The 68,864-nt window shown below is 42.8% G+C and overlaps 7 protein-coding genes across 15 annotated transcripts in view; 4 read left to right on the top strand and 3 right to left on the bottom strand.

The window, feature by feature from the left end:
- Positions 1 to 9,374: 9,374 nt before the first annotated feature.
- foxi3a (forkhead box I3a) lies at positions 9,375 to 12,290 on the bottom strand. The gene is made up of 2 exons (XM_046298425.1): positions 11,527 to 12,290; positions 9,375 to 11,344 (listed from the first exon to the last, which is right to left on the bottom strand). The coding sequence occupies exons 1-2, from the start codon at positions 12,119 to 12,121 to the stop codon at positions 10,797 to 10,799; spliced, it is 1,143 nt and encodes a 380-aa protein (XP_046154381.1). The 5' UTR covers positions 12,122 to 12,290; the 3' UTR covers positions 9,375 to 10,796.
- A 2,050-nt stretch (positions 12,291 to 14,340) lies between these two features.
- On the bottom strand, positions 14,341 to 30,163 carry lcp2a (lymphocyte cytosolic protein 2a). 3 transcript variants are annotated; one of them, XM_046329273.1, is made up of 22 exons: positions 29,855 to 30,158; positions 29,503 to 29,597; positions 29,292 to 29,354; positions 29,094 to 29,140; positions 28,544 to 28,609; positions 28,422 to 28,447; positions 28,272 to 28,312; positions 27,962 to 28,160; positions 27,541 to 27,638; positions 27,369 to 27,435; positions 23,890 to 23,991; positions 23,401 to 23,426; positions 23,089 to 23,108; positions 22,147 to 22,266; positions 19,988 to 20,018; positions 19,843 to 19,855; positions 19,630 to 19,720; positions 19,424 to 19,485; positions 19,190 to 19,299; positions 18,546 to 18,620; positions 16,767 to 16,916; positions 14,341 to 16,426 (listed from the first exon to the last, which is right to left on the bottom strand). In XM_046329273.1, exons 2-22 carry the CDS (start codon positions 29,578 to 29,580, stop codon positions 16,274 to 16,276), a joined length of 1,638 nt encoding a protein of 545 aa, XP_046185229.1. In that variant the 5' UTR covers positions 29,581 to 29,597; positions 29,855 to 30,158; the 3' UTR covers positions 14,341 to 16,273. The 3 variants fall into 3 exon arrangements, with proteins under 3 accessions (XP_046185229.1, XP_046185219.1, XP_046185238.1); XM_046329263.1 differs by having other exon boundaries at positions 29,503 to 30,157; XM_046329282.1 differs by lacking the exon at positions 18,546 to 18,620 and having other exon boundaries at positions 29,503 to 30,163.
- Positions 30,164 to 32,179: 2,016 nt separating this feature from the next.
- LOC124014383 (putative ammonium transporter 1) lies at positions 32,180 to 36,638 on the top strand. Its single transcript, XM_046329293.1, has 10 exons — positions 32,180 to 32,625; positions 33,668 to 33,757; positions 34,470 to 34,691; positions 34,808 to 34,890; positions 34,988 to 35,113; positions 35,222 to 35,446; positions 35,584 to 35,722; positions 35,818 to 35,897; positions 35,998 to 36,124; positions 36,224 to 36,638. Exons 1-10 carry the CDS (start codon positions 32,559 to 32,561, stop codon positions 36,283 to 36,285), a joined length of 1,221 nt encoding a protein of 406 aa, XP_046185249.1. The 5' UTR covers positions 32,180 to 32,558; the 3' UTR covers positions 36,286 to 36,638.
- Positions 36,470 to 39,400, bottom strand: zmat2 (zinc finger, matrin-type 2). Its single transcript, XM_046329341.1, has 6 exons — positions 39,353 to 39,400; positions 38,716 to 38,827; positions 38,432 to 38,555; positions 38,164 to 38,237; positions 37,493 to 37,638; positions 36,470 to 37,313 (listed from the first exon to the last, which is right to left on the bottom strand). The coding sequence occupies exons 1-6, from the start codon at positions 39,368 to 39,370 to the stop codon at positions 37,173 to 37,175; spliced, it is 615 nt and encodes a 204-aa protein (XP_046185297.1). The 5' UTR covers positions 39,371 to 39,400; the 3' UTR covers positions 36,470 to 37,172.
- A 42-nt stretch (positions 39,401 to 39,442) lies between these two features.
- slbp2 (stem-loop binding protein 2) lies at positions 39,443 to 45,384 on the top strand. 4 transcript variants are annotated; one of them, XM_046329328.1, is made up of 8 exons: positions 39,443 to 39,592; positions 42,495 to 42,629; positions 43,210 to 43,287; positions 43,475 to 43,558; positions 43,767 to 43,913; positions 44,115 to 44,282; positions 44,362 to 44,518; positions 44,603 to 45,384. In XM_046329328.1, exons 2-8 carry the CDS (start codon positions 42,505 to 42,507, stop codon positions 44,780 to 44,782), a joined length of 939 nt encoding a protein of 312 aa, XP_046185284.1. In that variant the 5' UTR covers positions 39,443 to 39,592; positions 42,495 to 42,504; the 3' UTR covers positions 44,783 to 45,384. The 4 variants fall into 4 exon arrangements, with proteins under 4 accessions (XP_046185284.1, XP_046185268.1, XP_046185261.1 ...); XM_046329312.1 differs by lacking the exon at positions 39,443 to 39,592 and adding an exon at positions 40,675 to 40,818; XM_046329305.1 differs by lacking the exon at positions 39,443 to 39,592 and adding an exon at positions 42,069 to 42,205.
- Positions 45,385 to 48,642: 3,258 nt separating this feature from the next.
- Positions 48,643 to 62,834, top strand: fam53c (family with sequence similarity 53 member C). 2 transcript variants are annotated; one of them, XM_046329373.1, is made up of 6 exons: positions 48,643 to 48,968; positions 52,288 to 52,398; positions 52,774 to 53,015; positions 53,183 to 53,240; positions 59,745 to 60,589; positions 61,575 to 62,834. In XM_046329373.1, exons 3-6 carry the CDS (start codon positions 52,941 to 52,943, stop codon positions 61,848 to 61,850), a joined length of 1,254 nt encoding a protein of 417 aa, XP_046185329.1. In that variant the 5' UTR covers positions 48,643 to 48,968; positions 52,288 to 52,398; positions 52,774 to 52,940; the 3' UTR covers positions 61,851 to 62,834. The 2 variants fall into 2 exon arrangements, with proteins under 2 accessions (XP_046185329.1, XP_046185337.1); XM_046329381.1 differs by lacking the exon at positions 52,288 to 52,398.
- A 632-nt stretch (positions 62,835 to 63,466) lies between these two features.
- LOC123995104 (C-terminal-binding protein 1-like) overlaps positions 63,467 to 68,864 on the top strand; it is a 15,428-nt gene continuing 10,030 nt past the window's right edge. The window contains exons 1-2 of one of the 3 annotated variants that reach the window (XM_046298440.1): positions 63,467 to 63,616; positions 64,368 to 64,540. In XM_046298440.1, coding sequence (XP_046154396.1) covers positions 64,483 to 64,540 — 58 coding nt within the window. In that variant the 5' untranslated portion in view covers positions 63,467 to 63,616; positions 64,368 to 64,482. The other 2 variants (XM_046298449.1, XM_046298457.1) reach the window with 2 other exon arrangements.

A 68,864-nucleotide genomic window follows, 5' to 3' on the forward strand; every position in this document is an offset into this window, starting at 1 on the left:
CATAAGAAACACTGACAGATACAGTTAAAGAGGCACAAGACCATAAACACAGGGCACACCTACGCTGTCGTTGTTCACCTATCAATCACCTCGACATCTGAAGGGGATGGGCCGTCTCATCATGTCAAGATAGTGGATCCCAGTATTGTGTCAATAAACACATGAGGATGGGGGCCCTAGAGCATGTGGGCCGGTGGTGGAAGGACTGGGGCTAGAGTTCCACATGTGTTGACTGGGTAATGACCTGCTGTGTTCGTCCACTGACAGAGGGACTGGACACTTGCCTCTCTGAGGGTTCACTAGGCTAATGAGGCAAGTTGGAGTAATTACTGAATATCACATGACTCCTCCTTACCTTAGTCTTTACCCCTCCCTCCCCTCCATGTTAGAGGATCAGTCTTTCCCTCTCCCTCCATGTTAGAGGATCAGTCTTTACCCCTCCCTCTCCCTCCATGTTAGAGGATCAGTCTTTACCCCTCCCTCTCCCTCCATGTTAGAGGATCAGTCTTTACTCCTCCCTCTCCCTCCATGTTAGGGGATCAGTCTTTACCCCTCCCTCTCCCTCCATGTTAGAGGATCTGTCTTTACGTCTCCCTCCATGTTAGAGGATCAGTCTTTAACCCTCCCTCCATGTTCGCCATCACGGTTGACAACTCCATTGTGTCCTCCTCCCAGAGCGCTAAGAACCCTGGCGTGATCCTGGACAACACCCTGTCGTTCTCAACTAACATCAAGGCGGTGGCCCGTTCCTGTAGGTTCATGCTCTACAACATCCGCAGAGTACGACCCTGCCTCACACAGGAAGCGGCGCAGGTCCTAATCCAGGCACTTGTCATCTCCCGTCTGGATTACTGCAACTCGCTGTTGGCTGGGCTCCCTGCCTGTGCCATTAAACCCCTACAACTCATCCAGAACGCCGCAGCCCGTCTGGTGTTCAACCTTCCCAAGTTCTCTCACGTCACCCCGCTCCTCCGCTCTCTCCACTGGCTTCCAGTTGAAGCTCGCATCCGCTTCAAGACCATGGTGCTTGCCTACGGAGCTGTGAGGGGAACGGCACCTCAGTACCTCCAGGCTCTGATCAGGCCCTACACCCAAACAAGGGCACTGCGTTCATCCACCTCTGGCCTGCTCGCCTCCCTACCACTGAGGAAGTACAGTTCCCGCTCAGCCCAGTCAAAACTGTTCGCTGCTCTGGCCCCCAATGGTGGAACAAACGCCCTCACGACGCCAGGACAGCGGAGTCAATCACCACCTTCCGGAGACACCTGAAACCCCACCTCTTTAAGGAATACCTAGGATAGGATAAGTAATCCTTCTCACACCCCCCTTTAAGATTTAGATGCACTATTGTAAAGTGACTGTTCTACTGGATGTCATAAGGTGAATGCACCAATTTGTAAGTCGCTCTGGATAAGAGCGTCTGCTAAATGACTTAAATGTAAATGTAAATGTTAGGGGATCAGTCTTTACCCCTCCCTCTCCCTCCATGTTAGAGGATTAGTCTTTACCCCTCCCTCTCCCTCCATGTTAGAGGATCAGTCTTTACCCCTCCCTCCCTCCATGTTAGAGGATCTGTCTTTACCTCTCCCTCCATGTTAGAGGATCAGTCTTTACCCCTCCCTCTCCCTCCATGTTAGAGGATCAGTCTTTACCTCTCCCTCCATGTTAGAGGATCAGTCTTTACCTCTCCCTCCATGTTAGAGGATCAGTCTTTACCCCTCCCTCCCCTCCATGTTAGAGGATCAGTCTTTACCCCTCCATCCATGTTAGAGATCAGTCTTTACCTCTCCCTCCATGTTAGGGGATCAGTCTTTACCTCTCCCTCCATGTTAGAGATCAGTCTTTACCTCCCTCCCTCCATGTTAGGGGATCAGTCTTTACCTCCATGTTAGAGGATCAGTCTCCCTCCATGTTAGGGGATCAGTCTTTACCTCTCCCTCCATGTTAGGGATCAGTCTTTACCCCTCCCTCTCCTCCATGTTAGAGGATCAGTCTTTACCCCTCCCTCCATGTTAGAGGATCCCTCCATGTTAGAGGATCAGTCTTTACCCCTCCATCTATGTTAGGGGATCAGTCTTTACCCCTCCATCCATGTTAGGGGATCAGTCTTTACCCCTCCCTCCATGTTAGAGGATCAGTCTTTACTCCTCCCTCCATGTTAGAGGATCAGTCTTTACCCCTCCCTCTCCCTCCATGTTAGGGGATCAGTCTTTACCCCTCCATCCATGTTAGAGGATCAGTCTTTACCCCTCCCTCCATGTTAGAGGATCAGTCTTTACCCCTCCCTCCATGTTAGAGGATCAGTCTTTACCCTCCCTCCATGTTAGAGGATCAGTCTTTACCCCTCCCTCCCTCCATGTTAGAGGATCAGTCTTTACCCCTCCCTCTCCCTCCATGTTAGAGGATCAGTCTTTACCCCTCCCTCCATGTTAGAGGATCAGTCTTTACCCCTCCCTCTCCCTCCATGTTAGAGGATCAGTCTTTACCCCTCCATCCATGTTAGAGGATCAGTCTTTACCCCTCCATGTTAGAAGATCAGTCTTTACCCCTCCCTCTCCCTCCATGTTTGAGGATCAGTCTTTACCCCTCCATCCATGTTAGGGGATCAGTCTTTACCCCTCCCTCTCCCTCCATGTTAGAAGATCAGTCTTTACCCCTCCCTCTCCCTCCATGTTAGAGGATCAGTCTTTACCTCTCCCTCCATGTTAGAGGATCAGTCTTTACCCCTCCCTCTCCCTCCATGTTAGGGGATCAGTCTTTACCCCTCCCTCTCCCTCCATGTTAGGGGATCAGTCTTTACCACTCCCTCTCCCTCCATGTTAGAGGATCAGTCTTTACCTCTCCCTCTCCCTCCATGTTAGAGGATCAGTCTTTACCCCTCCCTCTCCCTCCATGTTAGAGGATCAGTCTTTACCCTCCCTCTCCCTCCATGTTAGAGGATCAGTCTTTACCCCTCCCTCTCCCTCCATGTTAGAGGATCAGTCTTTACCACTCCCTCTCCCTCCATGTTAGAGGATCAGTCTTTACCACTCCCTCTCCCTCCATGTTAGAGGATCAGTCTTTACCCCTCCCTCTCCCTCCATGTTAGAGGATCAGTCTTTACCCCTCCCTCTCCTCCATGTTAGAGGATCAGTCTTTACCCCCTCCCTCTCTCCATGTTAGAGGATCAGTCTTTACCCCTCCCTCTCCCTCCATGTTAGAGGATCAGTCTTTACCTCTCCCTCTCCCTCCATGTTAGAGGATCAGTCTTTACCTCTCCCTCTCCCTCCATGTTAGAGGATCAGTCTTTACCTCTCCCTCTCCCTCCATGTTAGAGGATCAGTCTTTACCTCTCCCTCTCCCTCCATGTTAGAGGATCAGTCTTTACCTCCCTCTCCCTCCATGTTAGAGGATCAGTCTTTACCCTCCCTCTCCCTCCATGTTAGAGGATCAGTCTTTACCTCTCCCTCTCCCTCCATGTTAGAGGATCAGTCTTTACCACTCCCTCTCCCTCCATGTTAGAGGATCAGTCTTTACCACTCCCTCTCCCTCCATGTTAGAGGATCAGTCTTTACCACTCCCTCTCCCTCCATGTTAGAGGATCAGTCTTTACCCTCCCTCCCCTCCATGTTAGAGGATCAGTCTTTACCCTCCATGTTAGAGGATCTCCATGTTAGAGGATCAGTCTTTACCACTCCCTCTCCCTCCATGTTAGAGGATCAGTCTTTACCACTCCCTCTCCCTCCATGTTAGAGGATCAGTCTTTACCCCCCTCCCTCCATGTTAGAGGATCAGTCTACCTCCTCCCTCCCTCCATGTTAGAGGATCAGTCTTTACCCTCCCTCTCCATGTTAGAGGATCAGTCTTTACCCCTCCCTCTCCCTCCATGTTAGAGGATCAGTCTTTACCACTCCCTCTCCCTCCATGTTAGAGGATCAGTCTTTACCACTCCCTCCCTCCATGTTAGAGGATCAGTCTTTACCCTCCCTCCCCTCCATGTTAGAGGATCAGTCTTTACCCCTCCCTCTCTCCATGTTAGAGGATCAGTCTTTACCCCTCCATGTTAGAGGATCAGTCTTTACCTCTCCCTCCATGTTAGAGGATCAGTCTTTACCCCTCCCTCCATGTTAGAGGATCAGTCTTTACCCCTCCCTCTCCCTCCATGTTAGAGGATCAGTCTTTACCACTCCCTCCATGTTAGAGGATCAGTCTTTACCCCTCCTCTCTCCATGTTAGAGGATCATTAAACACTTCCCCCTCTCCTCATTCGCCCCATCCCTCCATGTTAGAGGATCAGTCTTTACCTCTCCCTCCATGTTAGAGGATCAGTCTTTACCTCTCCCTCTCCCTCCATGTTAGAGGATCAGTCTTTACCCCTCCCTCTCTCCAAGTGGTGATCTGTGAGAGTGATCATTAAACACTTCCCCCTTCTCCTCATTCCCCCATTAATCCCTCCATGTTAGAGGATCAGTCTTTAGTTAGAGGATCTTTACCCCTCCCTCCCCTCCATGTTAGAGGATCAGTCTTTACCTCCATGTTAGAGGGTCAGTCTTTACCCCTCCCTCTCCCTCCATGTTAGGGGATCAGTCTTTACCCCTCCCTCTCCCTCCATGTTAGGGGATCAGTCTTTACCACTCCCTCTCCCTCCATGTTAGAGGATCAGTCTTTACCTCTCCCTCTCCCTCCATGTTAGAGGATCAGTCTTTACCACTCTCCTCTCCTCCATGTTAGAGGATCAGTCTTTACCTCTCCCTCTCCCTCCATGTTAGAGGATCAGTCTTTACCTCTCCCTCTCCCTCCATGTTAGAGGATCAGTCTTTACCACTCCCTCTCCCTCCATGTTAGAGGATCAGTCTTTACCACTCCCTCTCCCTCCATGTTAGAGGATCAGTCTTTACCACTCCCTCTCCCTCCATGTTAGAGGATCAGTCTTTACCACTCCCTCCCTCCATGTTAGAGGATCAGTCTTTACCACTCCCTCTCCCTCCATGTTAGAGGATCAGTCTTTACCCTCCCTCTCCCTCCATGTTAGAGGATCAGTCTTTACCCCCTCCCTCCATGTTAGAGGATCCTCCATGTTAGAGGATCAGTCTTTACCACTCCCTCTCCCTCCATGTTAGAGGATCAGTCTTTACCACTCCTCTCCCTCCATGTTAGAGGATCAGTCTTTACCACTCCTCCCTCCCTCCATGTTAGAGGATCAGTCTTTACCTCTCCCTCTCCCTCCATGTTAGAGGATCAGTCTTTACCTCTCCCTCTCCCTCCATGTTAGAGGATCAGTCTTTACCCCTCCCTCTCCCTCCATGTTAGAGGATCAGTCTTTACCCCTCCCTCTCCCTCCATGTTAGAGGATCAGTCTTTACCACTCCCTCTCCTCCATGTTAGAGGATCAGTCTTTACCACTCCCTCTCCCTCCATGTTAGAGGATCAGTCTTTACCACTCCCTCTCCCTCCATGTTAGAGGATCAGTCTTTACCCCCCCTCCATGTTAGAGGATCAGTCTTTACCCCTCCCTCCATCCTTTACCCTCCAGAGGATCAGTCTAGTTAGAGGATCAGTCTTTACCCCTCCCTCCATGTTAGAGGATCAGTCTTTACCCCTCCCTCTCTCTCCATGTTAGAGGATCAGTCTTTACCCCTCCCTCTCCCTCCATGTTAGAGGATCAGTCTTTACCACTCCCTCTCCCTCCATGTTAGAGGATCAGTCTTTACCACTCCCTCTCCCTCCATGTTAGAGGATCAGTCTTTACCCCTCCCTCCATGTTAGAGGATCAGTCTTTACCCCTCCCTCTCTCTCCATGTTAGAGGATCAGTCTTTACCCCTCCCTCTCTCTCCATGTTAGAGGATCAGTCTTTACCTCTCCCTCTCCCTCCATGTTAGAGGATCAGTCTTTACCCCTCCCTCCATGTTAGAGGATCAGTCTTTACCCCTCCCTCTCCCTCCATGTTAGAGGATCAGTCTTTACCACTCCCTCCATGTTAGAGGATCAGTCTTTACCCCTCCCTCTCTCCAAGTGGTGATCTGTGAGAGTGATCATTAAACACTTCCCCCTTCTCCTCATTCGCCCCATTAATCCCTCCATGTTAGAGGATCAGTCTTTACCTCTCCCTCCATGTTAGAGGATCAGTCTTTACCTCTCCCTCTCCCTCCATGTTAGAGGATCAGTCTTTACCCCTCCCTCCATGTTAGAGGATCAGTCTTTACCCCTCCCTCTCTCCAAGTGGTGATCTGTGAGAGTGATCATTAAACACTTCCCCCTTCTCCTCATTCGCCCCATTAATCCCTCCATGTTAGAGGATCAGTCTTTACCTCTCCCTCCATGTTAGAGGATCAGTCTTTACCCCTCCCTCTCTCCAAGTGGTGATCTGTGAGAGTGATCATTAAACACTTCCCCCTTCTCCTCATTCGCCCCATTAATCCCTCCATGTTAGAGGATCAGTCTTTACCTCTCCCTCCATGTTAGAGGATCAGTCTTTAGTTAGAGGATCAGAAGTGGTGATCTGTGAGAGTGATCATTAAACACTTCCCCCTTCTCCTCATTCGCCCCATTAATCCCTCCATGTTAGAGGATCAGTCTTTACCCCTCCCTCTCTCCAAGTGGTGATCTGTGAGAGTGATCATTAAACACTTCCCCCTTCTCCTCATTCGCCCCATTAATCCCTCCATGTTAGAGGATCAGTCTTTACCCCTCCCTCTCTCCAAGTGGTGATCTGTGAGAGTGATCATTAAACACTTCCCCCTTCTCCTCATTCGCCCCATTAATCCCTCCATGTTAGAGGATCAGTCTTTACCCCTCCCTCTCTCCAAGTGGTGATCTGTGAGAGTGATCATTAAACACTTCCCCCTTCTCCTCATTCGCCCCATTAATCCCTCCATGTTAGAGGATCAGTCTTTACCCCTCCCTCTCTCCAAGTGGTGATCTGTGAGAGTGATCATTAAACACTTCCCCCTTCTCCTCATTCGCCCCATTAATCCCTCCATGTTAGAGGATCAGTCTTTACCCCTCCCTCTCTCCAAGTGGTGATCTGTGAGAGTGATCATTAAACACTTCCCCCTTCTCCTCATTCGCCCCATTAATCCCTCCATGTTCTCACTCCATTTGTACTCTCGGGCCTTTCCACAGATTCTTCATCGCCAAAGATAGACATGGGAATGGATCCTCAAACCAGTTCTCTAGTCCCCATTTGCTGCCTGCAACTCCGAGGGAGACATGGGGTGCTCTGGTTCCCACGGCTGTAAGCGTTGGGCTACAGATGTTGACCGTAACATCTCACAGACCTCCTCAATTGAATCTGCTGAGGTGACATGTTTTTCAGCTCGTGTGAATATTGGAGGTGTGAGATTTTAAATGATACTGTCAGCAGTTTTCTTTGTGCTGAGATGAAAGCAAATTTTTAAAGCAAATAGATATATGCCAAACATGTAATGCGCTGAAAAAATTATAATACTGTCAACTGTCAAACTTGTTGTGAGAAGAGTCTACTTTCCCATTCCCAGGTTGTACAGTTGTACATGCTCCACCAAACAGCATAGAGAAGCTAACAAAAGCTTCAAACCAATGGCGTGTTAGAGAGATGTTGAAGACTACATTTAAGAATGTGAACAGAACTCAATTTTAGTTGTGAAGTGGGTGGGACAGAAATAGGTCTGGTGTGGAGTGTACGTTTAAGGAGAAAACTCAAGATGGAGAGGCCATCCAAAGTTGAGGCCATCCAAAGTTGAGGCCATCCAAATTTGAGACCCTCCAAAGTTGAGGCCATCCAAAGTTGAGGCCATCCAAAGTTGAGGCCATCCAAAGTTGAGGCCCTCCAAAGTTGAGGCCCTCCAAAGTTGAAATGCCACACCACCTCCAAACCCTAGCAGAAAAGTTAATGGAGTTGTTTAAAGGGCCAATACAGCAATCTTTATCAAATCATTTCAGTTTAATAATCAAATACCTTACTATAATAATTTTCCATTTACAAAAAAATGCTTTTTAGCATAACTATTTCTCAATTAAGAATTTTGCTAGGACTGTCTGGGAGTGGTCTGAGGGGGGAGGGGAAAACTGGAAACGAGCTGCTATTGGCAGAGAGGTTTGGAACTCTCTTTGTTATTGGTCTATTAAACAATTTACCGCCTAGTGATGTCACCAGGCAAGCTGAAACTCCCGCCAATGCAAACAGGCTGATTAGGTCCTGTGTAGATTGTATTTTCATCCAGCAACTATAGGATATAATATTGATTTTAAAAATCCACACTTTTACGGTGTCAGTTATACTTTTACGGTGTCAGTTATACTTTTACGGTGTCAGTTATACTTTTACGGTGTCAGTTATACTTTTACGGTGTCAGTTATACTTTTACAGTGTCAGTTGTACTTTTACAGTGTCAGTTGTACTATATGATACAAAACACAGGAAATGCAGTTTTGACTACACTGGGACTTTAAAGAATGTATTTACCAATATGGGAAAAATAAAATTACAAAATGCAGTTTTGACTAACTGTTCACTTGTAAAAGGAAATACATATTCAAATATTATTAGTTCTCCAAAAATAACAGACTGATGTAGAACATGGGCTTGTACCCTGAACCCAATTTATTAGGTCTCAAAAGCATGACAGACTGATGTTGAGAGACATGGGCTTGTCAACCCAATAGGTTATTAGTTCTCCAAAAGCATGACAGACTGATGTTGAGAGACATGGGCTTGTACCCTGAACCCAATAGGTTATTAGGTCTCCAAAAGCATGACAGACTGATGTTGAGAGACATGGGCTTGTACCCTGAACCCAATAGGTTATTAGGTCTCCAAAAGCATGACAGACTGATGTTGAGAGGCATGGGCTTGTACCCTGAACCCAATAGGTTATTAGTTCTCCAAAAGCATGACAGACTGATGTTGAGAGGCATGGGCTTGTACCCTGAACCCAATAGGTTACTAGTTCTCCAAAAGCATGACAGACTGATGTTGAGAGGCATGGGCTTGTACCCTGAACCCAAGACAGACAAATAAAGGGAGACAGGTGTGAGGAGAGGGCGCTGTGGCAGGAAGTGGGAGCAAAGGGGAACCTTGAGGAACAAGTTCTGTTCCATTTATCTTTTAGTTCACTGGCTGTCAAACCTGTCTCCCCCCTTGTTCAGAGTGTTGTTTAAACGGTTTCTTTATCTCCCTCATTTCACAACCCGTCTCTGTGATGTGGGTCATTGACTGTAATGGGAGCTTGACTTGTCTTCCCAACCAAAAGCACTGGCAATCACAAATCTTGATCAAACTGTGTTTAAGCACCATGCTAAATAGGAATTTCTAAATTAATCACAACCCAAATAACGTTTTGGGGTTTAAAGTATGACCATATCCTGTATTTCTCTCTTTTATTCAGTTTTAAATAAATACTCCCAGACAAATAGCAGTGAGAATGTCTAGTTTATGCTGTTTTTTATTTGACCAATATGAAAAAGCACGAGGACATGACATTTATGTACAGCTCATACACAACCCACACGTTTTTACTAAAGTCAAGAATCCCTCAATAATCATTTGACAGATAGTTCAGTTGATATTATGAAGACAATACGTGGAACCGCAAACAATATACATATGTACAATCAATTAAGAGAGAGAAAAACCCCATTGTAAATCACCCACTGTTCAGTATGAGTTCAGTGCACTTTCATTCTCTGCTGGGGAAGACATTCCAGTGAGTTTTTTCGAAGACAAGCTGCCCTACGGTCTACAATACACAGTACGGGTTGTTCCACAAAATGAGTGCCTTTTTAAAAATACTTTAAGTAGAAATTGTGTTTAAATATTTAAAAGCCTGTTATATTAAATGAAGTGCATGGGAAATTCAATACATCTGAATTATAATACGGATAAAGATTTGCTAAAGTGCCAAACTTCAGCATTTTGACATGTCCCTCTGTGACTTCCAGGAAGATGTTAACCCACTTAACCCCAACATTTCTCCAGGTTTTCACCATCATTGTAGAGCCCTGGTTATTATGTTACTTTGGCAAAGTAATTTCTAAAGATGATTATTTATTTAATGTTATTAGTGATTTATTTTAAGGTCAATCCTGTTATTAAATTTTACAATTACATTTTAAATATGGTGAAGCTATTCCTTTTAAAATATTGTTTTCAAAAGACACGTTGAACATGTCAAATAGTCAAATCATAGCGTAAAAGCAGGTGAGCTGGCTCTACAATTTGTTTTGTGGTGGAAAACTAAGCGGGTCGAGCAAAATACGTCAACCCTGTTACCCATAGATAGACAGGCTAGAAATCTTTTTTTATCAATAGATACAAATTTGCTTTCAATTGCCCCTCCCTGTTGCACACAACACACTTTCATTCCCCCTGTCACAAGGGGATTTATGGCCCATTTAAGATGGTCAACCCTGTTACTTGGCACTTCTTTTAATTTAAACTTTTTTTAAACATTTATTTTACTAGGCAAGTCAGTTAAGAACAAATTCTTATTTTCAATGACGGCCTAGGAACAGTGTGTTAACTGCCTTGTTCAGGGGCAGAACGACAGATTTGTACCTTGTCAGCTCAGGGATTTGAACTTGCAACCTTTCGGTTACTAGTCCAACACTCTAACCACTAGGCTACCCTGCCTCCCTACTTAACAGGCACTTACTTACTATAGTATTTTTGTTAGTTAACTTCTTGAGATGGGAAAGGGTGTTTTTTATTCAGTTGAACCAGTGCTCTTTATGACAGGATGTTAAAAGTAGGTGCATTTTTTTGTTATTAAATCGGCAAATTAAAGTACTCGAAGGCACCTAATTGGTGGAACGACCCAGTAGATGTATCAGTTGTACTTTACACCTCTGTGCCTTCCCGTGGGTAAAGCATTGAGGCAGAGTCCAGGGCTGGGTATAGTTGGCTGCTGAGCTGGGTGAGGACAGAGTCACTGTAGCCTGCAGGGTAGAGGGGAGGAGAGGAGGAAATGGTAGGCTGCTGTGGATGGGACATACAGACCTCCCACTGAGGCATCGGAGCATTGGGGGAGTAGGAGCCGTATCCCTGGGCCGGAGAGACCCGTTGGGACAGCTCTGTAGCCAGGCTGGGTCTGTGGAGGGTATCTGACACTACTGTGTTTGATACTGTCCCCACTTCAGCCATCTGAGACAGGAAGCTGTTCAGGCAGAGGGAGGGGGCTGAGGAGATGGGGGAGGGGCCGCGCTCGGAGGAGCTGGAAACGTCATTCATGTTGTTGTGGTGTTTGGGGCTGGACTCTAACGACTCAGAACCTGAGGAGCCCCCCTCACCAGGCAGGGAGTCCGACTTCCTCTTCCTCTTGCGACGGAAATTGCCATTGTCAAACATCTTCTCACAGTTGGGATCCAGGGTCCAGTAGTTACCCTTGCCTATAAGGAGACACATGTAATTTTTCTTAAGGAATTGCTCTCACATAGTTAGGCAACAGTTAATATTTGTCTTTTTTTTAAGGTTATACTGTACGTGTATACACTTCCCAAACATTGAGTAGGCATGGAACACCTTGAAATTAAAAGACAAATTTTAAAAACCAAGTTCCAAACGTTCTTACCTGGATCATCCTCATCTCGGGGCACCTTCTTGAAGCAGTCGTTGAGGGAGAGGTTGTGGCGGATAGAGTTCTGCCACCCGGCCTTGCTCTTGTTGTAGAAGGGGAAGTTGTCTGCAACATATTGGTAGATCTGGCTCAGGGTGAGCCGTCTGTCTTGGCCCCCGTGGATCGCCATGGCAATAAGGGCAGAGTAGGAGTAGGGTGGCCTGGCTATCTTCATCAGCTCCTCCTGAGAGGGCATGGAGAACCAGCTCAGGTCCCCTACACCACCCCTCGGCACGCCAGCACCCAGATAGGGCCTCTGCATGTTGTAGAGTTGGGGCACATAGGGCCCACAGACTGGCCCTGTGGGCCCACCTAGGTAGGGAACACTGTTGAGCTCTGGGCCGTTGAACCACAAGTAAGGGTTGGAAGGAGGGCTGGTGTAGTCTCCCAGGTCGTAGGAAGTAGGGGTGGCCTGCTGCGGGCTAGGCAGGGTTGGAGTGCTGTAGAAGTTGTTGCTGTACAGGCTAAACTCTGGAGGCTCCTGTTCGAGGCTAGGGTACTGGGTTCCACAAGGAGGTGGGGAGAGGCCCTGTGGCACAAACGACATCATGCTCACCCACAGACTGATCCTTGGATTGGCAGCTGGTCTCTTCAGTCTAATAAATGGCTCTGGTAAAAAAAGAAATCTGGATCTCGCTTTTCTTCAGTATTATTTGTTCCTCTGTTTCCAGCTGAGAGGTATTTTCCTTTCACTCTGTATTTAGTGTCCAGTGCAGGTGCATCACAACCTGACACCTGTCTCACCTGATCAATTTATAGTACTACAGCAACACCCATGTCTGCTCTCATTGGGTGTTTCTGTGACTATGTCATTTGAGTGAGTTTAGGCGTGGAGAATTCCCTTTGAATAGGAGGTGAAATTTCACCAGTTCTCCACCAGAAGTTCGTCTAAGCTCTGTGAAATGTTTAGCTATTTTAATTTGACATCCAACCATTTACTCAAGAACATTTTAAAGTTGGTTATTTTACAGCAGAACGGGATAGTGAGTGCTACATTTACAAATGTTACAGTAATTTAATGTATAACAATTTCAAGACTAAAATATAATATATAAATATAACGTAATATGAAAGGATAATTGAATGTCAGTTGAATTTGAAGTTTGTACATTTATTTGTTTTTCCTCTAACATAGTTGTATGGGCAATATGCGACACCGTTTTATTATGACGATAGGCTCAAATAGGCAATCACTTCATATGTGATGTCATGCGCTCAACATTCCCAGGGAAACTGCATTTAGGCTTCTTCCTATACATCATTTTATTGCTTCTGAATTATATATTTGTTCTATCCCCAAACTCCCCCCCCCCCCCTTGTCCATTTCTTAGATGTCACAAACATTTTAGACATCATGTTTGTTGAAATTTACATAGGTTTTTATTCAGAAACAGGTGTTATAAATACTACAACGAATTGGGTTGGGTGTGAAGCCATTAACACCTTCATCGTCAAAACAGATATGATTGTTAAAACAATTTGTATTATGTATTATTCTCCATCCCGCCATGGATGATTTTAATATAATTTATTTACCCCGCCAAATAATGCTTTTAAGAATGCCCTTATTCTCCATATTACATTACTTTAAAACATACAATTGTGTTATTTCTCTGCGCGTGGACATTTAAAGCTCACAACATTGACATATCATTAGCAGTTCTGAAATGTCTCTGTTTTGTTTTTCTCGTATAGGAAGCTATACTCGTAGTTGAATTGATAAATGGCCGTGGCCAGGACGCCAGGAATGGATATGCTTCCATTGTAGCGTGCTCTGCAATGCCAATAATAGGATACACAAGAGCGGAGCGCGCTCGAAGATATTTGGTAGTCTGCACACATTGTGCGCGGATTGGTTACCATGGCTTCTTTTTCATGCGAAATAATTCGTTTTTACTGGGGAAGGTAGTATGTACCGCAATGGAATTTTTCGGGGTGGGTGGAAACATAAATATGAGATGAGTGATTCAGGAACGTTATGATTACATGCCTCAGTTCAGTGATCCATGCAGGCTTAGAAGAGTTGATGTGCTTTTTTTTTTTTACTGCAAACATTTCTGCACAGTCATGTGTCCTGTAATCCAAGCCTGAATATGGGCAGAGACATGATGGCAGTTTGATTGTTTATGCTTTTCATCATTTGTGAACTTGGAAGGTCCTTCCAAAGATATATCCTACTTTGTCAGCTTAGATGGTGTCTCTCTCAAATTGCCTGCAAGGACTGGGCTAAGTGTTCCATGATTCATTTCAAAGAAACAAATCTTGGAGGTTACCAAGGATGGCAGTTAGTGTGATTATAGTAATCCTCTTCAGTGGTGGTGACACAGACATAACGGCACATCTGTCCCTCCCGGGAGTTTATATTGTCTGTCTGCTGTTGTATTTTACATACTGGATGCTTAAGATCTTCACACTCCAACTGACAAGGCTTGTGTAAATTACAACAGACAAATAAGAGAGATTAGGGACATAAATCTTTTATACGGTCTGATTTCAATACCGATACCGACGGTGAGGCATTGTATTTTACAACCGGTTAGTAGTGCAGATCCGACACGCTTTCGTATTCACTTGCCTAATATTACAGCGCCAGATCAGCAGTAAGGAGCCTTTGGTAATCGGCCATGCTTCAGAGAAGTTAGAGAAACAATGGACGTCGATGATATAAAGTTGAATGAAAAAAGAACAGAGGTCAGAGGTTGGAACAGAGGTCAGGGAAGTTTTTCCTAGTGTGACCAATGATTTGTAGAATTTCTGCCACAAGTTTCCAATTTTTTAAAAATGCAAAAGTTTATTTGAAACATTGATAATAGCTATGTTATAGAACATACAGTGTGAGAGATTAAAGAATATAGTTTTAATTTAACCATTAAACAATGCAGGAAATTGAAACAAAATCCATATTAGCTCAGCAGTTGTGACTGACTGTTGACCCCACTATTTCCTTACTAGGATAATGTATGCTGCTTCTGATTTATTGCAGAGCTAGCTGCTATTCTAGACCTTTCCATTGCATGTAACAGGAAAATAACAAAGAGCAAACACAAGCATTTATGTAACTACTCACAAGGACATGTTCAGCTTCTGTGCTTTCAATACTGGAATTTAAAAAATACACATTGAGACAAAAACTATGAATAGTATTGTGTATATGGACTTCTTTCTGAGGTCCATACAGTGAACCGTTGACAGAGATGTACCGTACCTACCATCTCAATCCAAGAGTCACTTGTCTTTATATGAAATTACCTTACATGTAAAAGACTATGAACTGCAATTCAAAGGTTGCATAAGTCCTTCCACCCATAATGTGAGTGGCAGTCCTTTAAAACCACTGTGAATCTTGACTATTGCTCCATGTTATTGTTATCACTCCCCCAGCTGTCTGTTAAAAGGATGGGTAGAGACTTGCTAGTGCTCCACCTGCTGGGTAGATCAGGGGACACGGGCTCTGCTGTCTGTTAAAACGATGGGTAGAGACTTGCTAGTGCTCCACCTGCTGGGTAGATCAGGGGACACTGGCTCTGCTGTCTGTTAAATGGACGGGTAGAGACTTGCTAGTGCTCCACCTGCTGGGTAGATCAGGGGACACTGGCTCTGCTGTCTGTTAAATGGACGGGTAGAGACTTGCTAGTGCTCCACCTGCTGGGTAGATCAGGGGACACTGGCTCTGCTGTCTGTTAAATGGACGGGTAGAGACTTGCTAGTGCTCCACCTGCTGGGTAGATCAGGGGACACTGGCTCTGCTGTCTGTTAAATGGACGGGTAGAGACTTGCTAGTGCTCCACCTGCTGGGTAGATCAGGGGACACTGGCTCTGCTGTCTGTTAAATGGACGGGTAGAGACTTGCTAGTGCTCCACCTGCTGGGTAGATCAGGGGACACTGGCTCTGCTGTCTGTTAAAACGATGGGTAGAGACTTGCTAGTGCTCCACCTGCTGGGTAGATCAGGGGACACTGGCTCTGCTGTCTGTTAAATGGACGGGTAGAGACTTGCTAGTGCTCCACCTGCTGGGTAGATCAGGGGACACTGGCTCTGCTGTCTGTTAAATGGACGGGTAGAGACTTGCTAGTGCTCCACCTGCTGGGTAGATCAGGGGACACGGGCTCTGCTGTCTGTTAAAACGATGGGTAGAGACTTGCTAGTGCTCCACCTGCTGGGTAGATCAGGGGACACTGGCTCTGCTGTCTGTTAAATGGACGGGTAGAGACTTGCTAGTGCTCCACCTGCTGGGTAGATCAGGGGACACTGGCTCTGCTGTCTGTTAAATGGACGGGTAGAGACTTGCTAGTGCTCCACCTGCTGGGTAGATCAGGGGACACTGGCTCTGCTGTCTGTTAAATGGACGGGTAGAGACTTGCTAGTGCTCCACCTGCTGGGTAGATCAGGGGACACTGGCTCTGCTGTCTGTTAAATGGACGGGTAGAGACTTGCTAGTGCTCCACCTGCTGGGTAGATCAGGGGACACGGGCTCTGCTGTCTGTTAAATGGACGGGTAGAGACTTGCTAGTGCTCCACCTGCTGGGTAGATCAGGGGACACTGGCTCTGCTGTCTGTTAAAAGGACGGGTAGAGACTTGCTAGTGCTCCACCTGCTGGGTAGATCAGGGCACACTGGCTCTGCTGTCTGTTAAAAGGACGGGTAGAGACTTGCTAGTGCTCCACCTGCTGGGTAGATCAGGGGACACGGGCTCTGCTGTCTGTTAAAAGGACGGGTAGAGACTTGCTAGTGCTCCACCTGCTGGGTAGATCAGGGGACACTGGCTCTGCTGCCCTGATCCACGGTTCTTAGCATCAATCAGCAGAAGAGGTGACTGTCTGTAATGAGCGATGATGTGTGCCACCATCGGATAGGTCTGGAACAAAAAACATGAACATTAACAGGGCATCATTGAGTTGTGTCATAACAGAAGTTGAAACATAAAATGTAAGATGGCTTGCTGTACATCTAATTGAATCTCGTAGTTGATGTTTTGGCAAAAAATGGCTATATAACAAACTTTCAGATGACAGATTCATGGATCCAGTTCACAAAGCTCACTGCTTCATCCTCAGAGTGATTGATAATATGATATAAAATTACACATATTACTCTGACTGGTCATAATTAGGGATATGAGTTCATTCCTGACCATGTGACCTGGTCAGGAACAATTCTTGGCCATAGTCAGAATGAATGAGGCAGATATTGTGTACCTCTGAGACCTTCAGACCAGTCCCCAGCAGAAACTCATTCTGTTCACAGCGGATCTGGATGTTGTAAACTTTGTCCTGATAGAGTACCATGAGTGTATAGGGCTGAATGGACGACCGTTTCGAACTGTCCCGTACCAGAAATGCACCGTCCTAATGAAACAGAAAAACATTGTACATTATAGTGGTGTTTGTGGTATTCTATCACCAAAGAGCACTGGTGAACTATCCACATAAGAAATATTTTATACTGTATATTGTCATTTTGGACAGAGCATTCGGAAAGTATTCAGACCCCTTAACTTTTTCCACATTTTGTTACATTACAGCCTTATTCTAAAATTGATTAAATAGTTTCCCCCGCTCATCAATCTACACACAATACCCCATAATGACAAAGCAAAAACAGTTTTAATTTATTTGTATTTTTACAAAGAATACCAAAATACAAACTGAAATGTCACCATTACAGAAGTATTCAGACCCTTTACTCAGGACTGAGTTGAAGCACCTTCGGCAGCGATTACAGCTTAGAGTCTTCTTGGGTATGACACTACAAGCTTGGCACAACTGTATTTGTGGAGTTTCTCCCATTCTTCTCTGCAGATCCTTTCAAGCTCTGTCAGGTTGGATGGAGAGAGTTGCTGCAGAGCTATTTCTCCAGAGATGATCAATCGGGTTCAAGTCCGGGCTCTGGCTGGGCCACTCAATGATATTCAGAGATTTGTCCCGAAGCCATTCCTGTCTTGTCTTGGCTGTGTGTGTAACCGATGTGAAATGGCTAGCTAGTTAGCGGTGGTGCGCGCTAATAGCGTTTCAATTGGCGAAGTCACTTGCTCTAAGACCGTGAAGTAGTTGTTCCCCTTGCTCTGCAAGGGCCGCGGCTTTTGTGGCGCGATGGGTAACGATGCTTCAAGGGTGGCTGCAGAGGGTTCGGGGCGAGGAGAGGGATGGAAGCTATACTGTTACATGTGCTTGGGGTGGCTGTCCTGTTGGAAGGTGAACCTTTGCCCCAGTCTGACGTCCTGAGCACTCTGTAGCAGGTTTTCATCAAGTATCTCTCTGTACTTCATCAAGTATTGCTCCGTTCATCTTTCCCTCAATCCGGACTTGTCTTTCAGTCCCTGCAGCTGAAAAAACATTTTTGGTACCCTGCCCCAGATCTGTGCCTCAACACAATCCTGTCTCTGAGCTCTACAGACAATTCCTTCAACCCCATGGCTTGGTTTGTGCTCTGACATGCACTGTCAACTGTGGGACCTTATATAGACAGGTGTGTGCCTTTCCAAATCATGTCCAATCAATTGAATTTACCACAGGTGGACTCCAATCAAGTTGTAGAAACATCTCGAGGATGATCAATGGAAACAGGATGCACCTGAGCTCAATTTCGTGTCTCACAGCAAAGGGTCTGAATACTTAATGTAAATAAGGTATTTCTGTTTAAAACGTTTTAAACATTTCTAACAACTTCTAAAAACCTGTTTTCGCTTTGTCATTATGGTGTATTGCGTGTAGATTGATGAGGACAAATTTGTATTTAATCCATTTTAGAATAAGGCTGTAACATAAAATGTGAAAGAAAGTCAACGGTCTGAATGCTTTCCAAATGCCCTGTACATTACTGGATAGATGGTACTTAAACACTGTATGTGCTATTGCATTGTCCCTTCACAAACCATTGTCACGATTCATCTGTGAGAACAGAGTGTGAATGTCAGTTTGCCTGTTATTACAGTTAACCAGGTGTGTGAGTGATATTGACAGCAGAAGATGTCTCACCATGTTGACCTGTCTGAGACAGCCCTCCGCTTGACCCCGTGTCACCTGACCAACATACCACTGAGGGTTCAGGTCCTACATATTCACACAGGAACACAATCACACATCAATCAGATAGGATTTGTGACTTTGTGACCTGTTACTAATTTCTGTGATAGGCTTCAGACCAAAAAAACACACATTAACAAAAATCCTTGAGTTTGCAACATGTTTCCACATTGTTCAATAGAAGTGAGTTGTTAAATGCTCCAAATGACCATTACTTGCACATACTGTACTATATGAGGACCTAGGGAAATATTTGATCTATTCAATAAGAGATGACTAGTTTTAGAGACAAATGGCTCTGCTCAACACAGCTGTTGAGATTAGTGGTTGGCAGCCTGAACGGACAATGCAATCCCACCTACTGAATAACATTGCAATGGACCCATCCTACATTCAAGCTATGCAAGTCATTCTGCATCTGTCTGCCTGACCCTGCATCCAACATTCAAGTCTGTCTGCCTGCCTGTCTTTCTGTCTGTCTGCCTGTCTCTGCCTGTCTGCCTGTCTGTCTGCCTGCCTGCCTGCCTGCCTGCCTGCCTGCTGTCTGTGTCTGCCTGTCTGCCTGTCTGCCTGTCTGTCTGTGTTGTGGGGATCACCTGTTCATCCTCTAGGTCTGTCAGTGGGGGGATAGAAGCTTGCATAGGTGGCGGAGGGGGCATAATGTGTCTGTCTGGCACAATCCTAGAACTGCTCCTGGGTGAGATGGCTTAGAAAGAAAGAAAGAAATTAGAATCATACCAGTTATCAAAAGGAGAAGTTGTGAGTCATATATATACACACTGTACAGTATATTTTAAGGATGGGTACTGAAGTGAAAACAAAGCACTCACATGCCTGCAGTGCCTGCAGTTTTGAAGGAAGAGATGCAGTTGAAGCGATATTAGGAGGAAAGCTGGAGAGAGATGGAACAACAGTTTGCAGATTACCATTAAAATGTGCGTATCTTTTAAATTCCATCATCTCCAGCAAAGTGCTGTCCTCCATGTAAGCCTAGAGGCCATTTGAATTCCTAACTTTGACAAGACAATGATCTTACCCGTCTGAATGTAAGGATAGTCCGGGGAGCACTGCTCTAGGGTGCCCTGGTCTAGGAAATGTGTTGGAGTTGTATGGTTTGGGCATGGGCACTAAAAGAGAGATGCAATCACTATGACTGCATAGTCCTTCAATGTAAAACAGGATGAAGATTAAATAGCTACAATGTAAAGTTCCCTTAACAAGTCGAAAAAGGTTTCAGAAAATGTCTTACCATCATCTTGTACCTGTTGATGACATAATATTAAACATTTTATGAGGAGGAACAATAGACTTTTCTCAGTTACGATAAAGACACATTTTGAAAATCCTTATCAGTCTCTTTCCACCCCATCATGGTGATGTACACCAACATATACCTTTATCTCATTTCTTGCATCAGGCACATATCTGCAACACAAATGGAAATGACAGTTGAATAAGTTGCTATATTCACTTGCATATCGTGTTGAACTCAATAAGCGAACAGGAAGATTTAGTCAAATCCTGTATGTGCAACAACCAGCAAGTCAAACAGAACGCGAGCGGAAGACTGCTAATCATAAAATGATACACATCTTGAGATGCAGAGTTCCTTCATTCTATAACAAGTAGAGGTCGTTGGAAGCTGTGCTCTGTGGTAGTGATTCACCCCAGATCAATTAGCTCCTGCTGACTAAACAACCGCAATTCCAATGTGTCACCCCATGTATTTCTGATGGAGTGTACTTCCTTATAAACCGGGTGGTTCGAGCCATGAATGCTGATCACAAAATTACATTGGTAAATCAGTTTATAATAGCATTAAGGCACCCCAGGGTTTGTGGCATAGGGCCAATATACACTGCTCAAAAAAATAAAGGGAACACTTAAACAACACAATGTAACTCCAAGTCAATCACACTTCTGTGAAATCAAACTGTCCACTTAGGAAGCAACACTGATTGACAATACATTTCACATGCTGTTGTGCAAATGGAATAGACAACAGGTGGAAATTATAGGCAATTTGCAAGACACCCCCAATAAAGGAGTGGTTCTGCAGGTGGTGACCACGGACCACTTCTCAGTTCCTATGCTCCCTGGCTGATGTTTTGGTCACTTTTGAATGCTGGCGGTGCTTTCACTCTAGTGGTAGCATGAGATGGAGTCTACAACCCATACAAGTGGCTCGGGTAGTGCAGCTCATCCAGGATGGGACATCAATGCGAGCTGTGGCAAGAAGGTTTGCTGTGTCTGTCAGCGTAGTGTCCAGAGCATGGAGGCGCTACCAGGAGACAGGCCAGTACACCAGGAGATGTGGAGGAGGCCGTAGGAGGGCAACAACTCAGCAGCAGGACCGCTACCTCCGCCTTTGTGCAAGGAGGAGCAGGAGGAGCACTGCCAGAGCCCTGCAAAATGACCTCCAGCAGGCCACAAATGTGCATGTGTCTGCTCAAACGGTCAGAAACAGACTCCATGAGGGTGGTATGAGGGCCCAACGTCCACAGGTGGGGGTTGTGCTTACAGCCCAACACCGTGCAGGAGGTTTGGCATTTACCAGAGAACACCAAGATTGGCAAATTCGTCACTGGCGCCCTGTGCTCTTCGCAGATGAAAGTAGGTTCACACTGAGCACATGTGACAGAGTCTGGAGACGCCGTGGAGAACGTTCTGCTGCCTGCAACATCCTCGAGCATGACCGGTTTGGCAGTGGGTCAGTCATGGTGTGGGGTGGCATTTCTTTGGGGGGCCGCACAGCCCTCCATGTGCTCGCCAGAGGTAGCCTGACTGCCATTAGGTACCGAGATGAGATCCTCAGACCCCTTGTGAGACCATATGCTGGTGCGGTAGGCCCTGGGTTCCTCCTAATGCAAGACAATGCTAGACCTCATGTGGCTGGAGTGTGTCAGCAGTTCCTGCAAGAGGAAGGCATTGATGTTATGGACTGGCCCGCCCGTTCCCCAGACCTGAATCCAATTGAGCACATCTGGGACATCATGTCTCGCTCCATCCACCAACGCCACGTTGCACCACAGACTGTCCAGGAGTTAGCGGATGCTTTAGTCCAGGTCTGGGAGGAGATCCCTCAGGAGACCATCCGCCACCTCATCAGGAGCATGCCCAGGCGTTGTAGGGAGGTCATACAGGCACGTGGAGGCCACACACACTACTGAGCCTCATTTGGACTTGTTTTAAGGACATTAGATCAAAGTTGGATCAGCCTGTAGTGTGGTTTTCCACTTTAATTTTGAGTGTGACTCCAAATCCAGACCTCCATGGGTTGATAAATTTGATTTCCATTGATAATTTTTGTGTGATTTTGTTGTCAGCACATTCAACTATGTAAAGAAAAACGTATTTACTAAGAATATTTCATTCATTCAGATCTAAGATGTGTTATTTTAGTGTTCCCTTTATTTTTTTGAGCAGGGTACCATGGCTTAACTAACCACTGAATCAAATTGTGTTTATTTAAGGATCAGTTGATGTGTAGTCTATATGTGATGTGTGTCTGGAGCGGTGCCGTATGGAGGATGGAGGGAGGTGCACTGCACACCTGTTGTTGGTCAGCGGGGCTCTGCCGACCGACGAGCTGCTCCTGCTGACACTACTTGACACAGGGAGGGGAGGTTTGGGCATTCTGGGAGGGTCTGGACCCCTCTCTTCTGCCTGAGGCCTGGATATAGGAGCAACGTGAAGTCAGAGGTTCTGGAAAACTGGAATTCAGGAAGTTATATCTTAGTGCATTTCTTGTAGAAAAGACTGTTTTTAGAAACTGAATGTATGTACAACAAATGTGCTGTACAGTACAGAGCCTTCAGGAAGTATTCACACCCCTTTCCCACATGTTGTTGTCTTACAGTCTGAATTTAAAATGGATTACATTTAGATGTTGTGTCACTGGCCTACACACAATACCCCATTATGTCAAAGAAGAATTATGTTTTTCCAAAATGTTACAAATTAATAAAAAATGAAAAGCTGAAATGTCTTGAGTCAATAAGTATTCGACCCCTTTGTTTTTACAAGCTTAAATAAGTTCAGGAGTAAGAATGTGCTTAACAAGTTGCATGGGCTTTGTGCAATAATAGTGTTTAACATGATTTATGAATATCTACCTAATCTCTGTAAACCACACAAAGAAATGGTCTGTAAGGTACCGCAGTCGAGCAGATAATGTCAAACACAGATTCAATCACAAAGACCAGTGAGGTTCTCCCATGCCTCGCAAAAGCGTTATGTTTTGGGGCAAATCCACAACAACACATCACCGAGTACCACTCTTCATATTTTCAAGCAAGGTAGTGACAATTAAATCCATTTTAATCCCACTTTGTAACACAACACATTTCTGAAAAAGGTCAACGGGGTGTGAATATACTTATGTGCAGTCATCATTCAAACAGAAAACGAGGTGTCAATGACATTGTGAAATAGAATAGCGAGAAGTCACATGACTGGAAAGCAATATAGAACCAAAAGAATAAGTATTCTATACCTCCATGAATGTGGAGCAGGCTGCGTGTGAGAGACAAAACAAACATGTCATACACTTCATTGTGAAATCTTCATATTTCAAACTATTAGCATTAGCATATTAGCATCCCATTAGTCTGGGATGGTCTTTAAACACTCATATGTAGACATTCTTATTGCTATTAGCTATACAGTTATATAGGCCAACTATAACTTTAGCAAGCACATGCAAAGATCTATAGGCATATGTTTGTTCACTTGACATTGAGATGAGAAGAACGTTGTTTGGACACAATATAGGACTGATCAAAACATAAGCAAAGTTCATTCTCACCATGTTAGTTGTGTTTAACTTCGTTGCTGTGTGGAATAACAGATCAGGTCAGTACGAGGGCATAAAAAACATGACATTACTGCTTTATGGTGATGATAAATCCAATAAATGTGATTAAGTATGTAAATTGAACATAAATAGAAAGTATCCTCTCTATACTAACATTGACACATACTTATGGAAGAGGAACTGTTACATGACATGTATCTGTGGGCAGGCAGGTGTAGGAAAAGACAACTGCAGTAGTAAACATTTTCTTGCTAAATTTAGATTGGTGTGAGACACGGGAGGTTGGTGGCACCTTAATTGAGGAGAACGGGCTCGTGGTAATAACGGGAGCGGAATCAGTGGAATGGAATCAAATACATCAAACGCATGGTTTCCACGGTTTCCATGGTTTCCAGGTGTTTGATGCCATTCCATTTGCTCCATTCCGGACATTATTATGAGCCGTCCTCCCCTCAGCAGCCTCCTGTGGTGTGAGAGTACCTGGTATTGGAGATTCAGCAAGTCTTGTGCGATCCAGTTTGGTGGGCTTTCTTCTGCGGTCAACTGGTGGAGCGGGGGCAGCATTTGAGGAAGTAGCAGGCACTTTAAAAGACAATATGAAAAGACAGGGTACAAATCAATACAAGGGAATAAAAAGTGTTCAAATGCTACATTTAAGCAATAAAAGGCACGAGGAGATGTGGTAAATGGCCAATATACCACGGCTAAGCGATGTTCTTTTAAATTGTATTTATTTATTTCGAAACATACAATATACTTGCAGTGAAGCCGCTCAATAACTACATCATACCAGTCATCCAACATATTCCCATTCAATAACTACATCATACCAGTCATCTTACAGATTCCCATTCAATAACTACATCATACCAGTCATCCTACAGATTCCCATTCAATAACTACATCATACCAGTCATCCTACAGATTCCCATTCAATAACTACATCATACCAGTCATCCAACAGATTCCCATTCAATAAATACATCATACCAGTCATCCAACAGATTCCCATTCAATAAATACATCATACCAGTCATCCTACAGATTCCCATTCAATAACTACATCATACCAGTCATCCAACAGATTCCCATTCAATAAATACATCATACCAGTCATCCAACAGATTCCCATTCAATAAATACATCATACCAGTCATCCTACAGATTCCTATTCAGAGCGACACCGATCTACCACCAGGCCAAAAAACGTGAACCCTCAACCATTCGAGACCCTTCCTACAGCCCCCCCCCCCCAAGAAGAAGAAAAAATAAATAAAATACAATTAATTCCATTCCCCGCCCCCATGATGCACCCCAATGCACCAACAACCAAGAGAACTAAAGAGAAAAAAGAAAAAGACAGAAGTAAACAGAAAATAACAATGCAATAATAATAATAACAATAATAATAATAATAATAATAATAATAATAATAATAATAATAATAATAATAATAATAATAATAATAATAATAATAATAATATTTGAAACAAAGGACATCAAGGACAACTAAAATCATAACAGCAATACCAACTGTATATGTTTGTGTGCATGTCTGGCACTACTACATGTATGTGTGTATTCGTGTATGTGTTTATTTGAATGAGAGTGTGTGTATATGCATGTGTACAAACACCTGCACGACATCAGCCCCAGGCTGACCGGCATTAGCTGTAAAAACACGGCCACTTAGTGTCATTCAAATGTACTTTTTAATAGGTTTTATTTAGACTTTTTATATATATTTTATTTTTTACTTTTATCTTTGACCATCATTCTATCTTCCACACAGCAACTCCACTCCCACTTGTTTCCAATTCCTCAACTTCCCTCAGCCCATCCAAATCTCTTGACAGTATTATTTCTAGGGTCAATTTTAGATCAATGTTATGCATTTTCAGCCATTCCTGAACCTGAGACCAGAAACAGGCTACCTGAGGTCAATACCAAAATAAATGGTCTATTGATTCTGTATCCTCACAACAAAATCTGCAGAGCTTCGATGATTTTATGCCCCAAATATTCAACATTTTGTTGGTGGCAAGAATTCTATATAATAATTTTAGCTGAAAAGCCGAAGTCTTGAATCTTGCGTTGTTTTTATATATCAACTCATACACCCTGTACCATACACCCTGTACCATACACCCTGTACCATACACCCTGTACCATACACCCTGTACCATACACCCTGTACCATACACCCTGTACCATGGAATCGGTACAACAAAAATCTCTTCCCAACGATTTTGCAATCTGTATGGCACAGTTGTCAACATCCTGGTCCTCAAATGAAACTGGTATACTTTCCTATTTATGTTATTTTTATTCCTCCTCCAGTTTTGATCCTTTATATTGGGCAGACAGACCATTACCATGCCTCCTCCTGCTGCCACCTGCATTTTTGGGGTAATGCTGTAATCAATTGGTTGTACTCTTGGATTGAGCAAGACCTTCCCATACAATTCTGATAACTCCATGAAGGACATAACTCTACCATTCCCATTTACAATATAATTTAAGAACAAAATACCCCTTTCAAACATCTGATCCATAAATACAGGTATTTTATCAACCAGCACATTTCAGTTCAGCCATAATATTTGTTGTAATATTTGTTCTGTCTTTTCAGGGGGATGAAATTGAAATTGTAGCCAGATCTGCAATGCTTGTTTGAAATAGAGAAATACTTTGAAAAAAAAGTATCCTTTTCAATTCATCGAAAATGAGACACGGCAATCTGCACAAAGGCAAAAAGGCCCTTTTTAAACAACGTATGAGCTTTTCTTATTAATCTACTTGAGAAGCATTTAGGGGTCAAATAAAACTTTTGAATGAGTGAAGCTAGAGAGAGAGAGAGAGGTTGTGGTTTTATACTTAATAATCTCAACCCACCCAATTCATATTCATTATATAGATAGTCACGTTTTATTTTGTCTGGTTTAACGTCCCAGATAAAGCTAAATATTTTTTTCTCGTATGATTTGAAAACGAATCATCAGGAGTAGGCAGCATCATAAGTAAGTGAGTAAACTGAGATATGACTAAGGAGTTAATCAGGGCAGTTTTTCTATAAATAGACAGGTATTTACCTCTTCATGGTTACAGGATCTTGTCTATTTGTACAAGTTTTCTATTGAAATTCATTGTGTGGAGCTTATTTATATCTTCTGTGATATGACGACCAGGTATGTCTACTTCACCATCAGCCCATTTTATAGGTAAACTGCAGGATCATTTACATTTTTTATTTTTTAAATATCCAATACGTAATATTGTACACTTATCATAATTAGGTGTTAGTCCAGAGTACAGAAAGAATATCAAGATCTTTAATGAGACATTGCAGGGATCTTTAATGAGACATTGCAGGGATCTTTAATGAGACATTGCAGGGATCTTTAATGAGACATTGCAGGGATCTAGCTTGCAGACTGAATGTAAAACTTGATTCATCGGCATACTTGGACACCTCTGTTTTTAAGCCTTGTATTTCTAATCCTCTAATGTGGTTATTGGATCTGATTTTAATAGCTAGCATTTCGATGGACATAACGAATAGATATGGTGACAGCGGACACCCTTGTTTAACTCCTCTTGCCAATTCAAAACTCTCTGAGAAGTAGTCGTTATTCACTATTTTACACCTGGGGTTCCTATACATTATTTTTACCCAAGAGAGTTACCAAAATTGAAAAAATACAGGTATTTATAAATAAAATCCAGTCTTACTTTATCAAATGCCTAAGAGATGTTCTTTATGCACGACAATGCAGAGTGCCTGGATACAGTCTTTAGCCGTGTTATACCACAAACCCCCAAGGTGTCTTATTAGAGCAGTAAAATCATTTTTTTGTCATACCCATGGTATGCTGGCTGTCAGCCAATCAGCATCCAGGGCTCGAACCACACAGTTTATAATTATAGTTAGATAGTAACATTCCAGATTGCACACTTACACTTGCCAGTTATTCTGCCAGGGTGCTGGGGAGATTGCTCTCTTCTGGGTGGGGGAGGCTGCAGTAGCTGCAGAGACAAGGAATGAAATGTAATGTTGAATGACTGTGTGGAAGGAGGGAGGGAGAGAGTGGAGGAGTGAAAAGGGGGTGTAGTCAGAGGGAAGATACTCACACTAGGGTGACTGGCAGAGGGGATTGGAGGACCAGCCCCAGGGCGTTGAGTTGTTGGAGGAGGGTGGCTTCTAGCTGTATTGCGGTGCGGTGTACTATCTAAACACAGACAGACAGCCAGGCAGGCAGCCAGGCAGCCAGCCAGCCAGCCAGCCAGCCAGCCAGCCAGCCAGCCAGCCAGCCAGCCAGACAGACAGACAGACAGACAGACAGACAGACAGACAGACAGACAGACAGACAGACAGACAGACAGACAGACAGACAGACAGACAGACAGACAGACAGACAGACAGACAGACAGACAATTGTATCAATGAGGAACAAAACCAATTAAAATGTTGTTAAAATTAAAAATCACAACATATATTCTTTGTGAGAGGAGTTGAGCACGGCAAGGCAATGTTGTATTGATGTCGCCGTACCAATGTATTCTCCGTCAGCCATGGGCTTGGCAGCACGGAGCTGATGGGGAATTTCTTCAGGCGCCTCAGACGGAGGTGACTCATAGCCGTTGTCACTATCCTCAAGTCCAACATCCTCTGTTGGTGACTCATAATCTCCCCCACTGCCATCATCTTCCTCAGCATCTGGATTCTCATAGTCTTCGTCACTCCCCTCATCCTGGGAGAGACAGACAACCAAGTTGAATTCTGATGGAGTGATAAATCATCTAGGGAGGAACACTTTAACGGAATAAAACAGGAAGGAATGGTATGCCTAATACAGACTTACAAATTCATCCGGTCCCCAGGGCTGATCCTCTTGTGGCATAGCTGTAGTAGGTAGCAGTACAATGGTAAAATTGGCAATTTATCATGGTCCAATTGCTTCTCTGTTGATCATAATAACTTGCTCTAAGGTAAGGTCTGAAATAATCCATACCTGGCTCATATTTTGGTGCTGCAGTTCTAGAGAAAATACAGAGGAGAGCAAAATTGTGCTTGGATATTGCTTTGAATGAAATGACTACAGTTGAATAGCTAAGAATGGAAGTAAGTGCACACCTTTTAGTAAAGAATCTCCTTTTTTCTTCTTTCCTGTTGATTTCACTGCAGATTTTGGAGATGAGTCTGCAGAAAGAGCATGCAACATTGTGGCAGTAAATACGGCTACCATATTTTGGGGCAAACAATGCTTCCATCTTTTGTCACACAGTCGTGTAGTGACACAGTCAATAACTGCCTTATAGTTATGATCTAAGCATGTGTTGTATATTGTGAGCGGTGATTGGTGAGTTCTATTTGAGTCTGCCACTGTGACAGGATGTGGTATCTGAAGTATATTTAAGTTTCAATTTCAGTCTTTGTCTCCACATCTTATTCTCTAAAATACGAAATACTGGTACACTCCTCCCCTCTCTGTCTATCTCACATGGTCTCTCTGCTTACTCAGTTTCCTGCCCTAAAACACTAATGTAGCTCTATTTTCTTGCTGTTGAATCATTTCCTTTCCCTGTGCAATTAGCATACTTCCCAATGTATTCATAGTTTAATGTAATTGTTGTAATGTTCAGTTTTCTTAAAATAATGAAAGAGAAAGTAATTCATCACTCACGGCGCATGGATTTTGGGGAATTTCTGATGGTCATTTTCAGTCATGTTCTACAAAATTATAGATTAAGTATTTCCATCAAGTGATACATTTACATGACAGTCATAAGCATTGTTTGAATATGAAATTCACCATCGAAGATGAATAATTATACAAGGAACACGCGGGAAAAGAGACACACATCTGCTTCATATCACTTACCAAGAACCTTTGTCCATTTATGCTACATTTCATAATGACTTTATCGCAGCCACTTAAATTCAACTGTAAATGCATAAAACACATGAATTAATATGGATCCCTGGGAAACAGCATTGAATATGATGTTGTAAGACAGAGAACTAATGAAAAAATATTACAGGTTGTGAACTGCCAACAAAAGGTTCAATAATTCATCCTGAAAAGGACTTACCTTCTTCATGTAGTCTGCCAATTGGTGTGGATTCCAGTCCATTACCACTGACTTGGATGGCACTCGGTCAAAACTCATTGTTCCCTTCTCTTCTTCTGAATATAAATGAAATACAAAATCCTTTGAAAGACAATTGACTGCAACACCTCCTCTGTTACAGTGCAGTCATATCCACAGCCATGTTCGACTTCGAGGCCTGTCAGAAAATGGCTCCTTGTATCTTGCTGCTACGCCCTTGGCAATGCTCTGTCTGGCCCTTTGTCGAGGAAGTTTGCAGTCTGACCGGTATTCAGAGAAATAAAATAGGAAGATATTAGTCTTTCACCACACAGAAAAGCATTACAACACTCACCACAAGTGCAATCTGAGGACTACAGAAAGAACGTCACTATTTTGTCTCCTTCCTCTTCTGTGAAATCATGTTGGGTGTGTCAATTGTCTGGTAAGTGATGAAAGCTGTTCACCAAGAGTTATGTATGATCTGAAGTCCAGACAAGAGCAACACAAACATTTAAATGTCAATATCTTAAATTGTAGGCTAGTCAGTTATCTGAGAGCTCTGAGAAAAGAAAGAAAGAAAGCAAACTTCCTTATGAGCTTCCTGTTGACGATGACAGTGGGGGCAATAGCAAAGAGAAGTTATAGCCCCTTCTAAGAACAACTGCAGATAACATAGAAGCATAACACTATACACAATAAACCTAATAACACACGCGCGCACACACACACACACACACACACACACACACACACACACACACACACACACACACACACACACACACACACACACACACACACACACACACACACACACACACACACACACACACACACACACACACACACACACACACACACACACACACACACACACACATATAAATTGTTGTTATTACTATTTTATTTATTTATTGTTACATAAGTGTCACAAATGTCATAAGTTTAGAATGGGAACAGTACACAGAAACTTTTGAGGGCCACACATTTAAAATGTCAGTTATTCTAAAATAATGATTTATGCGTGACATATTTATATTCAGAACTAATCTTATTTGCTTTTATTTGAACCATAAAATGAACACACATTTAATGTTATCTGACAAAGGTTTGGACAACAACAGCAACTTATTTAACTTTAATGACTTGAGACTTCAGCAAGGTCACTAACTAGTAAAGGAAGAGAATCCAAGACTAAGGCCAGTGTTGATGGGCATTCAGGCTCTTTAAAAATATATATATTTTGTATTTTTTCTATTCAAACAGTTTGCGATAGTTTGACTATGATTGGTGTTAAAACAATTCTAATTAAATTATTAAATTAAATCAAATCAAACTCTACCTAAACTACAAAGTATTTTAAAATGCATTGGTTTGTTATGAAAAAGGATGCTATTAAACATTTGCATTTAAAGTATAACTTTTTAATGTATATAAACAAAGTGCATATAAATAACAATTCAAATTAATAAAATATGAACAACATAATAATAGAATATTGCACATATCAAAGAAAAACAAATAACAATGTGCAAAACTGCAGCATCCCAGTTAAAACATTAAACTGGTCCCTCATTTCTCTCTCTTCTTTATTGCCATGTTATAACCAGCAGCACACAGCAATGCTGACCATATTTTGCTTTTATGAGACATTTGCATTCAGAAATGCAAGCTCCCTCAATTTCAAGGGGCTGATGCGGTTTCTTCTCCCAGTAATTATTTGTCCCGTTTTTCCGAGAAGACCCTCTCAGAGGGAACGGATGTGGCCACTATGCAGAGTCTCTCTGTCATGACTTTAATAAGCCGTGGGTAGACAGAGGCCTTGTTCTTCCACCAGCTCTGAGGATCTGCAGATCTCCTCCAAATAGGATCGGACCTCCATTATGGCATCTGCTGAGGAATTCCTTCGTGCTGCATCTTTGGTTCATTGATTGACACTGTGTGTCTGATTGACAGGAACAACAGGTGAGGCTGTTAGTCTGAGCAGGCAGTCAACAGTCAGAACGAATGTGTGTGCTCTTGAGCATTTAGGCCTATATTATTTTACTTCTTTTTTCGTTCTTTGAATTAGTTCATTCTATTCATTTAAATATTTTGGTTATTTATATTTTAATTTTGAAAATATTTTTTTATAAATAGATTCGGCTCTTCTGATATTCGAACCGGCTCCCAACGTTCACCTCGTTCGCGAACGACCCATCACACAAGCATTTCGCGCTCTCTTCGGCATAGGTTTTTGACATGAAAGATATAATATGTTACTATTGCAATGATAACAAGACAACTGAAATAATTGTAAAAAATTGTATTCTGGTTGCCAAATACTTCATAGACAAACAAAAATTCAAAAATTCTATACCAAAATTACACATTTTTTACACATCTTATTAAATAAAACATTAACCCTAGTGAATAACAACAAGAATAACATCTTCCTAAATCATTATAATACGATTTTTTTCCAGAATGAATACAATTGCACTAAAATGGTTTCTATTTTGTATTATTTTATTTATATTATTTTTTTGTATGTTTGAGTATTTAAATAACTGTGTTTGTTTTATTAGCCATGTTTGTTGTAGCAATGTAAGTTGATTTTTGTATTATGAATAATAAATAAATAAATAAAATTGGTTTATTATTATTATTATTAGCTAATCACACAGGTAAGGATCTGTGACGTAATAGAAGCACCCGAATTCGAGTTCGGGAAAGAAAATGCAATTTATACTTCGCTAGCTAAGTACTTATCTTCAACCTAGCCTGGATATATGTATGTATATCGTGTCTGCCTCCATCACGATCAGTCACTTGCGAGCCTGATTACCGTGAACCACACATAGCTAATGTGCTTTATACGTGTAACATTTAGCTAGGCTACTTGTTTGTTTTGCCATTGCATAGTTAGCTAACGGCTGCGCTAACGAACCAGATTGCAAGCTAGTAGCTAGTCTATTTATGCTAACGGCTAACGGCTGCGCTAACGAACCAGATTGCAAGCTAGTAGCTAGCTGTTTATGCTACCAGCTGGCTAGCTGTACAGTTTTTTGTTTGACATGGCTTTCCCTGATTCGATAGCTGTCCACGATGCGTTCATCCTCCTCTGCAGCTTCTTTGCATTGTGTGAGTATTGTTCATGAATCTGTTTGTCTGTCTGACAGGCAGGCTAAGTAATGTAGCTAGCTAGCTAGAGTAGCAAAGTAAGATCTTACTGTTATCTCGTCTCAGTTCCGTGGTTACCATGGGGAAGCTTTGGTAGAGAGCTCTGTAAATGTAGATATTTTTTGTTATTTTAAGTATTTAAAAAAATATATATATATTTGTTGTTGTTGTGGGGGTTGATGACCTGTTGAGGGTTGGCCTAAAACATATGTTGGTGACTCATGGAGTTGCAGGACTGAATGTTGTTTACCTTGTCTTGGCTAACTATAGCTAGCTGGCTGATTTAATTTGAATAATGCATCCCAACACCTGATCAACATAGCACCGGATTCTTTTATCACACCTTCCCCTGTTTCTGGAAGGACGTGGACTGTGCGAGTGGATGACAGAGGCTCGCCTCATAGGATAACTGCCGAGGTGTGGTGATCTCTAAGGCTCTTATAGCTGCCAAAGGATGACCCAGGTGGGTGTTACACTTTCGGTGGTGGATGTCCCAGCCTATACAGAGCCGTAGCTGTGAACTTCAAAGACAGAAGTGCCTGATGAAAAGCTCCTGGCCTGTCTGATTGATGTTTCTCCCTCCCTGGCTGTACCATCGACACCACCTCAGTAAATAATGGACCTGATCAGACAGCTCAGTTTCTCTTTTCTGTCCATAAAAAACACATGTATTGGTGGAAGAGGCAGGGCAGGCCAGGAGCAAGGAAGGAGGGTGTGGTCAAGGAAGGCATCTCCCGAGGCTAAATGCCCTAAGGTTTTTATCAGAACAGGCGTAAGACACCACTCAAGCTACTCCTTTATTGAACGGGGATCATCATTGATCTGTGGAAGACCATCTCCAATGAACTGCCAGCTGCCTGAATTGTTTTGTTTTACATTTTTTTAAAGCGACTTGGAGATTCTGTATGAAAAGCGCTAACTATATAAAATAGATACATTATTATTTGAGGATTTTAAAAAAAATAAAAAAATTCTAACTTTACTTTTCAACCTGATTGCACAGGCCTCAAGTTTGGGTTTGCGTTTGTGGAGGCGGGCAAAACAGATCCAAAGAATGTCTCCAATGTCATCTTTAAAAATGTAGCAGACACATGTAAGTTGACATTTTCTGGTAGTTTTGTTTTGTTGTTGCCTAGTTTGAAGATAATCAAGGAGATTATAAAAATATAAATGTCTTGAGATGCAAACACATATGCCAAATTTAACTTGTTTACCCAAATGCTGTTTGATGGAAGTGTAATTATTTTACCGGTTTGCTTATATTGAGCTGCACAACTATAGTTGTACATTTTTTTCTTAGCAACTGCTCATTTGCGATATCAAAATTATAACTTTGAAGGAGAGCATTGTGTGAGTGTTTAATCTGTGAAGAATCCGGAATCATATCTTAAATATATATATATTTTTTAAATGTGACTAGAATGAGAGGAGGCTGTATTCTCAGGATACTTACTGTAGCTGTCACATGCTTACAGGCCTCCACCAACACCAACCCATAAACACGTTGCAAGTTTTATGCTTGCATGTTAGTGCAAGAAGTGGCAATAGCATGCACGCTGCTTGTTGTTTCGATAGCACAGTTTCCACTTCCTGGTGACTGATGTGGCAGAGTAGGAGTTTGAACTACAGGCCTACAGGTCAAAGAAGGAAATGAGTAGGTGACTGTTTAGTTCATGAAGATCTTTACTCTGCTGGAAAAAAGTATTCATGTTTTTATGCAATGCAACCGACTTAACAAACGGCCTAATGGGTAAACCTTAGTTCACTACTTATTTTAACCCATTCCATCCCTTGTTTGTTTTCAGTTGTCACTTTGCTGGCTTTCTTTCTCCATGGCTATGCATTTGCCTTTGGGGAGCACAACGCTGTTATCGGAACCCAATTCTTCCTCACACTGAACAAGACAAACATGGTAAACTTCTTCTTCAACTATGTTCGCTGTGCTGTAGCCACTACTCTGGCACTAGGGGCTGCCAACGAGAGGACAGAACCAATCGGCTACCTCATATCCGCATACGTTTTCTCAGGTATTCTCACTCACTGATTCTAAAACCACAGTTTTTGGGCCACTTTCCCTTCACTCAATACTTTTAAGGTGAGGTTTGTTATATTGCTTGTGTTCAGAGTCTCTCTGTTTCCTCAGGAATAATCTACCCTCTGGCTTGTCACTGGGTCTGGGACCAGCAAGGCATCTTCAGTCCAACCTCCACCTCCTACCCATCACAGGTGTGAACCAGTCACATCACATACCATAATCCAATTCAGGATTTAACTATGCATTACAAGCAGAGAGATTCTCGTATTGACCCACATTTCCGTTCAGGACTATGCAGGCAGCGGTGTGATCTTCTTGCTGGGTGGTGCAGCGGCAGCTGTCTCACTGCGGGTTATAGGATCACGGGCTGGACGCTGGAGTCCCCATTTCAAACGGACAGAGCACAGCCAGCCTGTAAGTCATGGATACAAGTGCAAAGGCCATCTTGAAGACTACAAAAGTAGATGCATTCTTCTGCATCCACCAACTCCTTGTCTCCTTTGTGTGTATGACTGTTCTTAGATGGTGGTGCTGGGAGGATGCCTTCAAATGCTGGGCTTCTTGGGCCTGGTGATAGGCACTCACCCCCGTGTGTTGGATGCTGATGAGGGCCTGTTACTGGGGCTAGGCACTGTAAACCTGCTGCATGCTGCTACAAGCGGAGGACTCTACGGACTAATGATCCAACGCATCGATAAGAACTACTATGATCTCGACAGCATGCTCTCTGGGGCCATTGCTGGCATGGTAATACAGTTCGGTGCTTGGGAGATGTTGGTCCGTTGTGACTGCACATCATCTTTGTGTTGACCTGTGCATAATCAATAACTAGGCATTTGTTTTTACGCTGAGCTCAGAGTCCGATCTTTCTGTGGTGTTTGCAGGTGGCAGTGTGTGCAGGAGTAGACACCTACATGCCTGGTGTGGCAGTCATGTGTGGGGCCACTGGATCTCTCCTCTTTATTGGCTTTCGCCGCTTCCTCTGTGCTGTGAGGGTGGATGACCCCCTTAACATCATCTCCGGTTATAATCATATTTCTGGTTGAAATACAAAAAAATAATTGCCTCCCATCCCCAAAACCCACATGAATCATAATGAGTCTCACTTTCTCTGTCAGGGTACTTAATTCCAGGGGCCTGGGGCTTGATGCTTGCAGGTTTATTCTCTGATCATGGGGCTCTTGGAGGACATATCCAGGTGAGGAATGAAACAGACCACCCTGGAGTGACCTCTGCTGCATAATTGCTGTAGCGCACAACATTTATGGAGTTGGTTCTCATTTTGTTATTATTTCCAGGTGTTGGGGAACAATTGCATTGTGGCACTGGTGTTATTCTTCTGGGCAGTGGCTATTATGTACCCTCTTCTCTCCATACTCATGTGTTTTGGAGTGCTGCGAGTCCCCCGCTTCATGGAGAAACAAGGTGAGATAATACCGCTGCCCTGCAGTCATTTCAGCACTGGAGGCTAAGCATTTGGTATGCATAATGATGTATTCTCCCTGGTGTTTTTTTTTTATACAGGAATAGACAAAATCAGACACACGCTAAGACACCCTCACGGCACCAGGAAGTCACTGAACTAACCCCAGACCGAAACATCAATCCAGAGGCAATGAAGTTAAACCTGGGGATAATTTTTGAATGTTTTTTTCTAAACAATTTCTTAATGCATAACTAAAACATTTGTTAGCAAGCATATTTGTTCCAGAGTAATCCTCTTTTGTTTGCACCATAGTTTCATATTGAGAAGGATGGCAGTACAAAATATTTACAAAGTCAAACAATTTATTGTATGAATTACAGATGTCTTGAGTAAGGCAAACACTACTACACAATTGCCCCATGTTTCTAGGTGGAATTTATTAGGGAAGCATTTAGTTGTGAGGTTATTTGGGGGCCGAACAGTTAAAGTCAAATAAAATCAAATGCACTGTCCAATAACTGACATCTTTGATAGCAGATAAACATCCACTATATTTGCGTGAAAAAACAGGTAGTGCAACTAGTGGAATGTAGGCAAATGAACACACAAAAAAATCTTCAAGGTCAATGGGAACCTGTTGTAAGTTATTGTTTTTTTTTAACATCTGTGGACATTTACCCTAAATTCAGATATAAAATTCCCAATAAATTACTAATTGTATTACTATGACATGTTATCCCATTCTATCAACCACAAACCTAGCAGTTTCAGGGACTCCTCAGACTGTATGTACAGTATGCATTTAGTTTTTTTGGGAGGCTGGTTTGGGAATAGAATAGGGGGTTTTGGGGATGAGTCATAGACTACCGACCTGGTGGCAGAACAGTTTGCTCTATAGCCAACCCTTTTGTTGTGCTCATGACAACAAGTAGCTGGCTTTAGCACATCTGGGAACAGGTTGATAGAATACTACAGACAGCAAAGTTTACTTTGATCAGCTGAAAGGGAAAGTTTGTAGAGTGTAAAGAAATGCATAAAGTCTTTAGGTCATTTGCCTTTCTTTGATGAACCAAACCCCGAGAATCCCATCACAGCAGCCATTTCATCATCCTCCTCGAAAAGATCCTCCTCTGCTTTGCGCTTCTTTTCCTTCTGCTTCTCCTTCTTGTAAGCCTTTGCTTTCTCCTCCTTGGAAAAGTGACAGGGATACATGCATTCACAATTTGTTTTAACATGGCTTAATGGTCATTACACTCACATGTTAGACATACGTATTTATTTCCTGACCTGAACACACATTAAATCCATTTGGGCTGACAGAGTCAAATTGACAGTATTCTATGCAGTATTCTAGCCCCATCACCTACCTCTTCTCGAAGCTCTTTCATGCGCTCTTCAAAATCATACTCCGTCTGCTTCTCCTCAATCTTCTTCTTGTTAACTTCAAATCGTTTCTTCACCTGGTCCAATGAGGATCGCTCTACACGCATGGACATTCCCAGATTCCTCTGGTCTGAGAGAAGAAAGTAGATGAGAAAACAGATGACCAATTTGGCCATCTACATTGCACTTTACATTTTTTTGGTATTTTACACCCTTTTCCAATCTTGTCTCGCCATTGCAACTCCCCAACGGGCTTGGGAGGCAAAGGTCGAGTCATGCACCCCCCGAAACATGACCCGCCAAACTGCACTTCTTAACACCCGCCCACTTGACCCGGAAGCCAGCCGCACCAATGTGTCAGAGGAAACCCTGAGGTCAGCTTGCAAGGTGCCCGGCCCGACACAAGGAGTCGCTAGACCGCGATGAGCTAAGTAAAGCACCACCCCAACCAAACCATCCCCTAACCCAGACGACGCTGGGCTAATTGTGCACTGCACTATGGGACTCCAGATCATGGCCGGTTGTGATACAGCCCGGGATCGAACCTGGGTTTGTAGTGACACCGCTAGCACTCCAATGCAGTGCCTTAGACCGCTGCGCCACTCGGGAGGCCATACGTTGCACTTGTAATGTAGATGACAATGTGCATACTCACGTTTCTTGCCATTGATGTGGTCCAAGAAGTTGATGGAATCCTTCACAACACAATCACACACATTGCAGTAGTACCTGAACATTAGATAGAAGAGGTTAGCACTCAATGCCTTTATCAGACACCTGTATCACTTGTCAAAAAGACAATGACATCAATTAGGGCTAATTTGTATCCATAAATAATATAATGCATACAGCTCTTAGATAAGGGAGTGACAATAACAGTGTCAACTTCATTTCAGAAGCATCTTTGGATGCCAGCCTCTTACCCGCCCATCTCAGCCTGTGGTGTGGTCTTGGTGATAACAATGGTTTTACCCAGCTTGGACTCGAGGTCCACCTTGTAGTCCCTGTGTCGCAGGAGTTCCCGCTTAACTGGGGGCGCTGGTTTGCCTGAGAGAAGGGGGCATGATAATTATGTATACGTTCATGGTGTGTTCATTCTCTATTCATTACTCACAGGAATTCATGTATTCATGGGAATCAATTTCAATTTGAAGCTTTCACTTAGTTAACTCCCATGTGTTAGTTACAGGGGCGAAAGGATAATTACCATCTTTTTTGTCTCTCTCCTCATCGAGACGTTTTTGAGCCAGTTGTTCATATTCATCTTTGTCCCACTTTCGTCGAAAATCATTCTTGCTGCTATTACCTCCACCACTGGACTTCAGGAACAAACAACAACAAAAAAAAAGGGGGGGGGGTTTAGTTTAAGAAATGCATGATGACAGTGCATTTCAACACAGAACAATTTCTTCAAGCACAATTACTTGTAGTTTTTACTTTCTACCTATAGTTCTCAAACCTCCTGGGGACCAACAACCGTACCTTCTATTTGATCTACTCCGGAGCTAGCAAATCTGATTCAAATGGTAAACTAATTATCAAGCCCTTGAGTAAGTATATCAGGTGAAGTAGTTCAGGACTACAACAAAATTGTGAAACATCTAGGGGGGGGTCCAGAGGAGAGTTTTGAGAACCGGTGAGTTAGACAAACAAATAGCTATTGGTAACAGCCACAAGCTTTACTAGTTAGTTAGCACGGCGAGCTTTTACGTCCATAATGGCTGGTCATTTTACAAAGTTAGAATTGATCTCAAACGTTCTACTCTCACACGAATTATGACGTATAAAAGTCGTGTTGATTTCACCCTAAAACCGTAAGGATTAATTAGCCTCACGATACATACCCCACTGCCGGACGCCATTTTGTTTGTAACAACGTTATGGAATACGTTACTGTCGCAATATTTGGGGGATGTGAAGTATATTGTCGTGTTTATGTCGAGCGCCTTGTTTTAAGTAGGAAAAATAAATAGCCTATTCATATCAAGTCATTGATTCATCATATAATGGGATTTCTAAACAAAAGCTGACACCTTTCTTAGATTTTTTTTATGAAATGGAAAAATCGAATGCATTGCATTATGGTAAATCATTATTATTATTATCTACTGTACATCAAATAATTAGCTAGCTATTAAATGAAGTACTTTAAGCGTACTGGGAAGCCGGACCAAAGGGTTGTCACTAGTTACCCTACCACAAAGTAAAAATAGGCTATATCGTCAAATTTAATTAATTTAGTTGTGAGGTTGTCATTTGGGGGCCCAATTTAAGTTTAGGGTTAGGCATAAAGTCTTAATTTAAGTTTATCGTTAGGCATAAAGTTAGCAGATTTTAAAATGGGGTAAGATGGGGTGAGAGCCCCCCCAATGCCTAATAGCTGAAACAAAAAAGCAAAGCTTGGAGAAACATTTTTGGCCATGCTTAGGGTAGTAAACTATAAAGGAAAATAAATGACTACAGTTTAAATGTTAACATTTATTTTTTAGGAAAGGGACAGCTAATAGAAAATTATGCCATAGGGTTTCATAGAAGTGTCCCTATTTAAAAAATAGTAATAATACAATTTTACCTATTTTGCACATAAATTATCTTTCTTCTTTCACCTTGCATTCTAAGAACTCAAACATTTATCTTTGCCTCCATTGTGAACAGTTAAACTAAACTCATTATCATTTGAATACGGAAAGATTTTATATCCCAGCAGTCTTTAAAATGAATTCAAGAGCAAAAGGTTTTCAATAGTTTGTAATATTTATATTTTTCATTTGGAATATAACTGATTAAATGTTGATTAAACACACACACACAAACACACACATTAAGCATTTTATAACAATAACTTAACACAATGGCATTTTCCCAGATTTGTTTATTGACACAGAGGTCACAAATGAATCCCATCCCAGTTCAATTTGAGCATAGCTCTTGAGCCCACCTTTGCCACTGCAGGCACCGTATCCAGTCCCCACCGGTAACAGAGAAGAGCTCGTTTAGGGTGTTGTGGTTTTGGAACCTGGAAGAACCTTTTTCAGTGGCACCACAGCTTTCTTCTGTGTCACTGGTTTCCTTTTGCTTTCTTAGTTCTCTCAAAGTTGTTTTGCCTTTTCCTTCAGGAACCTCTTGTGGGGTGAGGCGGTCAGGACTAGCTGACTCAGCCTTTATTTTCCTAGGACTCGCCTCCTGTATCCTTGGCCTGGGGGACAACTCCAGTATGACATCTGCCACTGTTTGTTGTTGTAGAACTGGTACTGTTAACAAAAACAAATAAACAACAACAAGAATTCATGAGTATTGGTTCAATAAACAGGTATTTCTAATCCCTCTATGCTACTTTATGTTTCCTAAAATGAGTGCAAACATGTATTTTTCTTACCAACATTCAGAGCAAGTTCACTGGAGACCTGTGAGTGTTGAGTAGGCTGTGGGGTGGAGGTTGCGGCGGATGTTGATGTTGTGGCAGAGGTTGCTTGTGGGATACGGATGGATAATCCTGTGTGCCGCTTCATAAAACTGTAAAATCAGTCTATCCATGTCAGTTTAACCTGGCCCCTATTCTAACTCTGACCCCTAACCCTAAATAAATGGGTGACCACTAACCCTGACCATAAATGGGTGAGATGCCCCACTGGAGGAGGGGCATCTTGTCCCCAACATACTAACCTAACATATTACTACTTCACTAAAAAACAATCAACATTTTTCTCTCTAAACAAGTGGGAGATTTATCTTAAGGCTTCCTTACATGTACATTTAAAAAATAATAATGGATCTAACTTCCTTGGATGATATCTATAACTTTTTCTAAATTGCAATTGAAATTATAAACTTTCCTCAAAATCATTTTGATGGAATTATGGAACTGAATACATTTGTAGTTGATCAAGGAAGTCTGAGGAACTGTTGATTTTTATTATTATTATTTGTATTTTTTTTTACATCATGTGGTTTTTGTGAGAATTTACAGGGGGGTGGGGGCACATTTTACCCCAGGGGGCATCTAAACCCATATAACTCTATATTTGGACTTGTATGACATGGCAGCCTTCAATGCAGGTGTCTTCTGACTTATCTATAAAGAACCTTGCGTTCTAAATAACTAGCCCTACTCATTATTATTTGTAAATCAGTCAGTCAGTCACAATTTACCAACGATACATAGATTTGTTCCTCTCGAACAAGAAATACGAGTTTTAGCCATAATTATGGTCTTGTTCCCCTGCTCAGATGTTGCATGCGTCAAAACATTCGACTCTGTTTTCGACTGACAGATTTCTCTAACATATGGTCCTTTCATGACGCACCAAAGTTATAGCAAACCCCTAAAATAGCAGAACACAGGGAGCAGGGAACAAAATGTTACTCAGTCAATATTCAGTAGTTTTAAACTACACATGATAGAATGACAAAAACATACAGACCTCGGCTCCATAAATGCACCTTGAAACGGGTGTTGGTTTTTTGGGGAAACATGTCGTTCAGAACAAACCGTTATGTAACGTATCAAACGTTCAATCGAACTGAACGCACCCAAGATAGGGCATGTGCCACACCCCTGCAGCCCCGCCCTGATGGCACCTGGCGTTCATTTAAAACCTTTCCTTGCAGCAATGGTGAAGTTACTGCGTGGCTGCAGCCAAATATATCATGTCAACTAGCGTCGAATCCGCATTTCAAGGTCCATTTATGGAGTCGGGGTCTGTATTTTTTTTGTTTGTCATTCTATCACGTGTAGTTGACATCGTCTCTACATTGAAGATGATTAGGTTATGTTTCTTATGTGTATGGCCGAAAATCCCATCATCATAAAGTGGCCGACCACCACTAGATTCTTTTTTATATTTTTTTTATCTGGTACTAATTACAACAAGGTCACGTATAATTGATTCTGAAATTGTTTAGTCTACCCTCAAAGTTAAGTGGTATAATTTTAACAAAAACGATTCACTTATTGAATATTTTTCTCCCTGTGTACTGTTATTTTAGGGGTTGGTCAATGCCTCTTTTGTCTGGCGTTCCAGCACTCCCCCCTGGCTTCAGGTCCAGACCACCTTCTTATCCAAGCAGCCCTGAACCTTGGCTTCTCCCAGGATGTAGCTCTGTGTATGACAGTCTGGTCAGGTACATTTCTTTTGTTGATTGAGCACGACAACAGTCAACCTGAACGTACCCAGAGAAACTGTTTTTGGCCAAAATGTCTGGTTTACTTGTAGAGAATATTTGACCTGCAGAAAATGAAAGGCAGCGTGCTAACCCCAATAACTTCTATGCCTTTCCCTAATATTTAACACTTACCTGAACCTTACCTGAACATCACTAAAACTATCTTTAATCTAACCCTTGTTCCTAAACCTAACCATAATTAAGCCTAATATGAAATGTTTGTTCAGCTGTGCAAAAGTCAACCTATTCACTGGTTACTTATATTTGGGTAGCCTAAGGTTAGTGTTGGGCCAGTAACCAAAAGGTTGCTGGATCAAATCCCTGAGCTGACAAGGTAAAAAGGTTGTTCTGCCCCTGAGTAAGGCAGTTAACCCACTGTTCCCCTGGTGCTGAAGATGTGGATGTTGATTATGGCTGCCCATGCACTTCTGTTTGAGGGGTTGGGTTAAAATCTGAAGACTCATTTCAGTTGAATATATTCAGTTGTACAACTGACTAGGTATCCCCCCCCTTCCTTTTATTTTCCTGTTTCTTTCAGTAATACAGCCCCAGCCATGCACCCCTCCCCCATTAATGGAGAGCGAGGACCTGCCCCTGCTATGCAAAAGCTGCGCAGGTATTATTCATTACTCTGGTATTCCAGCACCTGCCTTGCACCTCTGCTCTAATGACAGTTGTATTTGTTAGTGCACACTAGAGCATTTTTTTCAAAGGAAAACAACATTTAGGTCAGTTCTTTTTTTTCCTGATTTTTACTTTGATTACTCTAACCTGAACTTTTGTCTGATTGCTTTTCCTATCAGGTCCTCCATCCTTGAGCGATGTATCCTTAGGATGTCTACTGCAAGTGTTGCTGTTGGAACGGAAGACATGGATGGTGTCAGGAGGTAGGAATCCACTCATTTCTTTTGTCAGCCTAAAGAGCACAGTTAAGGACTATTTTATATGAATGAAGGGCCTCTGTTCCACAATCAGTTGACTTGAACCCTTTACCATTGCTCTTTTGAAATGTATAACATTCTCTATTTAGATGGGGAATTCCCATGTACTATTTCAAGCAATGTTAGTAGAAATCCTGAAGGCTTGTTTTTCTAGGTCCCAGGCGGGGATGCGTTTGGCCCCACGAAACCTGGATCCAGCTCACATGGAAGGCAATGAATCTGTTCTGAAACGACGGCAGAAACAGGTTCAGTACGGCAAGAACACCTCTGGCTACCAGAATTACCTGGAGCAAGTTCCCAAGTATGACAACTGATTATTCTATTTCTTTATTTGCTATCAGAACAGGGCACAGTAACTATGTTCTAATGTCCTGTGAAAAGCCCTAAACACTTTTACTGAACTATTTATTGGATGAGACCTTGGCAACTCAAAAGTTGGCTACAAATGTAAGTCTCCATGTGTAGGTGGAATATTTATTAGTCTTTTTTTTTCTGATACAAGGCGTTTGAGAATCCCTGGGCTGCACCCATCCACTCCAAACAAATATAGAAAGTACAGCCGCCGATCCTGGGACATGCAGGTTCGCCTTTGGCGGAGAGCTCTGCATGCGTGGGACCCTCTGTCTGAAGCTCATGGAGAAGTGGAGGAACAAGACCCTCTTGACCAACTGTAGGCATTGGGTGTTTTTACATTTGTAGTAGTATTTGCTTGTCTTAAGTTGACCTGATCAATTCTTGACTATATGCAGGCAGGGGTTGCTTGAGCAGATGAATTGTGAGCTATATGAAGACTATAGTAGTAAAGAGAGGACCAGAGGGATGCTGTCAAACTCCAAAGCCCCCTTCTCCTCTAAACCTCCAGTAATGTCATTCAACAGTCCCTGGATGTTTCCCCATGGATCTCAGGTGTGTCAGTTTTACTCTCTTCTTTAGTAGGTGTTGTCTTGTATTTGGAGATGACTGTACAGACTGTGACTTGCCTCTCTTTAGGTGGATGTGTCGGGTCCTCAGGTGCCATCCTCCCAGCCAGGCTTGGGGTATGCCTTTAGCAGTCATCTAACGGCTGATGAGAATGTGGTGGGATGGCTAAGATTTCTCCTGGAAACTGACCACTCCCGCGATCAACAGGCGCCCCTGCAGGGCGACCGTCTACTGTGGAAGCCGTACTGATCATTGCTGTCAGTCACAGCGGTAGATCTTTTGGGTATATCCTAATAGACTTGCAGGGTTGCACTGGGTGTTGTGCTGACTATGAAAGGGATGATTGCTGTAAAATATTTACCACTTTTGGGTTCACTTTTTACACATTGGTTATGGTTTTGTAGTGCACATTTTCAAACTGCTTCACAAATCATGTACCTACATTGATGTCTATTTGGACCACTGTAATGCACTTTTTGCACCATTTACCTTTATCACAATTACATTTGAGTTTTCACTGCCTATTCCTCTAAAACTGGATTCTATTCTGACCTGCCTAAATTCCGTTTTCTCTCTAAGAGTAAAAATCTATTAGCTTTATGTTGCGTTTTGCACACCAGCCACATCACAATGTTCACCAGTCTGTGACCCAACTGACTGTCAGGCTCTATACGGTCTCATGCACCATCCTCTCCTGCCTACCTAGCTGTTTTTCTAAAAACAATGTCGATGGGGAAAATGCTATCACTTTGTTTAGTAGTTTTTTTATTCATTTTTTTTCTTAATTGTCTTTTTGTACAATTTGAGTACTGATGCAAAACTAAATTAATAAAGATATGTTCCAAATTGAATATGTGGAAAATTGACTCTGTGGGGAAATGGCACCAGGCTCCAGGATAGAGTTCAGTGTGTCAAATCGGAGGGTCTGTTGTCTGGACCTCTGGCAGTCTCTATGGGGGTGCCACAGGGTTCAATTCTTGGACCGACTCTCTTCTCTGTATACATCAATGAGGTCACTCTTGCTGCTGGTGAGTCTCTGATCCACCTCTATGCAGACGACACCCTTTTGTATACTTCTGGCCCTTTGGACACTGTTAACAACCCTCCAGGCAAGCTTCAATGCCATACAACTCTCCTTCCGTGGCCTCCAATTGCTCTTAAATACAAGTAAAACTAAATGCATGCTCTTCAACCAATCGCTGCCTGTCCAACATCACTACTCTGGACGGCTCTGACTTAGAATACGTGGACAACTACAAATACTTAGGTGTCTGGTTAGACTGTAAACTCTCCTTCCAGACCCATATCAAACATCTCCAATCCAAAGTTAAATCTAGAATTGGCTTCCTATTTCTCAACAAAGCATCCTTCACTCATGCTGCCAAACATACCCTTGTAAAACTGACCATCCTACCAATCCTCGACTTCGGCGACGTCATTTACAAAATAGCCTCCAATACCCTACTCAATAAATTGGATGCAGTCTATCACAGTGCCATCCGTTCTGTCACCAAAGCCCCATGTACTACCCACCATTGCGACCTGTACGCTCTCGTTTACATTTAAGTCATTTAGCAGACTCTCTTATCCAGAGCGACTTACAAATTGGTGCATTCACCTTATGACATCCTGAAAGATTAGTGGAATCTGTGTGGGTTGCTGGACAGGTAGGATGACTGACAGTGAAGGTGAACAGGTGGTCACGTGTCAGGTGACAGAGGAATGTATGAGACTGAGGCAGGAATTCCTTTAACCATAAAGTGGTATATTTACTGGTAGTCTGTGGTGGATTCATGGACGCACAGAACTTCTGGATCAGATGGATTTAGGGAAGAGAAAGCCGCAAGATCAGGCGATGGCAATTTCCTCCTTTTATGGAGTTGAGATCTGTAGGACATTTCCACCTGACCTAATTAAAGCGCCCCTGGCCCAGCTGAGTAGATGGCAATGAATTAAAGGAGTATTCCACCAACTCCATGGGCCTTTTCTACACATCCAGTAGAACAGTCACTTTACAATAGTGCATCTAAATCTTAAAGGGGGGGGGGTGAGAAGGGTTACTTATCCTATCCTAGGTATTCCTTAAAGAGGTGGGGTTTCAGGTGTCTCCGGAAGGTGGTGATTGACTCCGCTGTCCTGGCGTCGTGAGGGAGTTTGTTCCACCATTGGGGGGCCAGAGCAGCGAACAGTTTTGACTGGGCTGAGCGGGAACTGTACTTCCTCAGTGGTAGGGAGGCGAGCAGGCCAGAGGTGGATGAACGCAGTGCCCTTGTTTGGGTGTAGGGCCTGATCAGAGCCTGGAGGTACTGAGGTGCCGTTCCCCTCACAGCTCCGTAGGCAAGCACCATGGTCTTGTAGCGGATGCGAGCTTCAACTGGAAGCCAGTGGAGAGAGCGGAGGAGCGGGGTGACGTGAGAGAACTTGGGAAGGTTGAACACCAGACGGGCTGCGGCGTTCTGGATGAGTTGTAGGGGTTTAATGGCACAGGCAGGGAGCCCAGCCAACAGCGAGTTGCAGTAATCCAGACGGGAGATGACAAGTGCCTGGATTAGGACCTGCGCCGCTTCCTGTGTGAGGCAGGGTCGTACTCTGCGGATGTTGTAGAGCATGAACCTATAGGAACGGGCCACCGCCTTGATGTTAGTTGAGAACGACAGGGTGTTGTCCAGGATCACGCCAAGGTTCTTAGCGCTCTGGGAGGAGGACACAATGGAGTTGTCAACCGTGATGGCGAGATCATGGAACGGGCAGTCCTTCCCCGGGAGGAAGAGCAGCTCCGTCTTGCCGAGGTTCAGCTTGAGGTGGTGATCCGTCATCCACACTGATATGTCTGCCAGACATGCAGAGATGCGATTCGCCACCTGGTCATCAGAAGGGGGAAAGGAGAAGATTAATTGTGTATCGTCTGCATAGCAATGATAGGAGAGACCATGTGAGGTTATGACAGAGCCAAGTGACTTGGTGTATAGCTGGCTGGCTCGTTGGCTGGGCCTCGCTTCATACTCGTCGCCAAAGCCACTGGCTCCATGTCATCTACAAGACCCTGCTAGGTAAATTCCCCCTTATCTCAGCTCTCTGGTCACCATAGCATCTCCCACCTGTAGCACACGCTCCAGCAGGTATATCTCTCTAGTCACCCCCAAAACCAATTCTTTCTTTGGCCGCCTCTCCTTCCAGTTCTCTGCTGCCAATGACTGGAATGAACTACAAAAATCTCAAACTGGAAACTCTTATCTCCCTCACTAGCTTTAAGCACCAACTGTCATAGCAGCTCACAGATTACTGCACCTGTACATAGCCCACCTATAATTTAGCCCAAACAACTACCTCTTTCCCTACTGTAATTAATTTATTAATTTATTTTGCTCCTTTGCACCCCATTATTTTTATTTCTAGTTTGCACATTCTTCCACTGTAAATCTACCATTCCATTGTTTTCCCCACTTTTATTATATTTACTTTGCCACCATGGCCTTTTTTGCCTTTACCTCCCTTATCTCACCTCATTTGCTCACATCGTATATAGACTTGTTTCTACTGTATTATTGACTGTTTGTTTTACTCCGTGTGTAACTCTGTGTCGAACTGCTTTGCTTTATCTTGGCCAGGTCGCAATTGTAAATGAGAACTTGTTCTCAGCTTGCCTACCTGGTTAAACAAAATAAAAGGCCTCAACATACTAACTGCATTACGCCAAGCAGCCACAAGATGACACTATACGCTTAGGGTGAATCTTTAATTTTGTTTTACTTGCCACACCAATACCCGCCAATTTGACGCAAATGTATTGTGGGATGATCAGTGCGTCTCAGAAAGCCTAATATCAAAAGTGATCTATTTCAATGTTGGGCCCTGGCATTATCAGGTCTTATCAATCTGTCACGTAAACAACTGATCCTGAATTAGCGAACTACAAGTCCCAAACATTTTTGTCGGTTCAGTACAATTTTTGCAATTTCCTAGCATGAATGACATTTTGCGCTTGCTTTTTATTTAAAGCATAAATTCCGAGCTATTTTAATGTTGACATATTTTTGTATGCACTATTGAATACTCACTGCTTGCCCCCACCCCACCCCCAACTGTAAATGTTATTTATGAATTCCAATCGCTTACGGGCGTGTGAATGTTTTTTTTTTTTAAATGGACGACTGGATGAATTGCTTGTAGGCGATGTATTTTTCAAAGAGAGATAATATCTTTAGATATTTGGCACGCTGATCATATTATATTTTATGTTCCAGATATTGGAATCGACGAATGGTCTGTTACATGTTATGCTTTTTAATGGGTCAATACATCGGAGACCCATAGCCGAACACTAGCGCGGCTGACTAGTCGGGAGCTGCACAGGCTACAAATTGGGTTTATCCTTCATGAGCAGTATTTAACCCGTGTGTGCAAGGCCTAAGGTCCGGTGGGCATCTTGGTCAAGGTAAGAACGACATTAAATCAAGTAGCTGTTACAAAAAGGTATTGATACCAGCTCCGTTTAATCAGAAAAATAGCTCACTGCATTATATTCTGCATGGCCGTGTTTTGCTAACACGCGTCCTAGACTCAGCAGAGGTCCTCGGGTGTAGCAATAAATGCATGCAATAGCCTCGATAGCTAGGGATTGAATCAGGTGGTGGGGAGGGAGTCATTGTAATTGACTAATTTAAGGCCAACAAGCTTTGTTGATTTTAATGTTTGTGTTTGTCTGCAAATCGGCCTAATCAGTTAAATGGACGTACGCTGAGCTAACGTTAGCTCGCTAGCCATAGAAATGACGATTTGCGCTTGCGTTAACTGACCGGCTAGTTAGCTACCATAGCATCAGATTGTCACAGTGCGGGCTGGTTGTGGACCAAACGTTACATCAACAACTCGCTACCAATGTTAGCGGAATAGCTGACGTTTCGTTTTTTTTTTATTGATGTAGCGATGAGAATGATTAATATCACGTGAACGAGTTTAGGCCGACCTTCAAAACTACGAAATAATAATTGTGAATGAAAAGCTACTATTGCACACTGGATATGTTTGTAATGCGCCAGTTAATGTGTTATCTACCAGCTACACCTATGTAGCCGTCATTCTCGTTTTCCAAATTGCCCCCCCCCCCTCTCTCAAACTGGCTATTTCTCAATCTGCTACATTGGCAATTTGATCGTGCAGAAGAGCGTGCCAATTGATAGATTATGACAAGCTTGATAACATAAGCACCATACACAAACGCACATATATACGGCTTTTGTGTTGTAGATATGTGGTTGTAAATCAGTGGCCTTATGGTACACACTTAAATGTGTTGTGAAATGTAATGTTTTTCATTGTGTATATAAGTTAATTGCCTTCATTTCGCTGGACCGCAGGAAGAGTAGCTACTGCATTGGTAGCAGCTAATGGGGATCCATAATAAATAGAAAAATAATTAGCAAGATTGGACCTCAGTATGACCCTCTTTCAAATATACATATCCATCATTAAAGGGATACTTACGGACTTTGGTAATGAGGCTCTTTGTTTATCTTCTCCAGAGTCAGGTGGATACCATTTTTATGTTGGTGTCCAGTATGAAGTAAGAGTAAGTTTTGCGAGCCAATGATAATTAGCGTAAGCGCAATGTCTGGAAGTCTATGGGTATCTACTAGTGCAATGTCTGGAAGTCTATGGGTATCTACTAGTGCAATGACTGGAAGTCTATGGGTATCTACTAGTGCAATGTCTGGAAGTCTATGGGTATCTACTAGTGCAATGTCTGGAAGTCTATGGGTATCTACTAGTGCAATGTCTGGAAGTCTATGGGTATCTACTAGTGCAATGTCTGGAAGTCTATGGGTATCTACTAGTGCAATGTCTGGAAGTCTATGGGTATCTACTAGTGCAATGTCTGGAAGTCTATGGGTATCTACTAGTGCAATGACTGGAAGTCTATGGGTATCTACTAGTGCAATGTCTGGAAGTCTATGGGTATCTACTAGTGCAATGTCTGGGTATCTACTAGTGCAATGTCTGGAAGTCTATGGGTATCTACTAGTGCAATGTCTGGAAGTCTATGGGTATCTACTAGTGCAATGTCTGGAAGTCTATGGGTATCTACTAGTGCAATGTCTGGAACTAGTCTATCTATGGGTATCTACTAGTGCAATGTCTGGAAGTCTATGGGTATCTACTAGTGCAATGTCTGGAAGTCTATGGGTATCTACTAGTGCAATGTCTGGAAGTCTATGGGTATCTACTAGTGCAATGTCTGGAAGTCTATGGGTATCTACTAGTGCAATGTCTGGAAGTCTATGGGTATCTACTAGTGCAATGTCTGGAAGTCTATGGGTATCTACTAGTGCAATGTCTGGAAGTCTATGGGTATCTACTAGTGCAATGTCTGGAAGTCTATGGGTATCTACTAGTGCAATGTCTGGAAGTCTATGGGTATCTACTAGTGCAATGTCTGGAAGTCTATGGGTATCTACTAGTGCAATGTCTGGAAGTCTATGGGTATCTACTAGTGCAATGTCTGGAAGTCTATGGGTATCTACTAGTGCAATGTCTGGAAGTCTATGGGTATCTATTAGTGCAATGTCTGGAAGTCTATGGGTATCTACTAGTGCAATGTCTGGAAGTCTATGGGTATCTACTAGTGCAATGTCTGGAAGTCTATGGGTATCTACTAGTGCAATGTCTGGAAGTCTATGGGTATCTACTAGTGCAATGTCTGGAAGTCTATGGTATCTACTAGTATCTACTACTAGTGCAATGACTGGAAGTCTGGCAATGACTGGAAGTCTATGGGTATCTACTAGTGCAATGACTGGAAGTCTATATCTACTAGCAAGCTAACAGATACCACAGGGTTCCAGTTCATTGAGCTCGTCAGTTTGTAGTCCTAAATAAGGAATGATTTATCTCTGGTTTGTTCAGCCATTCCTATGGGGAAAGAATAGGGTTTTGTAATAACCTCAGACATTATTGTTGTCGTTGAACACCGGTTTATGAGATCTTATATGTTTTGTTCTATGAGATATTAGTCAGTTAACATAACCTTTGTGAATTATGAAGCCTTTATGAGCTTTATGTTGTGCTTTATTACATACACGCTTCAAAATTCACAGAAAGGGACATTGGCTGATGAAGATTAGATCGTAGAACAAAACGTACAAGATCTCCTAAGCCTGTGTAACGGATGTGAAACGGCTAGCTTAGTTAGCGGTGCGCGCTAAATAGCGTTTCAATCGGTTACGTCACTTGGGTAACGATGCTTCGTGGGTGACTGTTGTTGATGTGTGCAGAGGGTCCCTGGTTCGCGCCCGGTTATGAGCGAGGGGACGGACGTAAAGTTATTCTGTTACGCCTGTTTACCACAGACCTTATTTTCAGTGTTTATCAACAACAAATAAAATAAACTCCATTCATTTTCTCCATAGACTTTGTTCAACAAACCATGGTGGATTTAGTGCCTACAAAAAGACGCCATTACTATTGCTCTCTATTGCCATATACTTCCAGTCATGGCGCTAGCTGTAGTTAACTTTCTTCAAACTGCACACAGAGAAATAAAAAATGGCATCCACAAGTTTATCTGACTCTGGGGAAATAGATACATTTCCTCATTGCCAAAATCCCAAAGTATCCTTTTAAGGTTGATATATTCGATTTTGGTTAAATGTTCTGGTTGTTGGACATGTGCGTAGTGATAAATGCTATCTGGAATCTAGGGGACGTCCTTAACCCTTACCTTAACCATTTTACATTTTAATTTCAAATGGGATTAGGGACGTCCCAGGGATTACGGATAGCGTGGACTGTTCAAGAAACCCAGAGTGGCTTCATCAAGCAGGTCAGCCCTGAACTGCAGGCACCTTGAGGCTTCATGCTTTCCCCAGGTACCTGTCACCATTATTTCTGCACTCACATAGTGTGTATCTGAACACATGTTAATGTGCATGTTTCCTTAAGGGTTGTTCAGTGGTTGAGCATCTCAAAGTCGGTCTCCATCTTGTAGGTCTGGAGACTTTTGACAGAGAAAGGGATGGGTCACCAAAGTCAATATGGCAAACTGTACAGAATATGATGAAAATGGGGTTATTGCAAATGTCCTAAAACATTTAGTGACTTCCCATTTAAGAGGCACCACCACCGTTTTAAACACCTGCTCCTGTTTTGGAGTTTAATGAAGGTGACCCTTGCACTGCCTTTTCCTGTTGAGAAGACAAAGGTGGTAACAGGGCTCCTGTTGTGTGTCTGATTTCTCCCTTCAGGTGAGCTGACTACAGTGATGAACATGCCCCAGTGAGACAGGGCAGGGCAACCTGGCCCAGAGGAGTACTGGAGGTGCCAGAATAGCTCGGCTACTCTCAATCAGACGGACGAACACAGAGGGCCCCCCCCCTAACCCTCCACCTCCCCTACTCCTCGCAACCATGCCATGGTCACACTGATCGTCGAGCGTCTGCGCGAACATATTCTGGACGGCAACACTCCCAAAACGGCCCTCAACGTGGTAAGGTTTCTTCACTTCTGTGTTAGCCTATGACTGCTTGCCTGCCCTTGTCTTGACTGTAATATAGTCCTCATGTTTAGGACCGTTTATGTCCCCTGCTGTCAGTTTGTTTCTGATTGGTATTTTCTGTGCTGTGGCTCCTCTAAATGAACATGTATGTCTTCCAGTCTCTGCTGGACCCCAACAACCTAGGAATTTGCTGGCCTCCAGATGGATTGATGCCTGGTGAGTATGTACAAGTATAGCCACTTAGCCTCTGATTCAGCAATGCCTTGTATTACGCTTTGTAACTTTGGCTTTGTGCTGTGCCATGTTGACACAAGCACAGGGGTGAATTCCAAATTACAGAAGGGAATCGGTTGTTGAAAGGAGTATATGAAACATTTTAATAGGGCAAACAACTGTTAGAAAACAACCCGACAACCACCCAGTAGCCTATTCGCAACCAATAGTCATCTAATTTCACCTTGTTTCAAAAAAAAAAAAAAGACTACTTTTCATGTTAATTTGCAGAGACGTTTTGAAAAACAGTTGGTTTCTGTCAATTGCTCTGTGACAGCACTGGGGGAACCACTCGCTAAACTGGTGGTATAGAAATCGATACAACTGAGTGTACTGGCACTGCAAACATCAGCATTTTAGCTCATGTAGTTATCCTAGGAAATTATTTTGCACCAAAATGTTGTGACACAATAGACCAGTAGCCAAATTACATGTCACAATGTTTTTGATAATTTACAGATGTCCTTGTCCTTCAATGGATTGGTATATGGATGACGAGATGATTTGCACGGTGTATGCCTATTCATCATTGAAATATGCTGATCATAACCACTGTAATATCATAATAATAACACAGTAATTTTGCAATGTAAAATATGAGACGCAGGGATGGATTGATCAGGGGATGTTCATTCATCAAACTACCCGTTAGCTGTGAGAGAGAGAGAGAGAGAGAGAGAGAGAGAGAGAGAGAGAGAGAGAGAGAGAGAGAGAGAGAGAGAGAGAGAGAGAGAGAGAGAGAGAGAGAGAGAGAGAGAGAGAGAGAGAGAGAGAGAGAGAGAGAGAGAGAGAGAGAGAGAGAGAGAGAGAGAGAGAGAGAGAGAGAGAGAGAGAGAGAGAGAGAGAGAGAGAGAGAGAGAGAGAGAGAGAGAGAGAGAGAGAGAGAGAGAGAGAGAGAGAGAGAGAGAGAGAGAGAGAGAGAGAGAGAGAGAGAGAGAGAGAGAGAGAGAGAGAGAGAGAGAGAGAGAGAGAGAGAGACCTTGTTTTATATACACCCCAAACAGGAAACGATCTATTGCATGCATGTACTTTAGGCGGATCATGCAAAGGAAATCTTTAAAATGACAGAAACTACAGTTGGCAGAGATGATTCCTCAAATCCTCTACTTGTCAGCTATCGCTATATACACTACATACTTGTATTTGGTATGATTGTCAATGTCATCTTCATAGCATAGCTGTCCCCTTCAAACAGTACTTTCCTTGTCAGTTCATTATCTTAGAGCCTACTTTCAGGAAAGGAAGGTGCTTTAATATGTTATTTTTGGGTCTGACATACGCTGGTGACTTTGATTGGTGCATTTACGGAGGTGTATGTATGTGTGAGTTCGCTGATTCTCTCTAGCCTATACACTCACCGGACAGTTTATTAAGAACACCATCTAGTACCGGGTCGAACCCCCCTTTGCCTGCAGAACAGCCTGAATTATTCGGGGCATTCTACAAAGTGTCAAATGTTCCACAGGAATGTTGGTACATGCTGACACGATGGCTGCAGATTGGACGATGCTACATTCATGCTGGGAACAGCCCGTTCCGTCTCATCTCAAATATACTCTATTGGGTTGAGGTCTGGGGACTTTAAAAGTTCCGTCTCATCTCAAAGATACTCTATTGGGTTGAGGTCTGGGGACTTTAAAAAAAAATATATATATATATTTTTTTTTCACCTTTATTTAACCAGGTAGGCCAGTCGAGAACAAGTTCTCATTTACAACTGTGACCTGGCCAAGATAAAGCAAAGCAGTGCGACAAAAACAACAACACAGAGTTACACATAAACAAATGTACAGTCAATAACACATTAGAAAAATCTGTATATAGTGTGTGCACATGAAGTAAGGAGGTAAGGCTATTGTATTTAACCTTTATTTAACCAGGTAGGCTAGTTGAGAACACCTTTATTTAACCAGGTAGGCTAGTTGAGAACACCTTTATTTAACCAGGTAGGCTAGTTGAGAACACCTTTATTTAACCAGGTAGGCTAGTTGAGAACACCTTTATTTAACCAGGTAGGCTAGTTGAGAACACCTTTATTTAACCAGGTAGGCTAGTTGAGAACACCTTTATTTAACCAGGTAGGCCAGTTGAGAACACCTTTATTTAACCAGGTTGGCCAGTTGAGAACACCTTTATTTAACCAGGTAGGCCAGTTGAGAACGCCTTTATTTAACCAGGTAGACCAGTTGAGAACACCTTTATTTAACCAGGTAGGCTAGTTGAGAACACCTTTATTTAACCAGGTAGGCTAGTTGAGAACACCTTTATTTAACCAGGTAGGCTAGTTGAGAACACCTTTATTTAACCAGGTAGGCTAGTTGAGAACACCTTTATTTAACCAGGTAGGCTAGTTGAGAACACCTTTATTTAACCAGGTAGGCTAGTTGAGAACACCTTTATTTAACCAGGTAGGCTAGTTGAGAACACCTTTATTTAACCAGGTAGGCTAGTTGAGAACACCTTTATTTAACCAGGTAGGCTAGTTGAGAACACCTTTATTTAACCAGGTAGGCTAGTTGAGAACATGTTCTCATTTGCAAATGTCACCTGCAATAAATAGGCCAATAGTGGTGAAGTAATTACACTGGAGTGATATATGTGCAGATGAGGATGTGCAAGTAGAAATACTGGTGTGCAAAAGAGCAGAAAAACAAATATGGGGATGAGGTGGTTGGATGGATGGACTGCGCAGGCCACTCAAGTAAACTGAACTCGCTGTTATGTTTTTTCACTCCTCAATTGTACAGTGATGGCGTTGCCCTCTAGAGCCGCTTCTTCTTGTTTTCAGCTGATAGGAGTGGAACCCGGTGTGGTCGTCTGCTGCAACAGCCCGTTCGCGACAAGGACCGACGGGTTGTGCCTTCTGAGATGCCGTTCTGCACACCACTGTTATTGGTCTGTTTGTCTGTTAGTTTGCTCGTTCTCCTACCACCTCATCAACGAGCTGTTTTCACCCACAGGACTTCCGCTGACTGGATGTGAGTTTGTCGCTCCGTTCTCGGTAAACCCTAGACACTGTCATGTGTGAAAAGCCCAGGAGGCCGTCCGTTTACTGAGATACTAGATCCGACGATCATAACACGCTCAATGTTGCTTAGGTCTCTAGTTTTGCCCATTCTAAGTTCAATCGAATATTAACTGAATTCCTCGAAGCCTTTCTGCCTGCTTTATATAACAAGCCACATGACTCACTGTCTGTAGGACCAAACCATTTTCTTCCTTCAACGGGGTGATGTACCTAAAAAAATGGCTGGTATGTCCATTCAGAAAGGCTACTTCAGGAAACTTTCTGGACTCCATCTCTTTAATAAGAATGAAACGCTCCTGTCATTACGTAATCTTGTAAAAGGCGTGTTTTCAGTAGCTTAGACTACATTACTTCTCTCATCACGGCGTTCTCTCTTTGACGGACATATGCCAATGCCATCGAATGACCGCAGCAGCTGTGTTTATGACGAATATTTAGGGAAAAGAAAAAACCCATCATACTTCGTTTGAATGGTTTTGTGCATCAAAATAGGTTCTGTATAAAAAAAAATTGTACATACAGACAAGAACACATCTCTTTATTTTGACTCAGTTAAATGTTGTCAATACGAAAATGCGAACAATCTGGCATTTCTTAATTTATTGATGAATATTTATAAGTAATAACCTGAATAGTAATAATAATAATGTAATGGCATGATAATAACAAAGTGTAATGGCTTGTTTCAAATAGGTTTTTTACTAAGAAGCATACCCTTGTAAACAAACAGAATTTCTGACAGAAGATGAATGTCTGTGCTGCAACGAATGACATTTCTTACTGGAGAGGGTCACTGCAGACCCAATGGATCGTGTGTCTGTGACAAGACCATCGAAGTTTCGTCTCACGTATGGATCGAGCTGTGCTGGAGATGTTCTTCAGAACCTCCAAGAGCATCTGGTGGCGGCAGCCTAGACCAGAAGGGCAAATGACAAACGAGTAAATTGTTTTGAGGTCGGTAGCTAGCTAGCAATATAAGCTCTTTTTTTTTTTTCAAATTAAGCAGTGTTGTTCAGTTTGTGATCGATTCGGCCGTAACGGGGCTTAGTAGTACCACTACAAGCCAAGCTAGGCAAGTTGAGCTTGTCAGCTGTGTTTGCTATACCTAAAATGTACTGTAGTCTGTTATAGCTAGCTTACCTCTTTGTATCTTTTTAGGATCAAAGTTGGAGAAATGTTTTGATGATGACGAAGAGTAAAGGAATTCATTTGGATGGAGAGTAAAGGAATGATTCATATTCATTTTTGAGTAACTATACCTGTGTGTTGTAGCTAGCTAGCTAATGTGTGGTTGTGAGATGTGTTATGTTCTGCATCGTGTTGCTACAGTAGGAATACAGACAAAACACAACGATTGCCCATGAAAGGCATTTTTTTTGTCATTATTTTACAGACAATAGAGTTTGGTGGCCTACAGATTATTTTGGGGGTTCTATGTGGAGAGACGCTAGGCACAGAACATATCTTTGCCTGCGTGTGTTGTTGGGGCCATTAAAGCAATTAATCCCTCACACGATGGACAGTATGTTGGATACAAATAAATTGATGTCTTTAGACGAGATGTGGAAAGTCCATAACAACAATCTCCCCTTGTTTCAAAGTGACTCCAAACACCTCATTGCACCCACCAAACACACCATATGCAAATATTCCCGTTTTAAAACTGTAGTATACAAAACTCAGTATTAGGAAGGTGTTCTTAAAAGTTTTGTACACTCAGTGTATGTCATACAACTGTCCCTGCATACTGCTGTGTAAACTCACCTCGGTCTCCAGAACAAAATAAACTTGGTTTTTGAATACAATCCAAGTCTACTTATTTGCTACATTGACTAATCTGTTTTATTGAAACATGTTTCCTTGCCCACAAATTAAAGTGTAAATGATACACCAACTACCTACATTTGTTTTCGCATTAAAGATTATTGTAGTTACTTCCAAATACATTACATGAATATCACAAATTCTTCAAGAAGTTGGAAGTCAACACTTGCTTGGTTTCTGATGCAGCTGGAATTGTTTAGTCACTTGTCAGTACACTTGTAAATAAGATTCTCAAAAATAATAATAATGTTTTAACTCAATTATATACATATGTACAAGAGCTAGCAATATCTAGACCACAATGCAGTTGTGAGCATACTTTTCATTCTGTATTATACTACAACATCAGTCTTACTGAGTCCTGAATGTTCATTAACTGGTGAACCTTGTGTTGGGCAATAGCAGCTGGTCTGGCAGAACTTCATGAGCTCCTTGACCTTGGACTCATAGACTGTACACTTTGGTTCTTGCCAGCCCTGCGCACTCTTTTCCTCTTCTGAGTCAGATTTTTTATTTATTAAAAAAATAACCTTTTATTTTACTAGGCAAGTCAGTTAAGAACAAATTCTTATTTTCAATGATGGCCTAGGAACAGTGGGTTAACTGCCTGTTCAGGGGCAGAACGACAGATTTGTACTTGCAACCTTTCGGTTACTAGTCCAACGCTCTAACCACTAGGCTACCCTGCCACCCATCAGATGATGTTGAGCTTGAGCTTGTTCCTGGCTGAAAGCGTTCATCCACTTGGTCCAATGTGTTTATTTGCTCATCATGGAGTCATGGAACAAATTTAGCAAAGGTGACTTACACTAGGTCCTGGTGCTGAGCTTGATATTGATGCCGCTGCAGATGTTGATGGGATCGGACTCTGTAAATACAACACATAAGCCAGTGCCTTTAGCCTCAGCAGTAGATAGTTAACTAGCTAATGGTTAGATATGGTCCGATAGGCTGTAGCTACATCAGGTTACGTTAGCTAACGTTAGCTTGCAAAGTTACAAATCACATCGCCAGATAGCAGCTGGCTAATTACATTAGTTTGCTTTGAAAAGTCTAGCCAGCGAATTATGAAACCTAGCTAGATTTTGGTTTAGATAAACAACTGTACACTGAACAAAAATATAAACGCAACAATTTCAAAGATTTTACTGAGTTACAGTTTATAGAAGGAAATCAGTCAATTGAAATAAATTCATTAGGCCCCTAGTATATGGATTTCACATGACTGGAATACAGATACCCCAGTCTGTAGTGACTCCGCAACACTGCGATGCAGTGCCTCAGACCACTGCGCCACTCGGGAGGCCTGGAAATTCTTGATTTTTAACACATTATTGGACATATACAGTGAAAGACCAGTGGTGAAATGTCCCTTTTTAAAGGGCTAAGTCCACTGTGTTTAATGCATACCAGCTCCCTGTAAAAATTGAATCATGATACCGCTTTGCATTTTTCTCTGTTGGTTGTTGTCAAGAGCAAACTGCAACTACATTGCATCAGGAATGAATTGCCCGTTGTCCATTTTCTCACAATTAAATTAAATTAATATTGACGGTAGTTTGTATTAATGGTATCATCTTTCTTTCTCCTCACAGAGAGCAGTTATTGGCAGTTCAGCCCTCCCTCCAAGCCTGGCCTGCAGGGTGTGCTGAGCTCCAGTTTCCCCCCCGGCCCTGTCCCTTTGGTTTCCCCCGAAACCCACCTCCCAGAGGGGGAAGCCCTGCACCGGCCCCTGGTCCCAAGCACCTCAGTAACGGACCTGTCTTTTCCCGGTGCACCCCCTCCCCCCCCGCCACCCCCCAAACGCCACTGTCGCTCACTGTCCGTGCCAGAGGACCTTTCACGCTGCCGTTACACCTGGCGGCCCAGCGCGTCGAGGGTCTGGACACCTGTGAATCGCCAATGCCACAGTGGAGGGGGAGCGGGGGGGCCTTGTCCGCTTCGTGCTCCTAGCTCGTCTCTAAACTCCTCTCTACACTCCTCTTCAAGCCCCACATTCTTTAGCCTTGCTCTCTCCCCTGACTCCCCACTGCCCTGGAATTTCCCATGGGACCCAAGTGACACTGCTGGAGGAGGCGCCTGCTGCTGTTTCTTCCCCTCTCCGTCGTCCTGTTCATCCTCTCCCTCCCCGCTCCACCCTCCCCCTCCTCCGCAGCGACGCTTCTCGCTGTCCCCTGTCCTTATCAGAGAAGCTGCTGCTCAGTTCCTGCCCCCGCCTCCAGTTCCACCCCAACGTGCAGCACCCCCTCCAGTTGTGCCTGCTTCGCCCTCCTCTGCCTGCAGCACCCCGTCCTCTCTTCGCCGAGCCATCCCCCCTCAGCTCCCACGCTGCCACTCCCAGCCCTGCGACCTGCTTCTTCTCAAACCGGGCCTGAAGCGACGGCGTGACCCAGACAGACCATTTGCCCGGCCAGTACTGGATTTCACCAAGATGACTCAGGTAAACAAAAGATAACCGCGGGTCAGCAAATGAATAGAAATGGTTGCCGTATGTAGATTGGTGGAACATGCCGTCTTCTAGCCAGAGGAAGGTTAAGGCTTAAAAGGCATCCTTGTTAAGCTTGTCAAACTACACAGTTTAACCGTACTGTAACAAAGAAACATTCCAATTCATCAGTGAGATGGACCATTCATTTTTATAACATCAGTAGACATACATGAGGCGACACTGTCACCCAGACCACACCTGCCTTCTTGTTACCCGTTGTCCCAGGCCACAGTTGTCTCTTCTTCTACCCCCCATGCCTTAGGCTCAGCCCTTGAGTTTGGGTGATTGGCAGAGTTTCAATGGCAGCTCACTGTTGTACTGTACACCAAGACTCACTCTGGAATTTATTTGCATATACTTTGCATGCAGCTGCTGAATGTCTTTGAGAAAGTCTGGCTTCCCTTGTTAGTGCTTCCAGTCACCCCCTGACATAAAAAATACTAAGAATACTACACTAAGAAGTTGTTAATTTCCCCCTAAACATGTACATGTGGTATATGTAAAACAGTTGTGTTCTGAGCTAAGTTTGGAATAGTCTCTTTCAAAAGCCACAGTCATTTGAAGAGTTTGAGTCGGGCACACAAAACTAGGCTAAGACCTCTACAGTATTTGTCAGTTCAGCCCAATATATTCAATTTGGCGATACTATCACAGTTAATTTTCAGGGAGATGTGGTATCATATTACTCTTGTTTCTACAGTTTGTCACATTTTAACTGAAAAACTAACTTTGGCGCCCATGTTAAAAGAATCACAGATATTATGTATGATGGGACATTTTTCCACTTCCTAGCCAGTTATATCAACTTGGTTTCATTTGATATATCTATTTCTAAATTGTAAATAGAGTCCTGAATTTAAACTGCTCTTGTATTTCTAGAGGCATGATAAAATGTGTAAACAAGGCCTTGTTTGATCTCCTATTTGTGTCTTTCCAGACTCGCAGTACCGACCCCTTGAGTTATATGGAGCGTGGGAGGCTGGCTTCTGGGGGGGACGTTTGCATGGGCCTTGAGCCTTTTTGGGGGGATTTCAGAGGGTCATGTTCACCAGCAGAGGGGCTGGGAAGGACGAGCATTGGACCTCTAAGCGAGAGTGATGAGGAGGGTGAAGAGGGGGAGGAAGAGGAGGACCCTGATCGAGAAGAGTGTCAGCCGAGTGTCTTTGAGAGGGATTGTACAGAACTAGATTTGAGCCTAATTGAAGAAAATTAAAATCTTGTTAATTGGAGACTGTTTTTCCCCTCTAGCCCCAGCATTCAACACTCCACCCCAGCCCTGCTCCGCTTTCATCAGCAGGGCTCTCAGGAACACGACTTCTCTCTCATGGGATGAGCTTGGGTGTATATATATATAATCTCATTGACAACAGTCATGAATTGCCTACTACCAATAAGAACAATTCATGCAGGTAGCCATGGATGCGGTCTTTTCATCAGAGTACATTCCAGAACCAGTTGCTGAAACATTCTTGTGAATAATCTGAATGCTGGAGATGCCAGCTATTCCCGTAGTGTGTGTTGAATGGCTTCTTAATGCGCCCTCAAACAGACTAGGATGGAATGTTAGAAGACTAACAACCTTCTGGTCACTTGCTTTCTTTTACATGACTTTCCTCTCGATTGTCTTTTTCGGTACAGTAGTAAGAATAGACTTTCTTGAATGATGGTGATGAATTGAATATCTGTGTTTTGTTAAGTTTGATGCAGAAGGGCAGTGTGTCATTGCAGTTTTATTCCTGCGGTCCTTATATTTCCTGGTAAACAATCCACATGATTCAGCATAAGCCTTAAGAACAACTTTTTTTCTGTAAACAAAAAAAAAATACTACTCTGAAAATGAAATGAATTGTGTAGCAGTTGATATTAGTCCTTTTGTTATTTATTTTCTGCTGTTTTCTTAATATTTCTTATCTCTAGGACTCGTCCTCTGAATATAGAGATGTATAGACATTGATAATGAATGCACTGTGTTTGACAAGTTAAACAAAAACCTAAAAATGGGAAGCAACCACTGAGGGCACATTGTAATATTGTATTATACAGCGATCATTTTGTTGAAAACAAGTTATGTGTAAAGCTGGTAGCTGACAGACCCGGGGAAGGCCATTGCTGTCTTTTAGAGATGTTTTTTATTGTATGTGTTAAAAAAGATGGTGATTTCAAACTCAGTTTGTGTATAAATAAAGTTTATTGGAAATTATTTTACAAGGAAAGGAAACAAAGAGTCTGAGCTTTTTTGAAAAGAGTATGGGGAAGGGCTTTTCAACTGCATGTGATCTAGTCTTTACCATTTTACTTGTACTTATTTTAAGCACATTTATATATCATATTCCCTTTGATCTCAAGCATGTATGTCAGGTATCTGTCCTCATCCACCATAAATGAGTGGCCCCCATCCCACTCGCCACAGTACAGGGAATAGGAAGGCAGGTAGTTTGGTGGGTTGGAGCGTTGGGCTAATAACTGAAAGGTCGCTGGTTTGAATTCCCTAGCCGACTAGGTGAAACATCTGTGCTGTATATCGTGGATAAGAGCGTCTGCTAAATGACTCGAATGCATAATGCTTTAGCACTGTCCACTCGGCCTTGTCATGTGACTGTCCTCCACTCAGATCACTGGTACTGTGGGTATTATTATTGTACAATAAAGGGAAGTAGTAGTATACCTGTGGTTAAGAATACATTATGACCTTTGCCATCTTGAAAGAAACCTCATCAAGCTCAAATGTGGTCCCTGAGAAATCGGGGGTCGGATGGTCAGTGTGCAGGTCTGGTCTGCAATACCCCTTGTGTTACGTGAAGGCGCCACACTCCACTAACAGTGGTTTATCAAGACTTCTCGTTATTTTGTGACACCGACTCGTCCGTCACCTGACTCCTCTGAACAAACTGTTTGGATTCATGACGATCCGTAAAGTGGGAAGACGTAAACTAATAGTGACCCCCACAAGACCGAGATTAACAGAACCTGCAGTACTTGGTAATGAACCAATAACCTTAGCTAGCCACTTTAGTAGTGCTGTGATCTGATCCGACAGCTAACGTTAACTGCTCCGTCTTCTTGGTATTATTCCGTTGAAGCAAAAAAAAAAAAATAGTTTTACGCCGCCTAAACGTGTGTTGATTTGCCTGTAAATTATCATCAGTGGCGTTAGCTATTAGTATTAACTAGCTACAGTAGCTGTGTTAGCTTTGTAAAACAGGCCTCTTTTCGTGCAACTCTGTATCACGTTTTGCGTGTTTGTAGACAAGCTAACTAGCTAGCCGTGTTAGCCACACGGATATTGTCTACCGACTTTGAATTGGTAGACTAGTTACTTTTTTGTTTGTTTTAGCTAACTAGCAACATTTAGCCAGCTAGCTAGCTAACTACTGTGCACATTGCGTGGGTAATTTAGCTAGCTAGCTATAAACTGGCGCTTCAAATGAATTTAATTTATTTATTATTTCTTAACTAAAGTTAACTAAGAAGTGAGTGCAGTGTGAAAGTTGGGAAAATAAACGAATGTTAGCTAGCTAGCGTGATAACCGGCTGTGGTGTAAACTACAATATTGTCTCTGGCCAGCGGTGCTAGCTAGCGTTAGCTAAAATAGCTAGATTAAAACTATATGTACTTCCAAGTCAACAACTTTATTATCCATACAACTAGTCGTGTGGCTTGGTAGCTAGGAAACGTTTAGTAGGTAAACCAGTCACGTAGATATTAAAACGTTGTTAATTTTATTTACAGGTTTTCACCGGGGCATATACTTGTTCCTTGGGAGGTGTTTCACTCTGACATTTGCCTTTTGTGGCTCAGCTTTGGTCTGATTTTGTTTGTGCTTTGGCTGGGGTGAAGAACGCCGATGGCTCTCATGGATAAACATAAAGTCAAGCGACAGAGGCTTGACCGCATTTGTGAAGGTCAGTATTAACATACTTTCCCCCAATTATCATGTTAGAGACTGACAATGTACGTGTACAAACTTATGTACTTAACGGATGGCTATCTTAAGGATTCTTGGATATTTTCTCCAATATAGAATGGGAAATGATAAACATTGGCCCGATGGACCGTAGACATACATAGGTGATGGACACCATACATCAGTGCTTGACTTCATTATGTCAGACAGTGCCATATACCATATAGCGCCGTACGACCAAATATATTTATAACTAATCCCATTCTGTCCCTGATACAATTATGGCTGACCATGTAAAACAACACATTTCATTGCAACTACCCAGTGTATGTGACAATAACATTTCAAAGTGTATACTCCTGTCTAATCTGTGTTGGGAAGGGTTGTCAAATAACGGAGTCAATAACAGATCTAATTCCATAAACAGCAAAAGAGGGAGGGTGCCTGTGGACCTACTTACTTCCTGTTGCCTTTGTGAAGTCATTACTGGCAGTTTAGATTACACTGATAACAAACAGCAGGCTATATCTTGTATATTTGTATGCAGTGCATTGCACTGTTTTCCTTGAATCACACATCTGCTTCTAGGACAGTCGCTCACACACACTGATGAATCCCTCACTTGCACCATTGGCTTGACTTTGGCTCATGCCACTGTCAAACCTTGTACCTCCATCCCTTCATAATAATAATTTATTTAACTTCTATAATGTAGTTGTTATTTCTACATGTAAATGTGCTACCTACAGAATTTCTGCTGATACACCAGTCACTTAAGGTCGCTCACGTATGCAGTTAAAATACTACTGTATTAACACAATTTTATTAATTTCTATGGCTATCTGTTGGTGTCAGAGTTCTCTCCCCACTGGATAGGTAGAGTGCAAATAGGCATTTAAAAAAATGATCTATTACCATGTAACAGAGCTCTCTACTTTCAGTGGTGGAACGGTCAGGAATGTGATTTCTGAAAGGCACATTTGTTCCAGTTGCACGCTTAAAGTCATTTGAGTTACATAGATATAATAAAATAATGACCATTTGCTCGGTGCTTTGTCCAGTGCCCAGAGGATGCTGACACGTAAAGAACTGGCAGAGAGTGGCTGTGGATTAGGATTTGTAGAATTTTTCCCATTTAACTTAATTGAACTCTCTGTTTATAATTGCGGAACTGGTTGGGATATCAATGTGAATGGCCATTCAGCTCTTCCTGACAGTGATTTGACTGCAAATGTGTAGTGGATGGCTAAACTTGTATTGTGCAGTGAGGTCACCTTTCTGAGATTGAAATACTGTTTTTTATTTAACTAGGCAAGTCAGTTAAGAACAAATTTTCATTTTCAATGAAGACCTACTTCTTTGTTAACTTCTTAGTTCAGGGGCAGAACGACAGATTTTTACCTTGTCAGCTCGGGGATTTGATCTTGCAACCATTCGGTTACTAGTCAACGCTCTAACCACTAGGCTACCTACCTCCTCTACACTCTAACCACTAGGCTACCTACCGCCCCACTGTACCGGTAATGATGATGAATCCATCTGTTTGGTTGTGACGTGTTCGAACCCCAGGTCTGCTGTGGCAGGGATACAGTCTCTGTTACAGTGGTGCAGGTGACTGCTGGGTTTGCTGCGGATGTCCCACTATAGCCTCATCTTCCATAATGAGCATCCACTGGAATAATATCCACAGAAATATTTTTGGGATAGTAGGATTTTTAGTTGACAGGGATGATTGTAATCCTGTACTCATTTAAAATTTATAAAAATCATTCAAGCGTTTTAATTGGCTATGTTTTAAAATGTTTTTTTCCCCACAATAGCTTTTTGCTATTTTTGCATCATTTAATGTGAATCTAGTATCAAGTAGCAGCCTATACAGTCAGTTCCTTAGCTACTATTGACCAGTCAAATCAATGTTGCACGTAGTGGCCTTTTGATAATTTTACAATTTCATTAATTTGTTACATTAGTGAATTAGTACGTGCTTTCTGAATTTGATCTTCTAAAAATATTTTATTTGAATAGACTGGCCATAATCATTTACCTTTTTGTTTTTCCAGCGAGCAATGCACCACACTGGCTCACATTTCCCTTTAAAAAACAACATGGAAATTGCCTCTACTGCACACTACCCAACCTAGCCTCTCAATGCTAATAAGCTCAGTTTTGGTTGGCTATGGCTGAATTGTTCCTCCCTCTGATTGGAGCAAGGGGTAGGTTGAAGGAGGAGAGAGTTTGCCTGGGATTGTGCCAAGCGAAAGCATTCTGACAGTAACTGTAAGTGGAGAAGGAGAAGAAGAAAGGCTGGTCAACTGCAGCATGCAAGGTTAGGATGATGAATGTCTTCTCTTTTGTTTTCCTACAGCGCGATAGCGAGAGGGTAGGAAGGAGAGGAAGCAGGAGGCGGGGTTAGATCGATAGGACAGAGGAGTACAAATCTGCTATTTTGTTTTGTGTGATTTATATAGGTGATTCGCCATCCCGGTGCATTTTTGTCCTTGGTCTTCTATAGTATTGTGTGTGTGAGAGTACTCTGGAGCCTGTGTGGCAGGGGGCAGGGTGGGGTACTGCAGCATTATCCCCCACCCCTCCCTGCGAGCTCGCTTACTTACACCCACAGAGTGGCAGGCGGACGGGGGAGAATGAATGAGCGCTGAATGAATAGCATTGTGTGCATGGCCCTGCTGCTGGTCGGACCAGGCGTTCTCCACACACACACACACACACACACACACACACACACACACACACACACACACACACACACACACACACACACACACACACACACACACACACACACACACACACACACACACACACACACACACACACACGGTCACACGGTCACACGGTCACACGGTCACACGGTCACACAGTCACATGGTCACACACTCTGCCAGACCATATGGTGCATGTGTGTTGCCAGCTCCGCTCTCTTTCCTTGTCGAATGTGCCTTTCTTGTCCTTCCTTCAGGTTAATTTTGAATTCATGTCTTCGTCTTTTTGTCCAGAAAGATGTAGGTCATTTTTGTAGGTTTGTTGAACACTCCTTTTGCTATGCAGTGTGTTTTCTGTTTCAATCCCCTGTGATTATTATTATTATTATAAGATGTGTCATGCTAGCTCCTCCTTACTGCTATGTTTTTCATGTTCTGGCCAAAAAGCAATTTCTTTGTCCATAACGTGTCTTTAAAAAAAAAATAGATGAATGAAGAAATCTTTTGGGCGACAGAGCACTAAGCAGTACTGTGTGTGTATATAGATATCTATCTATCTCTATCAACGGAAGCTATTGACAGTCACAATGACTGGTGTGGTCAGTGTGTGTAGTGCTGTTGCTTTGAGGATCGAATTCTCATGTTCATTTCTTTTATTAAGTGCCATCAATGTCTCTAGGCTGCTCTATGACTATCCTTAGCTCTGAAGAAATCTTAGGTCCACAAGGCCCCTTGTGTGCCTTTAATTTTTTTTTTTTTTTTAATTGTGAGGGTCATGTGACACTCTCTCGCTTTAGTTGCTACACTTTGTATTGTCCGGTTGGGCTACTGTCCATCCACTGTTGCCCAATTGTTGGTGTCACTGTCAATTACAACACATCATTAAGATTGAAAAAGTTCACACATCAATGTGTTAATTGCTAAACGCATGTAATCTCTCATAGTTCTTGGGGGATGGTCAACTAACTTGTTTTTGGGGGGGTGGCTATGGTAATGTTATCTCTTATGAATGAGCTTGTTCGTTTTAGGCTATTTGTGTTTTCAGTTGTCTCTACTTGGGACTCTGGCATCAAGATTTTAGAATTGCACTATTGGAGTGGGTTGACATTCTCTGCCCTCTGCCCGTTTCAAACCTGCAATATTTTGTAAGGTTCTGCGCGCTGCTCCAATGTGAACATCTAACATATCTAAGGCTCCCGAGTGGCGCAGTGGTCTAAGGCACTGCATCTCAGTGCTAGAGACGTCACTACAGACTGGTTCGATCCCGGGCTGTATGTACAACCGGCCGTGATCAGGAGTCTCATAGGGTGGCGCACAATTGGCCCATGTCACCCGGGTTAGGGGAGGGTTTGGCTGGGGTAGGCCATTGTAAAAATAATAATTTGTTCTTAACTGACTTGCCTAGTTTAATCAATAAAATAAACAACAAAAGAGTCATCACGTTCTGCATCCCAGCTCGCCATCACGGCTAAATTTATATATATATATATATATATATGCGGATGAAGAGAACCAGGTGAGGGCTGATTACAACTTCCACACGTGCTATGGGCATAAAAGCGAAGTGGATATCATTGGACCTGCTCATACAAGAGACTAGTG

Source organism: Oncorhynchus gorbuscha, linkage group LG02 (genome assembly GCF_021184085.1).
Source record: "Oncorhynchus gorbuscha isolate QuinsamMale2020 ecotype Even-year linkage group LG02, OgorEven_v1.0, whole genome shotgun sequence".
Lineage (NCBI taxonomy): Eukaryota > Metazoa > Chordata > Actinopteri > Salmoniformes > Salmonidae > Oncorhynchus > Oncorhynchus gorbuscha.

What these genes read in the sequence shown, in the direction of transcription:
- foxi3a (XM_046298425.1), bottom strand. Translation starts at nt 12,121, where the DNA reads ATGATGTCGTTTGTGCCACAGGGCCTCTCCCCACCTCCTTGTGGAACC. An exon ending in CCGAGATGAGGATGATCCAG is followed by an intron (nt 11,345 to 11,526) that starts GTAAGAACGTTT and finishes GTCTCCTTATAG; the next exon opens with GCAAGGGTAACTACTGGACC.
- lcp2a (XM_046329273.1), bottom strand. Translation starts at nt 29,580, where the DNA reads ATGAGTTTTGACCGAGTGCCATCCAAGTCAGTGGTAATGGACTGGAAT. An exon ending in GGCTGACGGAGAATACATTG is followed by an intron (nt 27,639 to 27,961) that starts GTACGGCGACAT and finishes GTCTGTGTTTAG; the next exon opens with ATAGTACACCGCACCGCAAT. An exon ending in AGTTAAACACAACTAACATG is followed by an intron (nt 23,109 to 23,400) that starts GTGAGAATGAAC and finishes TCTCACACGCAG; the next exon opens with CCTGCTCCACATTCATGGAG.
- LOC124014383 (XM_046329293.1), top strand. Translation starts at nt 32,559, where the DNA reads ATGGCTTTCCCTGATTCGATAGCTGTCCACGATGCGTTCATCCTCCTC. An exon ending in CCCCCTTAACATCATCTCCG is followed by an intron (nt 35,723 to 35,817) that starts GTTATAATCATA and finishes TTTCTCTGTCAG; the next exon opens with GGTACTTAATTCCAGGGGCC. An exon ending in CTCTTGGAGGACATATCCAG is followed by an intron (nt 35,898 to 35,997) that starts GTGAGGAATGAA and finishes TATTATTTCCAG; the next exon opens with GTGTTGGGGAACAATTGCAT.
- zmat2 (XM_046329341.1), bottom strand. An exon ending in CCACAGGCTGAGATGGGCGG is followed by an intron (nt 38,238 to 38,431) that starts GTAAGAGGCTGG and finishes TCTAATGTTCAG; the next exon opens with GTACTACTGCAATGTGTGTG. An exon ending in CCACATCAATGGCAAGAAAC is followed by an intron (nt 37,639 to 38,163) that starts GTGAGTATGCAC and finishes TTCTTCTCTCAG; the next exon opens with ACCAGAGGAATCTGGGAATG.
- slbp2 (XM_046329305.1), top strand. Translation starts at nt 42,156, where the DNA reads ATGTCAACTAGCGTCGAATCCGCATTTCAAGGTCCATTTATGGAGTCG. An exon ending in GGTCCATTTATGGAGTCGGG is followed by an intron (nt 42,206 to 42,494) that starts GTCTGTATTTTT and finishes CTGTTATTTTAG; the next exon opens with GGGTTGGTCAATGCCTCTTT. An exon ending in GCTATGCAAAAGCTGCGCAG is followed by an intron (nt 43,288 to 43,474) that starts GTATTATTCATT and finishes TTTTCCTATCAG; the next exon opens with GTCCTCCATCCTTGAGCGAT.
- fam53c (XM_046329373.1), top strand. Translation starts at nt 52,941, where the DNA reads ATGGTCACACTGATCGTCGAGCGTCTGCGCGAACATATTCTGGACGGC. An exon ending in CCAAAACGGCCCTCAACGTG is followed by an intron (nt 53,016 to 53,182) that starts GTAAGGTTTCTT and finishes TATGTCTTCCAG; the next exon opens with TCTCTGCTGGACCCCAACAA. An exon ending in ATTTCACCAAGATGACTCAG is followed by an intron (nt 60,590 to 61,574) that starts GTAAACAAAAGA and finishes GTGTCTTTCCAG; the next exon opens with ACTCGCAGTACCGACCCCTT.